A 72,089-nucleotide genomic window follows, 5' to 3' on the forward strand; every position below is an offset into this window, starting at 1 on the left:
AAGGCAACAAAAGGGAACATTTTTTAAAAAAGAAAAGAACACCTATGTTCAAAGCAGCACTATTTATAATAGTCAAAAGATGGAAGTAACTGAGATGCTCAATGATAGTTAAGTGGTTAAAAAAGTCATGTTTAGGGGCATAATGGTTATGCAAAGAGACTTTCATGCCTGAGGCTCCAAGGTCACAGGTTTAATGCCCAGCACCACCATCAGCCAGAGCTGAACAGTGCTCTGGCCTCTCTTCCCTCTCTCATTAAAATAAATAAATATATATATATATTTAAAGTCATGATGTTTACACATACTGGAATACTACTCAGCTGTTAAACACAATGAAATAATTTCCTTTGCCTCAGCTTGGATGTACTTGAAGAAATCATGTTGGTAAGTCAGATCAACCAGGATAAAGATGTACACAAGATGATCTTAAAGTACAACTTAGAGACCAGGAGGTAAAGGCCAAACACGGTGAAAATAACATGCCTGCTGCAGTAAAGCCAGAGGCAGGCAAAGGGAGGCAGTACGGGGATCCAGTGCAGGATGGTGAAGCTGGTGGTAGGACTCGTGTGCAAACACGTATCCTGGACAGATGAGAAACTGAGTCCAGGTGATGACTGGTTTGTAAATCATTACTACCCTAATAAAACAATTAAAAAATAGGTAATTTGAATGCAAGATCTGATATTATAAATTACCACTGAAGAAAATAAAGGTGATATACTTGAAAAACAAAACAAAACAAAACAGTTTCTTCCAGTGATATCCGATTTCAATTCACTAAGGATAAAATGCACAGAAACATAGTAATAAGTCTATGACAACATTTGGAAAACTGACCCGTTTTAATTTTTTAAAAACAAAAAACACAACATCAAAAAAAAATTTTTTTTTTAACAATCTACAATTCGGTTATATCCAAACATTCTAAGACCAAAGTTCCAGCTGTGGGTCACAAGTCCATTCAGACACACTCTGATGCCTTTTATGTCACAGTTTATGAAAGTGTTTTACAGAAAAGTTCTTTAAAATCATTTTGTCCCATCCACCAAGTCTCTTCAATGATACAGAGCTCCCTGACATTTGCGTTTCCATCCAATTGATAGGAACATGAAGTAATTTTTACTTTTGTCTCTTTTTGGGTGGCGTAGAGAAGTAGAACTATCACGAGTCCTTTAGTAGTAACTGAGGAAAGGAGGGCTAAGAACAGACCTGGGCTGTGCTGCATACTTGTCCCTATCAATACTTGACTCTCCGAGGCGGTGACTTCAGAAGTGTTAAATCACACTCAGGTCACTACAATGATTAGCACTAGAAATCTTTTTTTTTTTTAAAAAAGACGATAAAAATAAAAATACCCCATGGACATAAAAATGGGCCCATTTTTTTTTTAAACCACAGGTCAATTTTTCCCTTCAAATAGATACAAAATGAACATACAGTTTCGTTGGTAACTCCACTGGACATTCCAATTCACGCTTGGAATGTCCTGGCTTGTTTCCCATAGAAATAAGGGGAAGAAGCAGTAAGTTTTATTAGTAACGTTATAGTGGTGAGCAGATGTGCTAATGGCAGCATATTTCAAGTCCATCAATCCTTTGAATATGCATAGGAAAGCATGGCTGTCGTTCACCAACTGCCCACATCTGAACACTTTCAACTATCATGGAAACTACAAAGGAGGGAAAAATATGCTTATTCCAAGACTCGTTCACTGGGAATTTTAAGCGCCCTTTCTTCTGTAAAGCTTCAGAGTGCTGAGAATGTGCTAGGGGCTGCTGTGTTTCCCTGCATGAGCTCCCATTCTCTGAGGGTCTTGAGAAGGATAGTGGATTGGTCCTGGGGCTCTCATGAAAGGAGGAGGTGGTCCCATTGGGTGGAACATGTGTGGCCCAAAACCTGCAGAGGAAAGAAAACAGATTTGTAAAGCAGGGTAGATAACATAATGGTTATGCAAAGAGAATCTCATGCCTGAGGCTCTGAAGTCCCAGGTTTAATACCCCACAGCACTATGAAAAACCAAAACCAAAACAGATTTGTTAGGTTTGCAGTCAAAACCTAACCTACAAATATATCAAACTGATTAGGTGCCCTAGAATATGCTGGTTTCTAAACATTCCTTGTTTAATCTGTATTACTTCCTTGGTTTTAAAATCTGTCTTTCATAGCTGGGAGGTGTTTCAACAGGCAGACCACATGCTGTGCAAAGACTGAAGTCCTCACTACATATGCTAGACTGACACAATAAAACAAATACAACTTTAAAAGCTCTGGGGCTGGGAAGCAGCTTACTCAGTGGACTGTAAACTACCATGTGCAAGGACCCAGGTTTGAACGCCTGCCACCATATGGAACACCTGCATGGGGGAAGCTTTCCAAGTGGTAGAACAGTGCTGTGGTCTCTCTCTGTCTATCTCTCACCTTCTAACAGAACAAGAGGGGCCAGTCGGTGGTGCACCGCGTTATGTGCTCACATTACAGTGCGCAAGGATGCAGGTTCAAGCCCCTGGTCCTCACCTAGAGGAAAAGCTTCATGAGTGGTGAAGCAGGGCTGCAGATGTCTCTCTCCCTCTCTATCTCCCTTGTCCCTCTAGATTTTTGGATGTCTCTATCCAATCATAAATAAATAAAAATATTTAAAAGGAAAAAAAAAAAAAGAAGAGTCCATAGCTTGAGATTATGCAGATACACACTCCAGCAAGAACCCTGGTGGCAAAAATAAATAGCCAGCCAACCAATATAGCCTTCCCTCTCAAGATGGGGACATAGCATAGCAGTAGTGCCTCCGACTTTCATGGTTGCCATTCAGAAGTCCCAGGTTCAAACCCTGGTACTGCCCGAATGTGCAATACACTAGTTAAGAAACAAACAAAACAGTAACAAGAACCACACAACCCTACATGTCAGTTCAGGTTTAAAGAAACACCTTAAGACTCAAACATGCCATTTCTATTGTCGTTCAGTAGGGACATGACAGGTAAGGGAGAAGGCAGGCTGATGGCAAGACCCTGTCATTATTAACCTCAACTTTACACTAGAATGGAAAGTGGTAAGAATTCAGTTTTTTCTTCAGAGTAGAACTGCACCAAATAAAAACTAGCTATCTGATTTACTTTCTCTCTTCACACGGGAATGGTTTATGCTTGATGACACTTACCACTATTATTTTATATAGAAAAAGATCTTGAATGTTCCTAGACTCAATACACAGCCTACCAAATTGGAACATTCTACTTTTGAAGGCTTGGCATGCTCAGATTTTTAGAGACTGGCAATTTTTCTTTTTCTTTTTGACAGACCAGGAGCCAATGAAATGTCAAGAGTCCTAACAGATGAGGCTTGCAGATGTGTGTGAGACAAGCTCAAAGGATTCAGATGTGATAGAGATGGTGGTGAGGTGAGGAGCCAAGTCAAAACACTCAGGAGAGTTTTTCTGAAAAAGTCAGTTTTACTAAGAGGGACATTACCTGGGGGTGGCGGTGGGGCAATGCCAGGGGGTGGTGGTAGGGCAATGTTCACCACGGCTGGAGGGCCACTAGGGGGTAGGTTGAAATAATTGGCAGAGGCTTCTTCTTCTGCTGCAGGAGGAGGAGGAAGAGCTGGGAAAGAGAAAACAGCCAACAGTCAGAGAAGACTGATGTGCAATACAATCTTTACCACCTTTAAAACCTGGGAGGACCTGCTGAGAGAAGGGGGTTGGAGGCAGATACCTGGGCTAATAGCCAATACCTAGGAGCCTCAGTCTCTAAGGCAAACAAGGTGTAAGGGAGTAGTCTGCACTCACCTCCTGGCAGTCCTGGAACAGGTTCTAGCTTGATGCCAGACTCTGTGGTTCCATCCTTATCTTTTTCTTTTCCTCTAGCTGCTTGGGACCTGGAAGACAGACACACATGAATGACAACAGTACTTTGTCCCACTTCTCCTCATATTTCTACTTCTCCCTATGGTCAAGGTCAAATGGAGTACTCTGACTCTTACCTCTTCAGTAAAAACTTTCCCTACAAAAATCAATGTGCATACTAAATAAACTTTCAGGGTTTGGCATTCAGAAAAACATGAATTCAAAACATGCTACAAGTGTGAAGACTGTAAGAGGCAACCTATACATGATTAACACAGTGTTTAATTAGCTCACAGGAAGGAGGACACCATAAGTCACCAATGCTATTAATCATTTCTGTTCAAAGCTTGAAATAAGTTTTCATCTTTGATTCTGGGGCATTTTATTTGTGTCTCTACTGTGCAATCATCATTTTCAAACTTAAGTGAGCGATTCTCTAACTCCACCTTTCATGTCCTTATGTTAGACTTGGCCTATATAGGCTGATCATAAAAGCAGGCCCTCCTTTGAAGATTACTATAACAAAATTCTGAATAAATGTCCAAAGCAGTAGCTTTCTAACATTCACAGAAAAATGAGTGTTAGAGAATGAAAATCAATAAATAAAGTAGGGGCCAAGCAGTGGCACACCTGATTGAGAGTACATGTTACAATGCACAAGGACTTGGGTTTAAGCTCTCACCTGCAAGGGGAAAGTTTCACAAGCAATGAAACAGGGATGCAGGTTTCTTTCACTCACCCTCTCTTCTCCCAATTCGTTTCTATTTAATAAGTAAATATAAAATTAAAGATGCTATTAACTTAAGCCTAATCACCAAAAGCTAATGAAAGCTTCTTGAAAAATTCAATAAAGATATTCTCAGTCAAATTCTTACTTTTTGCATTAAAAAAAAGCAGTTACAGGGTGGGTGGTGGTGTACCTGGTAGACTGCATATGCCATTAAGCACAAAGACCGGGGTTCAACTTTCTAGCACCCACTTGGAGGGGAAAAGCTTCACGAGCAATGAAGCAGGTCTGCCAGTGTCTCTTTCTCTCTCCCTTTCTATATTCCCCCTCCTCAATTTCTGTCTCTATGCAAAATAAATATCTAACAACATTTACTTATATTAATAACAACATTTACTTCATCAAAAAGAGAAAGGCCAAGAGCACCACTCTACTCTGACATATGTGGTGCTGGAAATGAATAGCTCAGTAATTGCAATCATCCTTGGTGTATGCTTAGGTAATTCTTCTCCTTGGTATATTAAGATAAATACAATGTAAAATGCAAAGCAGAATTTGACTGAGTTTAGAGTATCGCACCAAAGTAAAAAACTCTGGGGGGAAGGTAGATTTTCACTAGGGGGTGTGGGTGTAGGGACACAGACCTTTGGTGGTGAAAATAGTGTTAATATAGAAACAAAACAAACAAACAAAAAAAAACACCCAAATCCCTAAAGATCTGTGGGGTTCTCTGGAGCCTCACACATGTGAGTTCTATGCTGTACCTTGAGTCAGCCCCCTGGGTTGCTTACCTTCCCCATTTCACATTGAGTCTACGACCGTTGACAATCAACTTATTAAATGACTTCTCTGCAGCCACTTCTGCAGCCTGCCTTGTGGCAAACTGGATGAATGCACATTGTTGTCTCTGCACAACTGTGATCGTCCGGATCTCTCCAAACTGGTAGAAATGATTCCTGAAGGGTCACAGGTAGAGAAGAATGAGCACCAACAACACACATTTCTAGGTGGTTGGAAAATGGGTTTATAAAACTCATTCACTGACTCACTACAAGGCAGCTGGCACCATGGCTGTCTGCGTAGCTACTTGCAGGTAGTTTCACTAGTACCTGACCTTCCTGTTCATGCTGCTGCATTCTCCAAGAGGAAATGAAGAAGACAGAGTAGGCAGTGGGTACTGGACAAACCACAGATTTGGACATGGAGGAAAAGGGACTCTAGTGGGTTCCTTCATGACTCTAAACTTTACAGAAGGGTTTGGTAGATGTAATGCCCCATGGTCTATGGGCTAAGAATACTGACAAAAAAAATGTGAAGGCATGATCTCACTCTCAGGCAGAAGTTGAAAAACAAGATCAGAAAATAAAACACAAGTAGAACCTGAAATGTAATTGGCATATCGCACCAAAGTAAAAGACTCTGGGGTGGATGGGTGGGGAGAATACAGGTCCATGAATGATGATAGAGGACCTAGTGGGGGTTGTATTGTTAAATGGGAAACTGGGGAATGTTATGCATGTACAAACTATTGTATTTACTGTTGAATGTAAAACATTAATTCCCCAATAAAGAAATAAAATAAAATGTGAAGGCTGCAATTATGAGGAAACAATCAAGAGGAAAGAATGAAGGAAAATGGCTGATAATCTTAAAGATAGTTCATTTAGACAGTTTGATGAGGACATGCTATAAACTTAATACAAGTTTCTCCTCCACTCAAGTGATGGAAAAAGTAATTTCCACCACTATCTGCCCAAATGTTTGAACTAATCAGCAAAATACAAGGCAGGAATAATACAAATTTGCCAAATACTCAACTCTTTTAGAAGACAACAGTTTAAACCATTTAAGAGTTTTCTTACCGCAAAGCTCTCTCCCTAATTACACTTGGCTGTGTCTTCTTTAAAAAAGTTTAAATTGACATATGTGCCAACTACTGTATTTTATTGCCGACTGTAAACCATTAATCCCCCTAATAAGGAAAAAATAAATAAAACTGAAATGATAAAAAATCATATTGAGCATTAGGTCAAATATAATCTTGTATCATTATTGTCACATGAAAGGATAGAATAGGCACTGTTGATGAACATTTTAAAAAAAATTTTGTAAAACTATTTTATAAATTCTACTCAGCATAGTACAAACTAGTACAGCAAAAGAAAAATGCATGTTATATAGATTTATCACATTTGCCCATGTTTTTGCCAATAAACTGAAACATGTAAAATCATTTATACCAGTGAGACTGAGATCTCAGAAACTTTCAGAGCCAATGTCTACATGGCATAGCAATTTCATTCCCCAGTGCTTGGATATTAAGTAAAAACTGCTGTCAGTAAGACAATATTATCAAGTTCTTCTAAATAACCCAGAGAGAGTGAAAAGTAAAGAGCTCATAAAACTATCCACAAACCTTAGATCTGTCTCTGTAATGGTATCTCCCAGACCACCCACATATAGGGTGGTGATAGTTTTATCTTCGGGAGGGTCCAGGCGGGGCATTGTTGATGCCCGTTTTAAAAGCTTATCTGCCACAGGGTCATTGATCCCATAGTATCGGTCCTTAATATTCTGATCAGCAAGGGGGTCATCAGGATCGGTAGGCTTCTCATGTCTATGGAACAAGAAAAAACAATGTGTAAAGGTAAAACAAAGGAGAGACATTCACTCATATCACTCAACAGTAGCTATAGATTTCCAACTACAAATGCCGAAATGTCTTTTGTACTAGAAACCACGGTCATAGCAACACATGATGATCAAAACAGAGCTGATACCAAGAGATTTAATGGATTACACAAGAACTTGACAGCCTCCTAAAGTTACTTCTATCTAGGTTAGCAGAATTTCCTTACAAATTTCCAACAGATGGTTCACCTGGTGGAGCACAGACAATACCATGTGCAAGGACCCAGGTCTGAACCTCAGGTCACTACATGGGAGTGCCTGCAGGGGAGAAGCTTCATGAGCAACACTGTACAACCTACAGTGACCCTCCTGCTGCCTCTCTTTCACCAGCCATGGAAAAGGGGGGAAAACAGAAAGAAAGAAAGAAAGAAAGAAAGAAAGAAAGAAAGAAAGAAAGAAAGAAAGGAAGGAAAGAAGGGAAAGCAGGAGCAGAAGAAGGAAGAGAGGAAGATGTAGAAGAAGAGGAGAAGAAGAATGGCTGCCTGGAGCAGTGGAGTCATGGGATATGGAGCTACAGTATAATGTCCTTCGTGACTACAAAAAACAATTAAAGCTACCCCCTGTTACACACACACACACACACACACACACACACACACACACCCCTGAAATGTAGAGGTAGAGGGATCACAGCACTGAAGTTTCCTTCAATATGTTGGGGACTAGGCTTGAGGTGACAAAGGGCATACCAGCAGCACACGAACCCAAGTAAGCTATCTCACTGTCCCTACTCTTTTAATAATCTTGTAAACCACTATTAAACTTAAATTATAAAATCATAAATTGAGGAGTCGGGCAGTAGCACTTCGGGTTAAGCACATGTGGCGCAAAGCTCAAGGACCGGCATAAGGATCCTAGTTTGAGGCCCTGGCTCACCACCTGCAGGGAAGTCGCTTCACAGGTGGTGAAGCGGGTCTTCAAGTGTCTATCTTTCTCTCCCCCTCTCCATTTCTCTCTACCCTATCGACCACATTAATTACAACAACAACAATGATATTTTTTAAAAAAGGCAACAAAAGGGAAAATAAACATAAAAAATCATAAATTATAAAAATTAAGCAACTAAGCAGCTTTGGACACAACCTACCACAAAATACAAGGTAGCCAAAATAAGGTTATCCTTTTCTAGATTTTTAAGGTATTGAGTTTTTATATTTTAGTAACACTGATTAAAGCTATGGACTCAGTTCTAGAAAGAGGCAGGGGACGGACACACACACACACACACACACACACACACACACACACACACACACTTTCTCTCTTTCTTCTTCTTTAGAGGGAATGGAGTTAATCAACCTCAAGTCAAAATCTCCTAATTCAGATGCTTGTCAGTCTTGACTGAAATAGGCTCAATGAATTATATCTCAGACAGAAGCTGTCAGTGTCAACAGCTGTATCATATAGCATAGCAGTTTTATTCTTCTTTAAATTTCTTTTAATTACCTTTATTTATTGGATAATAGAGATCGGCAGAAATTAAGAGAAGGGATATAGAGAAGGAGAGAGACAGAGAGACACCTGTAGCCTTGCTTCACCATTCTCAAAGCTTTCCCCCCACAGGTGGGGACTGGGGGCCCCTTGCACACTGTAACATGTGCACTCAGCCAGGTATGCCACCACTTGGCCCCAGCAAAGCAATTTTGTTTCCCAATGCTCAGGTACAAGTAGAAGTTCTACTGTAAGTAAAGTAACATGAATAAAGTTCTTCTAAATAGATCAAAGACCCAAGGTATACAAGATATACCATACTAGATTATAGACTTTTGGATTTTAAAGTAGTACTTTAGCATCTCTCATTTCTTTTTTTTTTTTTTTTTCTTTTGAATTTATTTATTAATGAGAAAGACAGGAGAAGAGAGAAAAAGAACCAGACATCACTCTGGTACATGTGCTGCCGGGGATTGAACACAGGACCTCACACTTGAGAGTCCAATGCTTTATCCACTGCACCACCTCCCAGACCACAACATCTCTCATTTCTTAGGTGACCAATCAACTAAAAGGAAATACTGAGGATTCCTTACCTGTATGGACACTCCTCTCCTCGCTTACATTCTCCCTTCACCCAAAAGGAGCAAATGTGGGGTCGGTTTCTTTTGTAGTAGGGTGTGGTCCGGGCCAGTTTGAGCAGCATGTCACTGGTGGATGTGGCCTTTCCTAGCATGCCAACTGGTCGTGTTCCATCAGAGTTAGAAATCTACACAGGATTGACAAATTCACATAGAAATCACAATGGACTGTGTATCAACTCACCATGACCCTTCACCAAAAAAACTGTATTACAAGAGTGGCAGCATACCTCTCTTTCCATATTCTGTGTGTAATATTCTTTATTGACATCAGATTTTGGCATGTCATCCTTAAAAGATAATCCCGCATCACGAACTTGGATAGGAAGCCCTGATAACAAGAAATAAATAAAACTTAAAAAAAAAAAAAAGACTGATCTGTTATTTTAGCCACCTGTACTCTGAACGGTCAAACATACCATACTCAAGGTCCAAGAGGCAGGTTTGACAAACATTCTTCAATTTACTGCAGGTTTGGCACACTTCAGTCTTCTTGAATCGCATGCGAACCCCAGGGCACCAGCGAAACACTGTGAATGGCCTGGCACAGATCTTCAAACAATATGACAGTCAGAGTGTTAATGTCCTGATTTGGACAAACATTCTAGGGCATTTAACAACAACACAGAATTCAAAGGAAGGATTTCTGGATCTAGGGTTTACCATAGCTACTATCTAGTCTAAATGACATCTAATGTTTTAATCACATTTGTAATACCCCCAGTAAAGGTGCTAACTTTCATTTAATTATTCTCACCCCCCCACACACACAAGGAGATAGCTCACCTGGCAGAGCATATGTTAAAAATAATATAAAGATTTATGACAGAGAAGGAAAAAGAAAGAACCAAAGCATCATGCTGGCTGGCACATTCAATACCAGGGATCAAACTCAGGACCTCATGCCAGAGCCACTTTCACAGGTGCTTTTAAATATTTCACACTGCACAGAAATGAAATACTCAAAAGTCCGCCACAGTTTATAGGTAAACACTATTATTCATCTGATTCATAAAGGAGCCCGGAGTCTCATATACTCTTATGCTGTAGTTGGGAGATGGTGCAGTAGCTAGAACTTTGGGCTTAAAAGCATAAAGTGCTGAGTTTGACCCCTGACACTGCATATGCCAGAATAATGCTCTGGTTCTCTCTTCAATCTCTCCTTCTCATGTAATAAGTAAATCTAAAAACAGCAGTAACAGTAAGAATGAAAAGGCAAAGAATTTTCTTCCATGGGTGGCTGGGGAAAATAGAACTAAACTGGTTAAGAGCAGGATTTGCATGCCTGAAGTACTGGCCTGATCTTGCTACCCCTTGTGTCAGAGTGGTACTCTGGCTTCTCTCTCATGTGAAATGAAGTATGGGGGGGATATAATATTATGCTATGACCTTCTAACTCAGCTAAAATGCTCATGTGGACAATCATACAACACTTGGTATATAATGTCAAGGGGCTCAAAGGCTATGCAGACAATTAAAGGGCTCATTTTTACCACCCATAATAAATAGTTTACAGCCAAGAAGCATATGAATGATAAAGCTGTACTGTGGTGACTTCTACTGGATAACCTCAAAATGCAACAAAACAGCTTATAGTCAAGGGGCATATGAGGAGTAAGTCAAGGTTGCATAGTACTTTTACTGAATAACCTCAAAGCTCAACAAGTTAAGGCTAACTTGTAGAGAAAAGAAAAATAAAATGAAATCATTAGTCTTAACATATACTTACTTTGCATTCTTTTCCATACTTTTCTTTGGTCTGACATATAAAAAAAAAAAAATTGTTAAAGGAAGAAAATGCAAAACAAAATAGGAATCTGCTCCTTTCCTAAACACAACCCCAAATATATGTGTAGAGATCCCCGCCAGGGAGAAAAACTAACTTGGGGTGGTGGTAGTGGGGATATATTCTATTTACCCACTTACTATGATTTAATGACTCACTAAGGTTCTAAGAGATGCCACACCAGATAGCTGTGCATCGTTCCACAGCTGTAACTCTTAGGTTCACTTTTGGGGCCCAAGCTCTCAGTCGTAAGAACTAAAATCCCTAATGTTTACAGCAGTCCCCAGATCAGGGATGATGCAGGGGATGGTTATTTCACTGCACACAGTCTGGCTAAATATTAACTACTACTACAGACTCATCTGGCTTTTGAGTCCCTCTATATAGCAAATGGTCTGTTTCCATAAGCGATTCCAACATGTAACTACCCCCAAACTAACCAAAATGCATCCCTAACCTAACTACTAAATCGCAACTACGATTTAATTATGAGGCACCTTCTACTAGAGACGACACAACACAGCAGTCAAAAGGCATTTGATCCAGGAGTCAGAATTATGTGAACTGAAACCCCAGCTCCACTCCTTCACCTGCTATATACATGAAGGGCCATACTCTCACCGAGTTTCTGGATAACAGATCTCCCTGCCTTTCAGATACATCTCAACCGTCTTAGCTGTCACTACGGTTTCTACATCGTAGGATAAATGCTCATATCCAAAATGAGAGAGCAGGCAATGGCAGTCCTTTACAAATGGCCCTATGCTTTGAGACAGTGTAAAACAAAAACACAAACAATATGACTTCTGCCTCGTTTAAAACACTTGCCAGACAGTGTGCCAAGAAAGCCCCATCCCAGAGACAGAGACAGAAACAAATGAACATTCCTGTTTCAAACGCCCACCACTTACCATTCGGATGTAGGGATTTTCTCCAAGACACGTCTGGCACAGAATGGGAAAGTCCTGGTGGAAACAGGAAATCTGGTTGAGGGCCAGGCCCCGAGGTCCCTGCCATCTCAGACGCCCGCCGCCCCCGGGGGAGCCGGCAGGTGGGGGGAGACGTGGGGGTGCGCGGGGGGGGGGGGGCAGCGCGAGAACCAAAGGGCCGGCCCGGGTGTGCACTTCAGGCCGGCGCTACAAGATCAGAAAACCAGCTCGGGAGGACAGCCGAGGGGAGCAGGACGACAGCCGGGCCGCTGCGAGCCCCGGCGAAGGCCCCGCGCTCCCCGCCCGCTGGAGGGCCGTCCTCCCGCTTCCGGCTCCCACCGAGCTAGGCCGCGCCGCGGGGCGGGCTCCTCCCGGGAAGCCTCCTTGACCGCGCTGCAGGCACGGCTCCGCCTGGGCGCAGAGGGCCTGGCCTCGCCGCCACTTCCCGTCCTCGTCCCGCAGTCTCACTTACCGCATCCTCCCAGTTTTGCCTGTTGTACGTGTTGGAACCCAGAGAGGTCGCCATCTTGAGGGAGTCCGGACGCAGAGGCGGCTTCCGAATTACAAGAGAGAGACCGCCACAATCCCATCAGGCACCGAGCCCGTCGCTCGACCTTTGACGTTTTATTTATGAGTCTCCCGGGCCTTTATAAGGGGTAGGGTAGGGTAGGGTAGGGCAGGGCAGGGCGGGGTGGGGAGGGGAGGGGAGGGGCGGGGCCTCGTGCGTCTTGACGTCACCCACTCGGATAGGTTAGGGATTGTAATCTTATCCTCACAGCCTAGCCCGGGATGGGTTGAATTATTGGGGAATTAATGTTTTACATTCAACAGTAAACAGTACTGACGTCTCTGGAGACAGTCTGAAGTGAAGCATGGGGTACTCGTTGCATTGATTAGGTTGGGATCAGCAGATGTGATATCATTTGGTAGGGATTGAGAGAAGCGTGCAGGAAAGTGAGCCCCACCCTAGAGGTTCCAGGACTGGGGGAAATATAGGCTCTATAGTGAAAGTGGGAGTTTCCAGCTGTCTTAGAGTTTAAGAAGGCAACAGATAGTTATTGCTATAATCATATTATTACATTGGGTTAACTTTGACAACGGTAGAGAATGTTCCATCCTCTGAAGGGAGGCTGGACAACATGCTCTATGCTATATGCTACACCTGAGGAAGATGGGTCCTGATATTGGGGCTTCTTGGAACATTCCTACTTATGACCACAAAATGTAAGCTCAGATCTAAAGAGATGCAGAGGTCACATAGGCTTCTAAACTGAATATGGGCCCCAGATCGCATCAAATCAATGGGGTTCACAGTCAACAATTTTTATATACCTTTCCCATATTTGGGAGTGACTCTCTTCCAGCTTTCTGGTCCTTTTTATAGCCATGACATCTTCTCCCCAGACAATAATTAGGATCCACCTTCATATCAGATTTCAGGCACAGACAAAAACAAACAAACACTAGTATAGCCACAGGCCCTTTGGAATATAACTAATATATGCCTACTAGCTATCTACAAAACGGAGACCACCTCAACTCTTCATCTGCACTATTTCAGTCTTTAGATCACTGATTGCTCAACAATTTGTTTAGCTTTGTGTGTTAATTCTCTTGTCAACCGCCAGGTTCCAGATGCTAGCATGATGCCGACCAGACTTCCCTGGACAGACAACCCCACCAATATGTCCTGGAGCTCCGATTCTCCAGAGCCCTTCCCCACTAGGGAAAGGGAGAGAGAGAGAGAGGCTGGGAGTATGGATCAACCTGTCAGTGCTCACGTTCAGCAGGGAAGCAATTACAGAAGCCAGAACTTCAACCTTCTGCATCCCACAATGACCTTGGGTCCATACTCCCAGAGAGATAAAGAATAGGAAAGCTATCAGGGGATGGGATACAGAGTTCTAGTGGTGGGAACTGTGTGTTGTACCCCTCTTATCATATGGTTTAGTCAATGTTTCCTTTTTATAAATAAAAATTTTAAAAAAAATAATAAAAGAAGTCTGTGATTACAGCTAATTTCACACGAACAAACCATATTATGAAAAAGTACTCATTTATCTGAAAGGTAAAACACACCTGGATGTCCTGTATTTTTTTCTTTTCTTTACCAGGCAACCACCATCCTCTAGGCAAGTATGATCCTGTCCTTAAGAAAAAAAAATCAATTTACTTATTTACACGAGAAAGACAACCTGAATATCACTATGGCATCCACAATATTGAGGATTGAACTCAGGACTTCAGGCCCAAGAATCCCAATGCTATATCCATTGCACCATTCTATGCACTGCTAGAATTCTGGTAACAAACAAACAAACAAACAAACAAAAAAACTAGCATAGTCATGGGCCATTTGGAATATAACTAAATAGGTCTACTAACTATCTACAAAACAGAGACCCTGGGTGGGGGTATAGCATAATGGTTATGCAAAGAGACTTTCATGCCTGAGGCTCTCTGTTGGTATGCTTCTAATTCTGCTTCTAAAAACCCCTTCTGTTTCATTTGGTTTAATCCCCCCTGCTTAACACTGTATTCTATTTACATAACCACTGTATTCTATTTACATAACCACTGCAGGGCATTGGTTTAATCCCCACAGGTTCATGATGTGTTTTTGCTCCACCCCCTCTCTTTGTCACACCCTGATTTTCACCAGTCACTTTTCGCTCCACCCTCTCTACATCACATCCTGTTTACACCCTACTTGGCAAGTATATTAGTTTTAGTTTAGCTTAGTTTAGATTGCGCTACGTTCTGCATGAATAAAGAGATACTGCGTACAGCTCAGCCATGGGTCCCTGGTTGTCTGTCTCCCATCAGTGAAGCTCAGCCCGACAGCTCTCAAGTCCCAGGTTCAATCCCCCACACTGCCATAAGCCAGAGCTGAGCAGTGCTCTGGTAAAAAAAAAAACACAACAAAAAACAGAGACCCCAAATCTTCATCTGCAATATTCCAGCCTTTAGGTTCATGATTAGTCAACAATTTGTATGGCTTTATATGTTAACTCTTTTTTCCAGGTTCCAGATGCTACTATGATGCCAATCAGACTTCCCAGGGCAGGGGACCCCACCAATGTGTCCTGGAGCCCTGCTTCCCCAGAGCCCTTTTCTAGGGAAAGAGAGAGGCAAGCTGGGAGTATGGATCGACCTGTCAATGCCCATGTTCAGCGGCAAAGCAATTACAGAAGCCAGGCCTTTAACCTTCTGTACCCCATAATGACCCTGGGTCCATACTCCCAGAGGGGTAAAGAGTAGAGAAGCTATCAGGGGAGGGGATGTGGAGTCCTGGTGGTGGGAATTGTGTGAAGTTGTACCCCTCTTATCCTATGGTTTTTGTCAGTGTTCCCTTTTTATAAATAAAAATGAAAAAAAAAAGTAAACTGAAGATCTGGAGAGATTAAGTGTCAGGCTGGCTTCACTGACGGGAGACAGACGACCGGGGACTCATGGCTGAACTGTAGGCAGTATCTCTTTATTCATGGGGAACGCAGCACAATCTAAACCAAGCTAAGATAAAACTAAACTAATATACTTCCCAAGTAGGGTGTAAACAGGATGTGACATAGAGAGGGTGGAACGAAAAGTGACTGGTGCGAATCAGGGTGTACTACGAGAGGGGTGGAGCAAAAAGACATCATGAACCAATGGGGATCAAACCAATGCCCTGCCGGCATGCTGGTGCTTAGTTGTGTAAATAGAATAGTGTTAAGCAGGGGGGATTAAACCAAATGAAACAGAAGAGGTTTTTAGAAGCAGAATTAGAAGCATACCAACAATTAAGTAACTCAGTTTTTGTCCAAAAAAAAAAAATTTCCTCCAACTTCTGAAATGAAAAGTGCAATGATCAGTGCAAAATTATTTGCCTTTTTTCCCAAAAAATTATAGCCACTCAGCAATGTTTTTCATAATTTTAATATTCTGGTGCCACTTTTGTGTTTTTGACACATTCTATTATCAGACTGGCTAATACATTTGTCTCTTAAAAAACTAGAGTTGCACTGGGGAGATAATATAATGATTATGCCATTGGGAGAATTAATGGCTTACAGTATAGCTGTTGACACATGGGTACAATTTCTCTTCTCACCATGACAGGCATCTGAAAAACATTCTCATACTAAGCTGAGGTCCTTTTCCACTATCATGCCCCAGTATCCCAAAGCCCCCTCACCTTCTCTGCCCCCTCCTGTTGGTATGCTTCTAATTCTGCTTCTAAAAACCTCTTCTGTTTCATTTGGTTTAATCCCCCCTGCTTAACACTATTTTTTTTAACACTAGATTTTTAAAAAAATTTTTATTTAAAAAAGGAGACACTGACAAAACCATAGGATAGGAGGGGTACAACTCCACACAGTTCCCACAACCCAAACTCCATATCCCATCCCCTCCTCTGATAGCTTTCCCATTCTCTATCCCTCTGGAAGTATGGACCCAGGGCCGTTGTGGGTTGCAGACGGTGGAAGGTCTGGCTTCTGTTATTGCTTCCCCGCTGAATGTGGGCGTTGACTGGTCGGTCCATACTCCCAGTCTGCTTCTCCCTATCCCTAGTAAGGTGGGTCTCTGGGGAAGTGGAGCTCCAGGACACACTGGTGGGGTCTTCAGTTCAGGGAAGCCTAGTCGGCATCATGCTGGCATCTAGAACCTGGCTGAAAAGAGAGTTAACAAAGCCAAACAAATTGTTGAGCAATTACAGACCTAAAGGCTGGAATAGTGCAGATGAAGTGTTGGAAATACTTTATTTTTAAAATAGGAAGCAACTAAAAGAATATTGTGTATTTAGTTAGGAGCAACTGCAAGAGAGGCAGATATGAGTGAAAAGCTAGGCAGTTGGATTTTCAGACTATTCTAGAGTTGGTATGGAAATCTGAGGTGAGGTCATTGAGAAAGATGTGGTGCACTTACGATTAGGATGGGAAAGAACTAGCAAAGGAAAACCAAGAGTGTGGTGTTTTGGAAGCCAAGTGAAGAAAACCTATTAAGGAGGGAAGCCAAGTGATGGTGCATGTATTAATTATAATGCCCAAGGACATGGGTTCAAGCACCTGGTCCCCACCTACAGGGGGTGGGGAGGAGCTTCATAAGCAGTGAAGCAGGCTGAGGGAGATAGCATAATAGTTATGGAGACTTTCATGCCTGAGGCACCAAAGGTCCCAGGTTCAACCCCCAATCCCACCATAAACCAGAGCATAACCGTGCTTGGAAAAACAAACATAAGCAGTGAAGCAATGCTGCAGATGCCTCATATCTTTAGTTCTATTTTAAAAAGTGGCCACCCTTCCCCACTAGGGAAAGAGAGACAGGCTGGGAGTATGGATCAACCTGTCAACGCCCATGTTCAGCAGGGAAGCAATTACAGAAGCCAGACCTTCTACCTTCTGCATTCCACAATGACCTTGGGTCCATACTCCCAGAGGGTTAAAGAATAAGAAAGCTATCAAGGGAGGGGATACAGAGTTCTGGTGGTGGGAGTTGTGTGGAGTTGTACCCTCTTATCCTATGGGTTAGTCAATGTTTCCTTTTTATAAATAAAAAATTTAAAAAAATATGTAAAAAAAAAAAAGTGGCCACCAGGTGGGCTGGGCAGTTGTACAACTGATTTGAGTGCATATTGCTACCATGCACAAGGACACATCCATATTCAAGTTCTCAGTCCCCACCTGTAGGGGGAGAGCTTTACAAATAGTGAAGCAGTGTTGCAGTTGTCTTTCTTTCCCCTCTCATAAAAAAAAAAAAAAAAAAAAAAAGACACTAGGAAAGGTGGAATCATGCAGGCATTGAGCTCCAGTGATAATATTGGTGGGAATAAAGGAAAAAAATGTCAATTTTCCAATTCTACTGGAAGATTATGGAGATTAAGATTGAATATCAAGGGATCATTTAAGGATCTTGACAAGAGCATTTTGGTGACATAGTGGAGGGTGACAATCTAACTAGAATGGGTTCAGGTGAGAAGAGAGATAATAGGGCAGCAGTTAGGGTTTTTTGCTGAGAACCAGAGAAATGGTTTGGTAGCTAAAGAGGGGTAGGGGTCAACTTCTCTATTTAAAATAATTAGTATAACATACTGACAGAAATTAGAACTGTTGAACAGATTAAGAGGATGAAACTGGGTACATTAAGTGGGGTCTGGAATTTTTTCCTTTGGTTTTCTCCCAAAAGTTGACCACTGTTGTGGTGATGACCCGTTTATCTACAGCTAGAGGAAGGAAGGAGGGTTAAATGAATATAATGGATGTGGAAAAGTAGGTACTTGGGGTCGGGATATTTTTATAAGACTTAAAACTATTTTCGAGGAGCTATAACCAAGGGCAAAAAAAAAGTTTGACAATAAAACTATTTACATAATGGTTCTGTGAATATATAGAGCTCTGGGCAGTGGTACACCAAATTAAGGGCACACATTACAATGCACAAGGACCTGGGTTCAAGCTTTTGGCCCCTACCCTATTTCATGAGTGGTGAAACAGTGCTACAGGTGTCTGTCTCTTTATCCTGCTTCCCTCTCAATTTCTCTCTGTCCTATAAAAATAAAGGAAAAAAAAAAAGGGAGCATGCCTCACTATGGCCTCTTTGTACGAACTCCCTGGATTCCAGCCCATCTTCTATTCAGGTCCCATTCTTTGTCTTCTCAGAGTCTTTATCACTTAGGGTCAACGTTTTTTCAGACAGAAACAGTGAGACAGGCAGAGAGGGAAAGAAGCCACAGCACTGAAGTTTCTTTCAATGCAGTGGGGGTCATGTTTGCTGGTTCTGTTCCATTCTATTCCAACCAGTCCTCATGATGTCAAAGAAAAGACACACTCAGGTTTTGTCTAATTTATTTCACTACACTGAGCTAAGCAATAAGGCAAAAGATAGTAACCTGTCAGTCAAGGAGTGCCTCTCTTTCCCAAAAGGGTTCAAAAAGGATGTTTTTAAACAAATATGCATAACATCTTATTATGCCTATAAGCACTTTGAACAAAACCTTTTTCATTTAACAAACCTTTGAACAAACCTTTGGTTGGTTAATTAAATTATAATCCTGAATTCATAAAGCCTTAAGTTTTTGAAATTATAGTTTCAAGTGCTAATAATGACATCCAATTCTCTGTGGTGCATGCTAACTATGCATTTAAAATTTTGCACCTCATCTAACAGAAAAAGCAACAAATTCCAGCCTATGTAGGTGTCAAACCATTTCTACTAATACAGAGTATACAAGTTTGCACCAAAAACTGAAAACTTCCTGGAGGAAACATTAAATCAACATCTCTTGTTATTTTGTAGTTAACTTGGCTTCTGAAGGAAAAAAATAACTCTATGATCAAGATTATTTTTTGTGTTTTTCACATGGGGGTGATGAGACCCATTATTTCAACATTATTACTTACAGGAACAAATACCAGCTACATGCCATCAATGCACAACAAACGAGCATATAACCTATGCAAACATGTAAATATCTGAAGCTATTCTCTACTTTGATGCCCATTTCCTCCATGGAAAAACAGAACAATGGCTATTACAGCAGACTCTAAGAGGCTGTGAACTAAAATTTGACACACTAGGTGGTCACAAAAAATTAAACTATTTCTACAGTCTGCAAACATGTCATTATACACCTCCCATCCAAACTACTAAGACGTCCAACCATAATGTCCTCATAATTGAGATAGGACTATCTTTTAATACATTGAAACATATATATATATATTACTTGTAGACTATTGTTTCAAAAAATTGGCCTGACTTTATAGATACAAGTTAGTGTTTTTTGAAGTTTCTAAGTATTTTACCTTCCAAGGGTAGCTGACAATTTACCATATTTTGTTGATATTCTAGATTACTATATATCTTCATTTGTTTAAAATTAAAGGTTTGAACTTAGAAATTAAACCAGGGTAAAAAGACAATTTCTTCTTCCTAAAAGCTTGTTGGCCACATGCTAACAATACTTTTGCAGGTAATGTTGGTGGTCTCATTTGCCAAGTCTCATTTTAGAAAATACCACAGAAATTCGGATTAGCAACCCAAAATTTCAGGAAACCAAGTAAAATTAGCATGTGTGCCATTTGGTGAATATTCTGGGCTATTTTCAGAACTATTTTATGGTTTACAATCTAAATGGTCTTATTTGATGCACCATATGATAAGTCTTAAAAACTTAAGTCCAGCTTTGGATTCAAGAAGTTATAGTTATTAACTGCCCCTTCAAAATCATGCTAAAACTCTGAAATGTTCTTTGCATTCCAAAAGTAAACATGTCTACTAGGTTTTCTCTCAAACTTTTTAGGTCTCAAATATCCAGTTAGAGTCAGAAGAAAGGTGATAGAAAGTAAGACATACACAGACTGCCTCTTTGTGGTTGAGATAATCCCTGGATATGCTACAAACATTTAATACAAATGGAATTGGCTATCCCCTTGATAAGACATGTAATTACTTCTCAAATTCTCCTTAAAAGTTCCATATTTTATGGGGGGGGGACAATCTTTTTGTATTCACTTAGGAGTAGCAACTGGGAATAAATGCCTCAGGAGCATCACAGACTTTCCCAATTATCTTAAAACTAAAGATAATCTGACAATTGTTTGGGCCAATGAAAATCTGTGGGAAGATAGGAGCCATGATGGCAGGTGAAGGGGGTGTTTAGATTGGTATATTGTGTCTAAGGGGATCCAGAAAGCAGTGGTGATTTTGACACAGCAATAATAGCAGGTGTACCTTTCCATTTTCATTTTAAGTAAGTCTGTAAGACCACAATTCCTTGTGAGATGAAGTCAGGTGACAGTATGGTCAGTTTCTCATGAAATGCAACCATGCTGTTGCAATTCAGCATGCTGGGCTCAGTGTGGGAGACACAGATTTAGTTGTGTTAACAGTAGTGTGAGCAAGGAGAACAGCAGTTCCCTGTGTTTTCAATGTCTGGTCTATGCCCCACAACCCAGAGGAAAAAGACTCAGTAGTGCACGGATACATTGTTATAAACAAGGGCTAGTGAGTGAAGCAGTGGCGTCATTTTCAAGCGGAGTTTGTGGTGATACTGTCATTTGGGATTTGTCTGCCAATGGAATCTTTTAAGGGAGAAGTGGGCCCAGGCCGAGTTCCACATGTTGGGTGAGCCAGATGACTTCCGTGCCCTGATCGCCTTCTTCCATAGGTCTGATGGGGGCTGCCAGGTTTTTAAAATCATGTTTCATCTTAAAGCACACTGTCACTTCACCCTCTTCACGCTGTGGGGTCACTTTGATGAAAACACCGACTTTGTTGGCCTTTCGGAAGGCTATGACACTACGGAAGGAAATAAGCACAGTGTTAGGTAGCCCATGTGTTAGCCTAAAAGCTGGGCTGGGGAGACAGCACAATGACTGTGCAAAAACAAACAAGAAACAACCGCCCCCATAAACAAACAGAACAATCCCACCAAAACCTTCTAAGCCTGAAGCTCTGATGTCATAGGTTTAATCCCTGGCACTACCAAAAAGTCAAAACTAAGCAGTACTCTCTCTAGTAAAAAGCAAAGCAAAACAAAACAAAACAACAAACAAATAAAAAAAAATCAAGTAAAAAAATAGTTATTTTATGGCTGATCAGGAAATCTCTTATGATACACCTACCACCCTGCTGATTAGCATTGAAGAGTTCCTTCAGCAAAATGTCATCTCTTCATCTTTTTTTTTTTTTAAGATTTTGTTTATTAATGAGAAAGAAAGGAGAAAGAAAGAACCAGATATCACCCTGATACATGTGCTGCTGGGGCTTGAACTCAGGACCGCATGCTTGAGAGTTCAGTGCTTTATCCACTGAGCCATCTCCCAGATCAGCTTCCTTTTTTTTTTTAAAATGTTACAAAAATGTTTGGTCACACAGAATTTAAATGGAAAAAAGTGAAAATCTTTCCCTTTTTTCCTCTTCAGCACACAAAAAACCATAAGCACTCTGGTTATTAACCTGCTAGATCTTTGTAACTTAATTACACTTCTCTGCTTTTTATTCAATACAAAAGTGACACAATTTTTGTCCTATGTGTGCCTAACCCCTGGGACACTATTTTATAACTTGTTTTTTTTCCTTTCTGTTTACCACTAACACCTCTTCCTATTGTTATATACAGATCTTTCTTTTTAACGTCTAATGTTTTATATATAGGCCCAAATTTCTAATACTTATCTTTATAATCAGAACGAAACAAGTTTAACAAATCCAGATAAAAAAATGAATGTCTAAGTCAGACTCCTGGGTCAGCCAACTATGGTCTGTGGTGCACATGGGGAGGTGGGGGGGTGAAGGAGGAGTCACAGAGCCATCACTCACTCAGGATCATCCTGGAAGTCCTGGGGCTCTGCTAACTCATCATACTCTGCCGCTGCATCCTTACCAGCTAAAATGAGCTCTTTGGGAGGCACCACTACCTGTAAGGAAATACAGACAGGCGTGTCTCAGAAGCGATCAGTGCATCATGGGACTTTCACTCAAGGCAATACAGCAAAGTGTGGCATTGCTAGAATGATATGAAAGTAAGTAGAGGGAGTTGGGTGGTAGTGCAGTGGGTTAAGCGCAGGTGGCACAAAGCAAAAGGATCAGCGTGAGGATCCCAGTTTGAGCTGGTCACAGGGGAGTCACTTCACAGGCAGTGAAGCAGGTCTGCAGGTGTCTAGCTTTCTCTCCCCCACTCTGTCTTCCCCTCCTCTCTCCATTTCTCTCTGTCATATCCAACAACAATGACATCAATAACAAAAACAATAACTACAACAATAAAAAAAACAAGGGCAACAAAAAAGAAATAAATACATATTTAAAAAAAAAAGAAAGTAAATAGAAAGATTTCAGAAAACCACATATATAAAGTTTCAAAACATGGTGTTCAGGAATGCAGACATTTCTAGTAAAAGTGTAAAGACAGAAATTTAAGGGAATGACGGGATCAAGTGACTGCTTACTTCATTGGCACTAGAAATGAAACAGATAAATTAGGAAGTTACCGTTACAGTGCAGGTAAGAAATGATGAGACCTTTAAATAGGATAGTAGCAGTGGGGCCGAAGAGAAAGTAAACAGACAAACAACCCTCAGGAAGTAGAATCAAAAGCACTTGATGACTGCTTGCATGTGTCATTAAGAGAAGGTGCAGAATTCTAAGCCAGGTCAGATGAGCCACTCAAGGGAAAAATGTGAAGGTCAGTCAGGATGGGGAGAAACACTCTACCTTGGCCGTGCTATTGATATCATCAGGGTCGCCCTGCTCACACTCCAACAGTGTCACATGGGTGAGGCTCTCCACTGGGTTTGTGAGAGTAAGAAGGACCTGGCTCTCCTGGGGAAGAAGAAAAGCATCTCTCAGGCACATTTCACAACTGCCACCCAGGGCTGCTTTCACAGTAGCTTTACGAAGTATTACACAGAAGCATCATCCTCCCTGCCCTCTTACTCCTGAGCACCCACACTGGCATGCAGTGTACGCTCAAAGTTCTCACTGGTCTATATACCGTCTGGAGCTGTCACTTTACTGAGGAAATGGGACAGAACCTATAGAAAGGACAAAATTCACAGACCCAAAAATTCTCAGGAATGCACATTGCTTAAGTTAATCATGAGAAGTTTATGACTCACTTAAGGACTGATAATACGGAAGCCTTTATAAACAAAATAAGGTGCTACAAAATAGTCAAGAGTTTAAATAAAAAAGTAGTAGTAGTAGTTAAAAAGAAGTCACATCATGACTAAAGATTTCTTGAATCATAATTTGCTCGTGTTTCATATTCTCTAGAGATAGGGGGGTGTAAATCCATAAAATTAACTGGGAGTGGGGGCATGGAAACGGCATGGTGGTTTACTCTATAGACTTTCATGCCTGAGGCTCCAGAGGCCCTAGGTTCAATCCCCAGTACCACCACAAATCAGAGTTGAGCAGTACTGTGGTTATTCTCTACCTCTCTTGTCTCCTTCACTGAAGTAAAATAAAATAAAATTTCTTTCAAAAAATTAACTGGGAGTATATAAATGTCTTCATTGGCATTATGAAAAGAAAAAAACTAAAGAGAATGCAGAAGAATACTTTGTAATTCATTGGGGATGCACTTGGGTGGAAGGAAAGGGGACACCAAGGAAAATGCCTGTATGGTGGGCTGAGTGGTGGCTGAGCGCACATGTTACAATGCGCAAGGACCCAGGTTCAAGCCCCTGGTCCCCAGCAGCAGGGAGGAAAGCCTCACAATTGGTGAAGTGCTGCAGATGGCCCTCTGACTCTCTCCCTCTCTATCTCCTCCTTTCCTCTCAATTTCTGGCTGTCTCTATCTAATAAATAAATAAATAAATAAATAAAGATAATAGAAATAAATTTTAAAAAAGGGCTGTAGTAATTGTTTTGACACCTGGTACAAAGGCACCCATGAGAGTGGAAAAACCTGTGACTAGAGTAGAGCTAAAGATTTTTCCTTTTCTTTCATTTCATTTCATTTTTCACACCCATTATTTTTTAAAAATAATTTTTAAAACTTACTTTTATTTATTGGATAGAGATAGCCAGAAATAGAGAGAGGTAAGGGGGTCACAGAGAGGGAGGGAGATAAGAGACAGCCCTGCTTCACCATGGCAAAGCTTTCCCCCTGCAGGTGGTGACTGGGGGCTCGAACTTGGGTCTTTGTGCATTGTAATGTGTACTCAACCAGGTGCGCCACCACCCAGCCCCATTTTCATACTCATTATTTCACTTCCCCATAATGGATATACTATTCAAAGATACAATTATCAAGAATTCCAGATAAGCAGCCCAGAAGGTAGCACTATGAATAAATCAAGCATGAAATCCCAAGTTTGATCTCCAGAATCACATGTGTCAAAGTGATATGCTGGTCCTTTGTTCCATTAACAAATAAACCAAATCTTAAATATATATCCTGTTCAAAGAAATGTAAAATTTCAATTCCTTTATTATTCCAAACTTTTCATATTCTATCCCTTGCTCACTGCATCCCATGCCAACACACACACACAGCACATACATCTCTTTGATCAATCAATCCTTTCTCTTCTTGCTAGTAGTGTGTTACTAACCTTCATGTGGCGGAGGTTGGGAATTGACATGATTCTCACTTCTGGTATATAGTTGCTATGCATGAATAATAATAATAATAGAAAAACAATGTTACAAGTTCATTCAAGACTCTTCAATCATTAAACTCTAGTTATTGCAGCAAAGAAATGATCTCTTCATGCTAAAACTCAGGTGACAATAAGAAAAAAAGTGGAGACAAAAAAGTATCTTCCGATTATCAAGAAGAGTATGTTTTTTTTTAAAAAATTTTTTTATATTGATTTATTTTCCCTTTTGTTGCCCTTGTTGTTTTATTGTTGTAGTTATTATTGTTATCGTTGTTGTTGGATAGGGCAGAGAGAAATGGAAAGAGGAGGGGCAGACAGAGATGGGGAGACAAAGATAGACACCTGCAGACCTTCTTCACCACCTGTGAAGCGACTCCTTTGCATGTGGGGAGCCGGGGGCTCAAACTGGAATCCTCATGACGGTGCTTGTGCTTCGTGCTGCATGCGCTTAACCCACTGCGCTACAGTCGACTCCACAAGAAGCCTATGTTAAATACAAATTGCAACAGTTTTTGGAATAGGGGTGGGGAGCTACTGTACTGGTTACACATAGGACTTTCATGTCTGAGGGCCCAGAAGTCCCAGGTTCGATCCATGACACTATCATAAAGACAGAGCTGAGTAGTGCTCTGGTCTTCCCAAATAAATTTAAAAAAAAAAATGTTTGCAGTAAATCATGTCTATGTATTATATATTAACAAAAGAAAAAAACCTTTTGGGAGTCGGGTGGCAGTGCAGCGGGTTAAGCGTACGTGGTGCAAAGCTCAAGGACAAGCGCAGGGATCCCGGTTCGAGCCACTGGCTCCCCACCTGCAAGGGAGTCACTTCACAGGCGGTGAAGCAGGTCTGCAGGTGTCTATCTTTCTCTTCCCCTCTCTGTCTCCCCCTCCTCTCTCCATTTCTCTCTGTCCTATCCAACAATGACGACAACAATAATAACTACAACAACAATAACTACAACAACAATGAAAAACAAGGGCAACAAAAGGGAAAATAAATAAATATAAAAAAAATCTTTAAAAAAAAAAAGAAAAAAACCTTTTGTGTATTTTTAACTTCAGACTAGTTATTTTTCACACTGATCAACGGGATTTGTATTCTGTAACAATACAAATTTAAGGCCCTCAACTAACAGGTTTCAATATAGCTGCTCTGATGTGTGGCTAGATTATCTGTGTTAAGATTATCTGTGTTAAGAGTCCCAGGTGAGGAGTCAGGAGGCGGAGCTACAAGCTCCTCTCCTCTCCTCTCCCGGATCAACTAGGAATACCAAAGGAGAACACCTGGGACCGAAACAAGACAGGAATAGAATGACCACAGGAACCCACTAAATCACCGGTGAGTACAAACACATGTGGCTGGTGACAGAGAGGAGAGAGGAGCCTAAGGAGAGATTAAGTGACTGCTAACAGTCCAGCAGTTTATCAGTTGAGACACCACCTCCAGTCAGCTCCACTAACAAGGGGACAGCTGAAGGGAGGAGAGGACTCCCCAGAGACTCACCAAGTGCAACTCTGAGTCTCCATTGCTCCTACCCTCAGAATCTGGAACAGCAACAGGGAGGGACACCAGGGGACAGAGATCTAACCGGGAAACTCAGAAGACCTATACCTCAGTGGCATAGCTGAGGGGCTGTGAAAGTCTCTTTGCATAACCACTGGATTATCTCTGCCACACCATGCTTTATCCCTTGGTCAGGAGTTAATTAAGCTGAAGCCTATTGATAGTTTAAAAGCTCTCAGGCTCCCATAGCCTACAGGGAAGAAGAAAAAAAAAAAAGAGGCTTTTAAACCGAGCTCCAACTCAGGGATTAAAATACTACTGAAACAACTTTCACCACTGTGAACCCTTTAATTAACTTACTTAGACACAAGTCAATCCAGGCAATAGTGATCAATAATTTGAAAAGTACTGATAAAGGGAACTCATAACATAATATATAAAATGGTTAAAACAACAAGAAAAAATATTGGAGAATCGAACCAGGACAAGAGTCTACCTAAAAAAGTCTTCCAGAGGGTGAAGCACAAAAAAATGACTTCAACATCCAAACATTAGCTAAGGAAATAACAGGAGTGAGTAAAGAATTTGAAAAAATTGTAATCAGAAATACAGGAACAACAAATGAGACTATGGAAGAAAATACTAATTATCTCATGGTTATTAGAGAGCTGAAAGCTGAAATCGCTGAGCTAAGAACGTAACTAGCTGAACAAGCTAAAACAGTATCAGAACAGGGCAACAAAATAGATGAACTCCAGAAAACAGTAGAGGGCAGAGAGAATAGAATCAATGAGGCTGAAGACAGAATTCGCTAGATCGAGGACGAATTAGAGACAACTAAAAAAGAAGTAAGAGATCTCAAAAAGAGATTAAGAGATGCTGAAAACAACAACAGAGTCTTAGGGGATGACTTCAAAAGAAACAGTATATGCATTATTGTCATACCAGAGGAAGAAAGAGAAGGAGAGGAAGAAAGTATTCTCCAGGCCATAATAGCTGAAAACTTCTCTAGTCTAGACAATATCAAAGACATAAAGATTCAAGAAGCCCAGAGGGCTCCAAACAGAATTAACCCAGACCTAAAGACACCAAGACATATCATAATTAGAATAGAAAGGAATAAGGATAAAGAAAGGATCCTGAAGGCTGCAAGAGAAAAAACAAAGAGTCACCTACAAAGGAAAACCCATAAGATTAGCAGAAGACTTCTCCATACAAACACTACAGGCCAGAAGAGAATGGCAAGATATCTATCGAGTGCTCAATGAGAAAGGCTTTCAGCCAAGAATACTATATCCTGCTAGACTGTCATTCAGACTAGATGGAGGCATCAAAACCTTCTCAGACAAGCAACAGCTGAAGGATCAACTATCACCAAGCCTGCCCTGAAAGAAGTTCTGAAAGGTCTCCTATAAACAATCAGACCACCACAAATAGGACATATATAAAACACTCTAAAACGCTACAAGAATGGTGTTAAAATATCTTCAATCTTTGATATCAATAAATGTCAATGGCCTGAATTCACCTATTAAAAGACACAGAGTCGGAAGATGGATCAGAAAACACAACCCTGGGAGTCGGGCTGTAGCGCAGCGGGTTAAGCGCAGGTGGCGCAAAGCACAAGGACCAGCATAAGGGTCCAGGTTCGAACCCCGGGTCCCCACCTGTAGGGGAGTCGCTTCACAGGCGGTGAAGCAGGTCTGCAGGTGTCTATCTTTCTCTCCTCCTCTCTGTCTTCCCCTCCTCTCTCCATTTCTCTCTGTCCTATCCAACAACGACAACAACAATAATAACTACAACAATAAAACAACAAGGGCAACAAAAGGGAATAAATAAATAAAATAAATATTAAAAAAAAAAAGAAAACACAACCCAACAATATGCTGTCTACAGGAAACCCACCTAACTCAACAAGACAAACAAGACTTAAAGTGAAAGGATGGAAAACTATCATACAAGCCAATGGCCTACAAAAAAGGGCAGGAACAGCTATTCTCATATTGACACGATAGACTTTAAAATAGATAAGATTAAAAAAGATAGGAATGGACACTACTTAATGCTCAGAGGATCAATCAAGAGGACTTAACAATTATTAACATCTATGGACCCAATGAGAAGCCATCTAAATACATCAAACTTCTACTGAAAGAGCTATAGCAATATATTAACAGCAATACAATCATAGTAGGGGACTTCAACACCCCACTCTCTCAACTTGACAGATCATCCAGGCAAAAAATCAATAAAGACATAAGGGAGCTAAATGAAGAGATAGATAAATTAGAACTATTGGACATTTTCAAAGTGACTCATCCCAAAAAACTGGAATACACATTTTACTCAAATCCACATTGGTCATTCTCAAGGATAGACCATATATTAGGCCACAAAGACAGCATCAGCCTATTCAAGAGCACTGAAATCATCCAGAGCATCTTCTCAGACCACAGTGGAATTAAACTAACACTTAACAATCAACAAAAGATTAGTAACAGTCCCCAAATGTGGAAGCTCAACAGTACACTTCTTAACAACTTCTGGATCAAAGAGGAAATCAAGGAAGAAATCAAAATGTTTCGAGACTTCAGTGAAAATGAAGACACAAGCTATCAAAATATTTGGGACACAGCTAAAGCAGTACTAAGAAGGAAGTTCATAGCTATACAAGCACACATTAGGAAACAAGAAAAAGCACAAATAAACAGCCTGATTGCACATATTAAAGACCTAGAAGAACAAAAACAAAGGAGCCCTAAAGCAACCAGAAGGACAGAAATCACTAAAGTTAGGGCAGAAATAAACAACATTGAGAATAGGAAAACCATACAAAAGATGAATGAAAGTAAATGTTGGTTCTTCGAAAGAGTAAACAAAATCGAAAAACCTTTAGCCAGACTCAAAAAAAAAAAAAAGGGAGAAAACCCAAATAAATCGGATAGTAAATGAAAGAGGAGATATCACAACAGACACCGCAGAAATTCAACATATCATGCAAGGCTTCTATGAACAACTATATGCCACCAAGCTAGAGAACCGGGAAGAAATGGACGATTTCCTAGATACCTACCAACTTCCAAAACTAAGTAAAGAGGAAGTGGATAACATGAACAGGCCCATCACAGCTAATGAAATTGAAACAGTTATCAAAAATCTCCCCAAAAATAAAAGTCCTGGACCAGATGGTTTTACAAATGAATTCTACAAAACCTTCAAAGGAGAACTAATACCTCTACTTTTAAAAGTCTTCCAGAAGATTGAAGACACTGGAATACTCCCTGCCAGCTTCTATGAAGCCAACATCACCCTGATACCAAAAGCAGACAGGGACACAACCAAAAAAGAAAACTACAGACCAATATCTCTGATGAACATAGATGCGAAAATATTGAACAAAATTCTAGCCAACCGGATACAGTAGTATATTAAAAAGATTGTTCATCATGACCAAGTGGGGTTTATCCCATGCTTGCAAGGTTGGTTTAATATACGTAAATCAATCAATGTGATCCACCGCATCAACAAAAGCAAGACCAAAAACCACATGGTCATATCAATAGATGCAGAGAAAGCCTTTGACAAAATCCAACATCCCTTTATGGTCAAAACACTACAAAAAATGGGAATAGATGGAAAATTCCTGAAGATAGTGGAGTCTATATATAGCAAACCTACAGCCAACATCATACTTACTCAATGGTGAAAAACTGGAAGCATTTCCACTCAGATCAGGTACTAGACAGGGATGCCCACTATCACCATTACTATTCAACATAGTGTTGGAAATTCTTGCCATAGCAATCAGGCAGGAGCAAGGAATTAAAGGGATACACATTGGAAGAGAAGTAGTCAAACTCTCCTTATTTGCAGATGACATGATAGTATACACAGAAAAACCTAAGGAATCCAGCAAGAAGCTTTTGGAAATCATCAGGCAATACAGTAAGGTGTCAGGCTATAAAATTAACATTCAAAAGTCAGTGGCATTCCTCTATGCAATCACTAAGAAGAAATTGAAATCCAGAAATCAATTCCTTTTACTATAGCAACAAAAACAATAAAATATCTAGGAGTAAATCTAATACTGAAAATTATGAGTCACTACTCAAAGAAATTGAAAAAGACACAAAGAAGTGGAAAGATATTCCATGTTCATGGGTTGGAAGAATTACCATCATCAAAATGAATATATTACCCAGAGCCATCTACAAATTTAATGCTATCCCCATCAAGATCCCAAGCACATTTTTTAGGAGAATAGAACAAATGCTACAAATGTTTATCTGGAACCAGAAAAGACCTAGAATTGCCAAAACAATCTTGAGAAAAAAGAACAGAACCGGAGGCACACTCCCAGATCTCAAATTGTATTATAGGGCCATTCTCATCAAAACTGCTGAGTACTGGAACATGAATAGACACACTGACTAGTGGAATAGAATTGAGAGCCCAGAAATGAGGCCCCACACCTATGGACATCTAATCTTTAACAAATGTGCCCAGACTATTAAATGCGGAAAGCAGAGTCTTTTCAACAAATGGTGTTGGAAACAATAGGTTGAAACATGCAGGAGAATGAAACTGAATCACTGTATTTCACCAAATACAAAAGTAAATTCCAAGTGGATCAAGCACTTGGATGTTAGACCACAAACTATCAGATACTTAGAGGAAAATATTGGCAGAACTCTTTTCCGCATAAATTTTAAAGACATTTTCAATGAAATGAACCGAATTACAAAGAAGACTAAGGCAAGTATAAACCTATGGCACTACATCAAATTAAAAAGCTTCTTCACAGCAAAAGAAACCACTACCCAAACCAAGAGACCCCTCCCTCACAGAATGGAAGAAGATCTTTACATGGTATACATCAGATAAGAGTTTAATAACCAATATATATAAAGAACTTGCCAGACTCAACAACAAGACAACAAATAACCCCATCCAAAAATGGGGGGAGGAATTGGACAGAATATTCACCACAGAAGAGATCCAAAAGGCCAAGAAACACATGACAAAATGCTCCAAGTCTTTGATTGTCAGAGAAATGCAAACACAGACAACAATGAGATACCACTTCACTCCTGGAGAATGTCATGCATCAGAAAAGGTAACAGCAGCAAATGCTGGAGAGGGTGTGGGGTCAAAGGAACCCTCCTACACTGCTGGTGGGAATGTCAATTGGTCCAACCTCTGTGGAGAACAGTCTGGAGAACTCTCAGAAGGCTAGAAATGGACCTACTCTATGATCCTGCAATTCCTCTCCTGGGGATATATCCTAAGGAGCCCAACACATCCATCCAAAAAGATCTGTGTACACATATGTTCTTGGCAGCACAATTTGTAATAGCCAAAACCTGGAAGCAACCCAGGTGTCCAACAACAGATGAGTGGCTGAGCAAGTTGTGGTATATATACACAATGGAATACTACTCAGCTGTAAAAAATGGTGACTTCACCATTTTCAGCCGATCTTGGATGGACCTTGAAAAATTCATGTTATGTGAAATAAGTCAGAAACAGAAGGATGAATATGGCATGATCTCACTTTCAGGCAGACGTTGAAAAACAAGATCAGAAATGAAAACACAATTAGAACCTGAAATGTAATTGGCATATCTCACCCAAGTAAAAGACTCTGGGGTGGGTGGGTGGGGAGAATACAGGTCCATGAAGGATGATAAATGACATAGTGGGGGTTGTATTGTTAAATGGGAAACTGGGGAATGTTATGCATGTACAAACTATTGTATTTACTGTTGAATGTAAAACATTAATTCCCCAATAAAGAAAAAAAAAAGAAGAGTCCCAGGTGAGCAGCCTGGGAGGTGATGCAGTGAGCAGAGCATCTGACCATTGAGCATAAGACCCTGAATATGGTATGGCATATGCCAAAGTGATTTTCTCATTCTCTTTCTCTAACAAATAAATAATTAATAAGTCGCAGGTGATTCTGCCATGATGTCAGAAAAACACACTTGCTTTTTTTTTTTTTTTTAAACAACCCATATTTTAAAAACATTTTCTATTTGCCAAGGTGAAGGCTATTTTCTTTAGCTGTTTCTGATTCCTCTAAAAGTTAGATGACAATTTGCTAACTTTTCAAAAATAGTTTTTGCTTAATTGGTGCTTTTCATGAACAGAATTCATTTTTTTGGTTTTTTTTTAAAAAATATTTATTCATTCATTCCCTTTCATTGCTCTTTTTACTGTTGTTGTTATTGATGTCGTCATTGTTGGATAGGACAGAGAGAAATGGAGAGAAGAGGGAAAGACAGAGAGGGGGAGAAAGATAGATACCTGCAGACCTGCTTCACCGCCTGTGAAGTGACTCCCCTGCAGGTGGGGAGCTGGAGGCTCGAACCGGGTTCCTTACGCCTTGTACTACCTGTGCTTAACCTGTTGCGCTACCGCCTGACTCCCCAGGACTCCTTTCTAATGACAAGTCCCAGTGAGTTAACACTAACTTAATCACTTTATCTCACTTAATGAAATGATACGAGAGCACAGCCTAATAAAGTGGACACTGCTTCAGAGATTTTCTTCAGTCTGCTATAGCTTTTAAAACTTAGGTTTTTAAAACACCATCCCCAAATTTAGGTACTTCGTAATTTGCCTTTGATTCAGGGTATGTAATTCAAAATGAGAAGAAATGGCAATATTATTTAGGTGTTCAGGTGTATTCTTTTTTTTAAGTCAAAAGTAAACACATTTAATATTACAATAAAATAATAAAACCCACCAATATCAAAATACTCACACAGCAACCAGTTGGATTTTGAATTTGATAGATGTTGGATTAAATTCTGGCTTGCTCAAATTGTGTTCACATTTCTGAGAAAGAAGAAGCCATTAAATGTAATAGAGGAAAACAAGAGGATAATTTTTATGTTAAGTCAATATAGACATTTTTTTTTTAGCTTTTGGTAAATATGACTCAATCTCTTCTAATCTGTAAATTGTATTATTTGCTGACAGTAGCCAATAGTTATGTGTGATTATTTAAATGAACTAAAATGATTCAGTACCTTAGTTGAAATATTGCATTTTAATTGCTTAGTAGTCCATTGTGACTAGTGGCAAAGATGTTAAATCATGCAGATACAAATGATTTTTATCATCATAGAAATTTCTGCTGAATAGCACTTCAAAAGCATTATTCTCTTTGCTTTTTCTTTTACAGTTTACTTACTGAAGAAATTATCATTTGAGGATCAGTAGAAGAGCTCACTTGGATAGTGTGTCTGCTTTGCTATTTCTGAGACCCAGGTTCACTCCCCCTCTCCCCCCTCCCCCGCACTGAAACAAGTTTCTGCACTGTGGTATTTTTCCTTCTGTTTTTGTCTCTACCTGCAAGTCAGCCTAAACTGGTGAAGTCCCAGCGATAACAAAAAAGGAACTATTGTTTACTCAGGAGCCCTAGTATCTGGACCCCCACCACTGGTAGGTAGTGGTGGTGGTGGGGTGGTAGATAACAGTTTACAGTAGTTGTTAACACATAGGTACAACCCCTCATCTCCTAAGATTGATGTTTAGAAGACACTAGCTTCTCCAACCTAGGTATTCCTCCCCCATCATACACCAGGGCCCCAAGGTTCCTCCATCCATGCCTTTCCTTCCTCCCCGAAAGGTGCAATTCCTCTGCTTTGGTGTAATACACCACACCCAGCCCAAGCGTCACCTTATGCTTTCCCTTGTCTTTTTTCTTACGTTTCCCCTGAGAGAGATCTTTCAGTATTGGTTCATTTTTCTTTTATAATTTATTTATTCATGAGGAAGAAGGAGAAAGAGAGAGAAGAAGGAAGAAGAGGAGGAGGAGGAGGAGGAGAAAGGAGAACCAGAGGGACTCAAATTCAGGACCTCATGCTTGATTTAGGACCTGCATCACCTCTGGGACCACTCATTTTTCTTCTTTTTTTTGATTTTTAAAAATATTTATTTATTCCCTTTTGTTGCCCTTGTTGTTTTACTGTTGTTGTTACTGATGCCATTGTTGTTGGAAGGACAGAGAGAAATAGAGAGGAGGGGAAGACAGAGGGGGAGAGAAAGACACCTGCAGACCTGCTTCACCGATTGTGAAGTGATCCCAACTGCTGCAGGTGGGGAGCCTGACTCCCCTCACTTTTCTTTTAAACAGATTACTTTTAATTTCCTCTCTTCTAAATTAAACATCTGACATTCTCACACTATCCCGTAAGAAGCTAGCACTATGGGAGTCGGGTGGTAGTGCAGTGGGTTAAGCACATGTGGCGCTAAGCACAAGGACCGGCGTAAGGATCCCGGTTCAAGCCCCCGGCTCCCCATCTGCAGGGGAGTCGCTTCACAGGTGGTGAAGCGGGTCTGCAGGTGTCTGTCTTTCTCTCCCCTTCTCTGTCTTCCCCTCCTCTCTCCATTTCTCTCTGTCCTATTCAACAACAACGACATCAATAATAACTACAACAAAAAACAAGGGCAACAAAAGGAGATAAAGAAAAAAATAAATAAAAAAAAAGCAAGTTAGCACTATAAAGTTTAGTGTAGATAGCTCAGTTTCTAAATCTGTAAAACAGGGAAAAAGAAAGTATTGACTTCAGAGAACTGTGAGGGCTGAGTTTATCTTGCAAACAAGTAGGGCCTGGCTATGTAATAAATCTTCTGTGTTGTCTCTATTTACAACCTCCAGGCGTTTTCACACTGACCAGATAGCAATAATTTATTTTTGCTTTTCTCTGTACAAATATCAACTCTACAGGCTAGACCACTTACCCGGCAGCGCAGAGACCGTTTGATCAGAAGATGCTTATGACGTGGGTAGAGCTGCGAAGCACTGATCGGTTGGAAGTCAGGTTGCAAGAGGCGCTGCTGAAGAGTGGTTACTAGCATAAAAGAGACAGGCTGGGTTACTTGCTCAAACTAGAGACTTTTTTAGGAAGCAGTAATATGAGCAAAAACTGTCTTTATAAGCTTAAAAAATTTGACATTTCATTTTCTATACAATTCATTTTACTTCTAACAACTATGCCATTAAGAAAGCAAACAAACAATCAAACAAACAACCCCTCAAAATGGAAGGAATAAAAGAAGAACCGGGCATGAATAGAAACAATGCAGATAAATTACCCTCTGTTAAATTAACTGGCCTTGTGTAATAGTCTTCAGGTAGAGGTTCCACTTCCTCTACAGCCTGTGCAGGCTCTATTTTTACCTCTTTCTGGTCTTCTCCTTCTTTCAGGCTAAGTGAAAAAATAAACAAACAATCTCAGAAATTTCTCAAGGGTCCACCTGATATCTTTGAAGTCTAAATAACTAAGTCTAAATAACTTAAGTGTTATAACTAAAAAAATTATAAATTCTTTTCTATTATAAAACTGTTATGTTAAGAGAGTATTTGAAATATTCTGCTTATGTCTTTTTAAGGATAAGAATCTCCTTCCTTATTAGAAATTAAAAAACAAAAATATTCCTTTAATATTCTTTTTTTTTTTTTTTTGGGCATCTCTTAACTTTTTACCTGTATTTACTCACTACTGACATTCTGTCACATTTGCAAGTTTTTAATTTAAAATTGTAAGGATCACTATTTTTACTAGTGTAGAATTGTATTATAGCATTATATGTTTCAGATGTGTAGTATTACAAATCAAGATCTGCATGCACTACATTAGATTTGGCACTGGAAGTCCAATTGCATCCTTTACCACATGGTTAGCTCAGTTTAACTGACTTACCCCTTTTACCAGTCCTTCTGCTAACTATCAAGTTAGTCTTATAGTCTAAAAGTTCATTTTCATGTCATTATTCATTCTGGTATTTGCTTATCTCCTTAGAGGCATTTAAAGTTCAAACTTACGAAAGTCCAGCAAGGGTACTGATGGTTGCACCAGCTCGTGGTCGCTGAAGCCTGGTTCCAAGTCCATATTTGTCCTGTACAGAATTTAGAAATTTCTATTAGAAACTCTACATTTATGAACTATATTTATCAAGAGAAAGAATTTTGGGTGGGGTAGCATGAAAAAGCTCAGGGAAGTAAGCAACAAAACAAAACAACAAATTTGGAAGTTTCTTTTAAAGAGTAATGTGTAGCCCTACAAAATGATTTTGAACATAATCATAAAAGCACTAAACATGGAGACTAAAGCTACAGTAATCCAGTAAAGCTGAACTAAGTGTGATTTCATTGCTAATCTAAATATTTTAAAGCTACAGCTTAGATCAGAAGTCTGTGGAAAGTCTAAGACAAGGACGAATGTCCTCTTGGAACACCACTGATCACCTGCTAACTTCTTCAGGGTTAGCAAGAATCATAAAAGAGAACTTACCACTACATGAATAGTGTGTTGCTGTAGGCCCCCAAATAGCAGCAGGTTGCAACAGAGACAAAAAAATGCAGCATAAGATAGAAGCAAACTCAGATAGCAGGCAGGTTATATGGGAAAGTTGAAAGAATAATACATTTTATTCAAGTTCGTAAGTGTAGTAGTGTATTTGCTGGTTACACCATTTTAGCATATATTCAGAAAAAAAAATCATTACGAATTTATGAGGGCAAGGGAGAGAGCTCAGTGCAGTAGAGCAAAGAACACACAAGCCCAGGTCTGGATGGACTCTTGCACTGTCATTATGCTCAGTTTCATTAACATAATAAAACATCTTAGAAAAATGAAAGTGAGAAAATTTAAAAAAGACTTTATTAAAGTCTTCAGCCAACAGAGATACCTTTGCAAGTCTTAATGCTTGATTCTATTCTGAACTGTATATTTTTATATGGACCTTACCAATTATTAGGGTTTCAAAGGCTTAAATGATTCTTGTGTGGAAGTGGTATTCCATATTTCAGCTTTATAGCCTCATTTCTTCTACTATAAAATGGGGCTATATTGTCTGCTCCGCAGGGTTGCTGATGATAAATAAAATTATATGTGCAAATTGTTTATAAGCAATGAGCTTGACACATATCACTGGCATTCAATTAATATTAAATATCCTACTTGACTCCAAGCAAACACAAAGACAAATTGCTCTGCAATAGCAAACAAAACTTGGGGGACAGTAGCAAAAGCTTCAAAGCTCAATCTTACACTTCTGATTGACAATTTACAAACTAGTAGAAAATGACTTTCATAAATAACTAAAAACTACAGCTGCATTTACTCTACTTAACCACATAAACCTACATTTAATTCAATGCTTTTCATATGGGAGAAATGGCAAAAATTCTGGCAATCAAAAGCTGAGAAACCTCTTGGTCTACATAGTTAATATGAATCAAATTTACTTTTTGCCCACCTTCTTCTGACTGTTAAATCTACAAGCTACAAGTTAGAGTTCTGTGGTGCCTATAAAACTAAACAGTAGCCCCTTGGGGGTAATACTCTGAAGAGAAAGTGAAATTATGAAGAAAGAAATATGAATGTTTTTAAAACTCAAAAAAACTGGGTGGGGGTATAGCATAATGGTTATGCAAAGAGACTTTCATGCCTGAGGCTCTCAAGTCCCAGGTTCAATCCCCCACACCACCATAAGCCTGAGCTGAGCAATGCTTTGGTTAAAAAAAAATACAAAAACCTTAGGCAGAGGGTGCTGGGTAGTGGCACACCTGGTTGAGCGCACATATTACAGTGCACAGGGGCCTAAGTTCGAGCCCCCATCCCCACCTGCAGGGGGAAGGCATTATGAGTGGTGAAGCAGGTTTGCAGGTGTCTGTCTCTCTCCTCTCTATCTCCCCTCCTCCTCTCAATTTCTGGCTGTCTCTATCCAATAAATAAATAAAGATAAAAAATTAAAAAAAAAAAACTTAGGCAGAACTGATGATATGACAAAATTATAGCTCAACTTACAAGTCTATAATCTAAGAAACCTTTCTTTATTAACCTTCACTGAGAAGTGTAAGGACAATGACCATTTTGTGAAAAAGTCACTGTTCTTATGGAACACAGGCTTCGATCAGTGAGCTGAAAACTCCTTTTTGCACCAAGTCCTCACCGAAAAAGCCAAAGGCATGTAGTTTCGACGCCGTGCCAGTTTCTTACGATCACGCTCAACCTTCTCTTTCTGAGCAAGCTGCTGGTAATATTCAATCAGTTTGTTCATCTGCAAGACATTAAAGACAAAGTCTGCTTGACACACTAGTTTAAAAAAAGTTCATAGAAGCATTTGAAATTGATCAACTACACTAGTAAGACATAATGAACAGACATAAATTATTAAGGTGGGCAAATTTGCCGTTTTCTTCAATCAGAATTTAATTTCTGCAGAAATGAAAGAAGATCTTCCAAGTTCAAAAAGAAGGGACAATGACAACAACAACAACAACAACAAAAATCTGGAAATTTCACGCATCTTTCACTGCTTAGTTTTCATAGGCAGTCCTGTTTTTTCCTACATGACCACAGGACCACCTGTTTCCCAGGTATTATATTTTGTACTTTATTTTGTACTCTATTTCTTTAGAAAAACCAATCTGAGGGGTCAGGTGGTGGTGCACCTGGTTGAGTGCATATGTCACAGTGCATAAGGACCAGGGGTCAAGCCCCCAGTGTCCACCTGGAGGAGAACTTTGTGAGTGGTGAAGCAGTGCTGTAGGTATCTTTCTCCATCTCTTATTACTATTATTTGTTATTAATAGTTTGATACAAGATTATAAGATTACCACGTACAGTTCTACACATCTCTCTACCTCTCTATTTCCCCTTCTTCTTAATTTCTATTTCCCCTTCCTCTCGATTTCTGGCTGTCTCTATCCAATAAATAAATAAAGATAATAAAAAAATTTTAAAAATAAAATAAATGGGGAGTCGGGCGGTAGCACAGCAGGTTAAGTGCAGGTGGCGCAAAGCGCAAGGACCAGCGGAAGGATCCCAGTTCGAGGCCCCAGCTCCCCACCTGTAGCAGAGTCGCTTTACAGGCAGTGAAGTGGGTCTGCAGATGTCTATCTTTCTCTCCCTCTCTCTCCATTTCTCTCTGTCCTATCTAACAACGACGACAACAATAGTAACTACAACAATAAAAAGAAACAACAAGGGCAACAAAAGGGAATAAATAAATAAATAAATAAAAGAAAAGCAAATCCAGGGCCAGATAGCGGCGCACCTGTTACAATGCTCAAGGACCCAGGTTTGAGCCCCCAGTCCCTACCTGCAGAGGGAAAGCTTTGTGAGTGGTGAAGCAGGGCTGCAGGTCTCTATCACCCCCTTCCCTCTTGATTTCTGGCTGTCTCTATTCAATACATAAAGATAATAAAATACAACAAGGGCAACAAAAGGGAAAATAAAATAAATTTAAAAAAGATAATAAAATAATTATAATAAAAAATGAATAATCTGATCCTGTTAGTTCTTCATTTAAAAACATTTAAATGCTTTTTGAACTTCTTAAAACGGTGTACATAGTCCTGCATAGTCTAACATCAAATATTTCTCTCATTTGTAATAATTCTATGCCTTGTTTTCATCACACTTCTTTTTTAAAAATTTTTTATCTTTATTTATTTATTTACTTATTGAATAGAGACAGCCAGAAATTGAAAGGGAAGGGGGTGAGTGAGAGGGAGAGAGATAGATAACTGCAGCCCTGCTTCACCACTTGTGAAGCTTTCCCCTTGCAGGTGGGGACAGGGGCCTCAAAACTGGGTCCTTGAGCAATGTAACGTGAGCTCAACCAGGTGCACCACTTGGCCCCTCATCACACTTCTATTCCTGTATATATTGTGCTTATTTCCCCTTTCCATTTATAAGTTCTTTATATATTTTGTTCCACTGTCTTTTGAGTTCTTTAATTTTGTTTCTTATCAGATTTACACTACATGAGAACAGAAATCATGCATCCTTTTAAAGAAATACTTATTTTTGGGGGGTTGGGCGGTAGCACAGCAGGTTAAGCACACATGGCGCAAGGATCCCAGTTTGAGCCCCCGGCTCCTCACCTAAATGGGGGTCACTTCATGTGCAGTAAGGCAGGTTTGCAGGTGTCCATCTTTCTCTCCCTCTCTTTGTCTTCCCCTCTTCTCTCCATTTCTCTCTGTCCTATCCAACTACAATGACATCAATAACAACAATAATAACCACAACAACAATAAAACAAGAGCAACAAAAGGGCAGAAAAAAAAAGCCTCCAGGAGCAGTGGATTCGTGGGACAGGCAATGAGTCCCAGCAATAACCCTGGAGGCAAAAAAAAAAAAAAAAAAAACACTTATTTTTTAATTTTATTTGACAGGACAGAGAAATTGGGGAGGGGGGAGGAGACAGGAAGAGAAAAAGAGATGCCTGCAGTACTGCTTCACCATTCATGACCCCCCCCCCCCCCCCCGCCCCAGGGTGGTAACTGGGGACTTGAACTTAAGTCCTTGTGCTTGGTAATGTGAGTGCTCAACTGAGTATGCCACCAGACAGCCCCATATTCCTACTATTCAGCAGAGTCCATGGCACACTGTAAAAACCAAAGAAAGGCTTAGGAGAAACTATTTTGGTACATCAGTGTAATTATTTCTGAAGAGTCCATGGAGCAGCTATTGTTGAGAGCTCAAAATTCTGCACTCATTTTCATGAACAATAGTATATGTGAAATGTGAGAAGGCCTAATAACCCACATTCTCATCAGATATTTTTAGGATTTCAAAATTTTGCTGATGTCATAGGTAGATAATAATAAAATGTTGTTAAGATGTGGTTAATCTGACTGTACATACTTCATCATTTTTCTTATATTCTAGTTCTAGGTGTGTGTGTGGGGATGAATTCTACTATATCTTTCAGAGATCAGTTCACTACAAATTGCTGAAGTATGCTTAAGTCACAATTCTTTTGTTTTTAATATTTATTTACTTATTTTCCCTTTTGTTGCCTTTGTTTTTTACTGTTGTTGTAGTTATTGATGTCATCGTTGTTAGACAGGAGAGAGAAATGGAGAGAGGAGGGGAAGAGAAAGACAGACACCTGAAGACCTGCTTCACCACCTGTAAAGTGATTCCCTTGCAGGTGGGGAGCCGGAGTTCGAACCAGGATCCTTACGCCGGTCCGCTGCACTACCACCTGACTCCCCAAGTCACAATTCTATAAGCAACTCGAGTTCATGTATGTTGATATCATTTTTCAAGAGTATTTGAGGACAAACAGAAATCTTTGAGGTAGGTAGATTTCTGACTCACAATTTATGTCCTCTATTAAGTCAGACTGGAAAAAAACCTCGCATTGTGACTTCATGTCTGATACTGAGAAGCACTTTCCTTTTTTTTTTAAGATTTTTTTTTTTTAAATTTGATAGGAAGAGAGAGATATTGTGAGGGGATGGGGAGTTAGAGAGGGAGAGAGAAAGAAGGGCAACTGCAGCACTGCTTTACTGCTGGTGAAGCTTCCCCCTGTCAGTGGGACCTATGGGTTTGAACTTGGGTCCTTGAGCTCTGTTACATATACACTCAACAGGGTGCGTCATGTCTGGCCTCCAGAAGCAGTATCTACACATTACAGATACAGATCAAATTACATATCCAAAATACACAAAATGCTACATCCACTGGCAATAGGGAAGATCTTCAGTCTCTTCCCACCATCTTATTTCTTCCCCTCTCTGATGACCCTTAACTTACCCGTTGTGTGTGAGGGTTTTCAGGTTCTTGCCAACCACCACTAGCTGTAAAATAAAGGAACATTAAATAATCAGAACTTGAATTTTTATAAAAACAGGTCATTAGTAGGCTACATAGTGAAACCTAGACGCAGAGAATTACCAAACTTCCAAAAGGATCCCTAGATAATATACAGAACAGAATTTCGGAATGCTAGGCACCTGACACAGTGTTTTCTGAGGAGCTAGAACCCCAGGACTACATTGCTGGAGAGGATTCAAAATGGTAGCCACTCTGGAAAGTGGTCGCAGCTCCTGGGCAAGCTAAATAGCAATTCTATTCTAGGCACTCATCCAAGAAAACAAACCATATAGCCACACTAAAACCTGCAAAGTTCATAACAGATTTATTTTATTCCTAGGAATCAAAAACTGGGAAATAAAGGGGCCTGTTGGTAGCACACCTGGCAGAGAGCTCATGTCATACTGCTCAATGATTCTGGCTCAAGCCCCTTGTCCCCACCCGCAGGGAAGACATTTCACGAGCACAAGCAGTGTTGCAGGTGTGTGTCTGTCTGTTTCTCCCTTCTCTATCTCCCCCTGCCCTCTAAATTTCTGTCTCTAGCCAAAAACAAACAAGCAATAAAAAAACCCAAACAAAACAAAACCTGGGGAAAAACCCCAATGTCCATCAAGTAGAGAATGATTAATAAACAAATTGTAGTAATCTACGTGATAGAATACACAAGAATAAAATGCAGGCCAGGGCTATCGCTCAGTGCTACAGCACTTACTTGTCTCGCACACAAGAGGCTTTGGGTTTTATCCCATGCATGTGTGTAAGCACACACGCAAACACGCAAAGAAATAGAAAGCAAAAACACTGACCAAACTAAAGTATTATGCTAAGTGAAAGATGAAGGCAGACACAGAAGACTACATACTTTAAGGCTCCTATTATAAACATTTAGAATGCATTCTTAGGATATGGAAAAACTGCAGTGATAGAAAACATATATAGGGTGGGGGTAGATAGCATAGTGGTTATACAAAGAGACTCTCATGCCTGCGGCTCCAAAGTCCCAGGTTCGATCTCCCACCACCATAAGCCTGAGCTGAATAGTGTTTTAGTAAAAAAAGAAAACATATACAATGAGAGTTAGGGGCTCAAGAGGGAGAGGATAAGGGAATGACTGCAAAGTGGCACAGGGAACTTTCTGGAATAAGGAAATCTGTGGCTATATGAATGTACTTATTTGTTAAGAAATCACAGGATGTTAAACTAAAAATACTTTCAACATACAGAAACTATAGCTCAGTAAATCTAATGAAAAAGGGGGAGAGGACATCCGCCAATCACAACCTAACCAATGCAACGATTGCCACCTCAACATGCTTCACCTCAGACTGTGTCCAGAGATTTCACATGTGGAATGACAACCCTTCAGCTTCATTACTCGGGTGAGACCTTTCCTTTTATAGTACACTCTAATTTCATCTCAGGTAGTTCACTTTCTAACAAAGTCCCATAACCTAGATATACACCAGTTTCTGTGAGAGAGAGCTTATGTTCACACGTATCCATAAACTACTGCAAAATATATACCTGAAAGCAGAAGTACATTAGAGTTTGCAGTGAGTACCTCCCTAACACTTCCTCTCCACTATTCCAAGCTTGGGATCCATGATTGCTCAACAAATTGTTTGGCTTCGTATGTTAACTCTCTTTTCAATCACCAGGTTCCAGATGCCACCAGGATGCTGGCCAGGCTTCCCTGGATTGAAGACCCCACCAATGTGTCCTGGAGCTCAGCTTCCCCAGAGACACACCTTACTAGGGAAAGAGAGAGGCAGACTGGGAGTATGGACCGACCAGTCAACGCCCATGTTCAGTGGGGAAGCAATTACAGAAGCCAGACCTTCTACCTTCTGCAACCCTCAATGACCCTGGGTGCATGCTCCCAGAGGGGTAGAGAATGGGAAAGCTATCATGGGAGGGGGTGGGTTATGGAGATTGGGTGGTGGGAATTGTGTGGAGTTGTACCCCTCCTACCTTATGTTTTTGTTCATTAATCCTTTCTTAAATAAAAAATTAAAAAAAAAAAAAAAGAAAAAGGGGGAGAGGAGAAACCTATAATGTGATACCATTTCACAACTGTCAATTTGGAAAAACTTATATTAATGGCTGCCACAGACTTGAAGTAACAGGACAATCTATGTTATACATTATTAGTGGGGGCAAAATTTGGTAAACCAACCGGGAGAACTAGAAATGTACACAACCTAAAATCAGTAACTTCACCTTTATTACTTACTTTCTTATTTTTAATTGCCACCAGGGTTATTGCTGAGGCTTATTGTGAGCACTATGAGTCTGATGCACTCAGGGAGCATTTTTTTTTTCTTTTTTTCCCTTTTGTTTGCTAAGACAGGGAGAAATTGAGAGGGGAAGGAGAGACAGAGATAGAGAGGGAGAGGGGGAGAGAGAGAAAGACAAGACACCTATAGTCCTGCTTCCTGCAGGTGGGTAACTGACCTTTATTAACAAACAAACAAAAAACAACCCCAACCCCCCCCCAAAAAAAACACCTACCTTACCAAATGTGTGAGGAAAAAAAATCCAATCAACAAAAACTAAATCCAAACAACAAAGACTAAATAAAAATTCTAATGTTCAAAATAAGGCTTCTGATCACACAGAACTCATTATTTGAGTTGAATCCACATAGAAAATGAACATACTGGAATACTATTAGTATAAGGTAGTCCATGATACCCACAGAGAGAGCAGGAATAAAAAGGGCTATACATTTCAGAGAAGAGGGGAGAGGGGTGGGACTGAAGATGTAACTTCATAGAAGGTTATTGAGGAATTTGGGGTGAAGATAGTGACTGTTTAAACCATATTATGGCTCTTTCAGTGTGAACATTTTGATTACTGATTTTTTTTTAAATTAAAAAAAAAATTTTATTTATTTTCCCTTTTGTTGCCCTTGTTGTTTTTCATTGTTGTTGTAGTTATTATTGCTGCTGTTATTGATGTCGTCGTTGTTAGGACAGAGAGAAATAGAGAGAGGAGGGGAAGACAGAGAGGAGGAGAGAAAGATAGACACCTGCAGACCTGCTTCACCGCCTGTGAAGTGACTTCCCTGCAGGGGGAAGCAGGGGGGTCGAACCGGGATCCTTATGCCGGTCCTTGAGCTTTGCGCCACCTGCACTTAACCTGCTGTGCTACTGCCTGACTCCCTACTGATAATTTTTATTTCTACTTCTGAGATCTGATGTTTGTATCTTTGTATGTTTTTCTTTTTTTTCCCCTCAAAATAAATCTCTATGTAAACGGGGCTAATCTATGACTGTATTTTTAAAACAAATTTAGTAAATAATAAAGAAGAGATATAAAACACTGATTAGCCCAAATTTTAATTGTGAAACTTCTTTTTCTTCTTCTGAAACTTCTTTCCTGCTGCATTTGCTGCCTTTTCAGCCATGGTATTTCCTTTGGTTATATCTTCTGAACTCTCAATCTGCCAACAGTTCTCAGACAACAGTTCCATCCCTCCCCTCCCCCCACCTTTTCTTTTTCTTTCCCTCTCCCCTCTCTCCTTTTTCCTTTCCTTTCCTTTTCCTTTTCCTTTTCCTTATTGGATAGAAGCACAGAGAACCTGAGAGGGGGAGATAAAGAGGGACACCTGCAGCTCTGTTTCACCACTTGTGAAGTTTTCCCCCTTCTTCTTCTAGCGTTTGCCAGCTTTCCCCCTGAAAGTAGGGACCAGGGGTTTGGACCAGGGTTTTGGACCCGGGTCCTTCCGCATTGTAATGTGTGCACACAACCAAGTGCGCCACTGCTAGCCCCCTCCCACAATAGTACTTTTCCTTTTTTTCCCTATGGAATTCATGAATGGTACAGGTCAGCTGGACTATCAACAATAGTTCCCACCTGGAATTTGCTTATTTTTCTAACAGATCTCTTTCTTAATTGACTTATGATAGGCAATTCTTCATTTTTGGCTACTTATTTTTAGTCTGTTATACATGATCCAATTTTTTTTTTTCCTTAGTTTGTCACTTTTATCTTAGTTTTGTTTATGGTGTATTCCACCATCAGGAACTTACTTATTTTGTTGCCACAAGGGCTACCATGGGGACTTGGTCACTGCATGGCACATCCACCACCCCCAGTGTCCTTTTTTTCTCTCCCCCCCCTTTTCTCCCCTTCCTCCCTTCCTTCCCACAGAGAACAATTGAGAAGGAAGAGGAGGTAGAGTGTAAGAAGACACCTGCAGCACTACTTCACCACTTGTAAAGCTTCTCCCCTACAGGTGGGGGACACTAGGGCTTTGAAACAAAGTCCTTGTACATGGTAATGTGTGAGCCCTACCACCACCCAACCCTTCTTGTTGCCCACGTTGGGCACCATTTGTTGTTAAAATTCGGAAGGCTCTTGCCGGGCGGGTCTAGCTGGCTTCACGGGCGGGTAACAGAGACGCGGGGACAACGGCTGGGCAGGGAAGCTGTATTTCTTTGTTCAGGAACAACGATTCATAAACTAAGACAAACTAATCACCAAACAGAACTCTGCTGTCTCTTTGCGGCGGCACAAGCACTCTCTCAAACTCTCGAACTCAGGAACCCAGGAACTCTGCCCTCTGGAACTCTGGCGGGGTTCCTTCCAGGCAGGGCCAAGCAGGCCCGCGAAACTAACTGGACTGATCTAATTCTCTCGGTGGGGGAGAACTAGAACCCAATGTAAAGCATACAACACCTTCTGTTTTAGGAAGAATATTAATATCTAATTCCAAGAAAGTAACATATTTGCAAAAGCTATTTTATTACCTCAAAGAAAACTGAACAGTTTATCCAGTCTCAGGTGAAACATAAAGATGCATAAATAGGAACACACAGAAACACAGAAAATGCAATGATTAAACTACTCTGAATTTGGTTACTACAAACTGGCAGGCAATAGAACTCATACTCTGTGGTCAATTCATAGCACTGCAAAATTCACAAAACCTCCCGAAGTCTATCTTACTCACCTACAGATTTGTCTGCCATGCCCACATCTCTGGACGTCCAGCGACAAAATCCACAGGCCAGGTAATAGGCTTTTTTCATGGTGGTCTTGGCTGGGTCATCTGGAAGTTGTGTGGAAATACTCGTTGCCCGGGTAGAGAGGGTGTGCATGCAGCCAGGGCAGTCAAAACAGTTGGCGCATCTACAATACAATCACCATTCATTTAGTCTACAAGTATTTATCAAGCAGCTACTGTGCACCAGACATCGTGATGTTACAAATACCTACTAAGCAAAAAGAGATAAAAGCAACATTCCTGAGGGGCTTTGTTCTTTTAACATTTATTTTAAAATTTCATAAGTGATATAATTTTTCTTCTTCTGAAAATGCAATCATCACAAAAGTTCATGAGAATCAGAATCTGACCCATTCTACTCCATGGTGGGGGGGGGGATCATTGTTCACATTCTGGAATCACTTATTTCATATGTTTGTTACACTTGTATAGACCACACAGATTTCTGAAGAAAAGAGAAACATCTTAACTTACACCTTTAGAGAGGACAGATTTACTGCACAAAGAAAGGCTGACAGGCAAAAATACATGCTGTGAAATTGGATGTGGGTAATTACAGCTTGTTCGATGTGCCAAGGAGTTGGAAGAGACACTAACAGATGCTATCAAACTGAAATGGGCTTACTGTTCTCTCCTCAGGAGCTATTCTTATATTCAGCCACTCATTTCCCTTTCCGGAACAGATGTACCTTGTTACTCTTAACCTTCCAGTCCACTAAGATTATGAAGATCTCATTTCTTTCACTTCTCACTCTGAACATGTTCTGAAGTTCCATCCCATAACTCAAATTATCTACAATATTTTCTTTCTTTTCTTAGTTGCCCTTGTTGTTGTTTAGGACAGAGAAAAATTGAGAGAGGAGGGGAAGACGGGGGTGGGGGTGGGTGGGGAGAGGAAGATAGACACCTGCAGACCTGCTTCACCGCTTGTGAAGCAACCCTCCTGCAGGTGGGGAGCAGGGGGCTCGAACTAGGATCCTTGCACCTGCGCCAGTCAGTGTGCGCCATGTGCACTGATCCTGCTGTGCTACCGCCTGGCCCCCTATATATAATATTTTAATGTCTGAATAATATTTTGGAATGAGTACCATTCTCACAGGCAAACTTTTAGGGGTCAAGTGACAGTGAAATGTGACAAGACAGAATACAAAGCAGTGTCTAGCTTATCAGGAGTTACTTCTTGAGGATAGGAAAGACAAATAATAGTGGCTCACAACCCCCTGGATTACACCTAAAATAGACTTGCTAGCTTTTTCCAAAATGGAGACCTCAGAGCTCATCTGCTATATTCTTACCCTTAGGTTCCTGATTTTTATTGAACAATTTTTTTCTTTTTAAAAAAATTTCTTTGTTGGGGGATTAGTGGTTTATATTCAACAGTAAAATACAATAGTTTGTACATGTGTAGCATTCCTCAGATTTCCTCATTTCCACTCAACCTCTACTAGGTCCTCCTCTGCCACCATGTTCAAGAACCTGAACACTCCCCCCAAAGCAGTCTTTACTTTGGTGCATTTTTTTTATTGTTATTTATTATTGGGTGGAGACGGTGAGAAATTGAGAGGGAACAAGGAGATAGGGAGGGAGAGGGACACCTGTAGCCCTGTTTTACCACTTGTGAAGCTTTCCCCCTGCAGGTGGGGACCAGGGGCTTGAACCTGAGTTCTTGTGCACTATAATGTATGTGCTTAACTAGGTATGCCACTGCTTGGCTCATATTAAACAATTTGTTCTGTTTTATATTTTAATGCTTTTCAGCTATCAAGTTGCAGTTGCTACCATTACGCCAACCTGACGTCCCTGGGCAGAAGACCTCACTAATGTGTCCTGAAACCCCACCTGTCCAGAGCCCCGCTTGAGTACGGAAAGATAGGGACAGGCTAGGGATATGGATTGACCTTTCTTTTTTCTTTTTCTTTTTCTTTATAAAAAGGAAACACTGACAAAACCATAGGATAAGAGGGGTACAACTCCACACAACCCCACCACCAGAACTCCGTATCTCAACCCCTCCCTTGATAGCTTTCCTATTCCATAACACTCTGGGAGTATGGACCTAAAGTCATTGTGGGATGCAGAAGGTGGAAGGTCTGGTTTCTGCTTCCCCGCTGAACATGGGCATTGACAGGTTGATCCATACTCCCAGCCTGCCTCTCTCTTTCCCTAGTGGGGCGGGGTTCTGGGGAATTAGAGTTCCAGGACACATTGGTGGGGTTCTCTGTCCAGGGAAGTCTGGTTGGCATCATGCTAGCACCTGGAACCTAGTGGCTAAAAAAGAGTTAACATATAAAGCCAAACAAATTGTTGACTAATCATAAACTTAAAGGCTGGAATAGTGCAGATGAAGAGTTGGGGGGAGGGTCCTCTGTTTTGTAGATAGCTAGTAGGCATATTTTCATTATATTCCAAAGGGCCTTTGTCTATACTAGTTTCCCCCCCCCCCCCCCCCGAGCCTGAAATCTGATATGCAGGTGGATCCAAGTTATTGTCTGGGGAGATGATGTCATGGCTGGAAAAAGGACCAGAAAGCTGGATCAGGGAAGAGAGTAGCTCCCTAATATGGGGAAGGTATATAAATATTGTTGATTGTATGGATCAACCTTTCAGTGCCCATGTCCAGCAGAGAAGCAATTTCAGAAGCCAGATCTCCTACCTTCTGCACCCAATAATGATCCTGGATCACACTCCCAGAGAGATAAAGAATATGAAGGCTTCCAGTGGAGGAGATGGATACGGAACTCTGATGGTGGGAATTGTATGGAATGTACCCATCTTATCATACAATCTTGTCAATCATTATTAAATCAATTAAAAAAAATTAGTGGTTCACATCAAGCTATATACAAATAGGACTCAGTAGTAATGCGCATACCTACAATTATATTTGATCTCAGTATCATTTCCCATGAAAACCAGGGCTCTTTGGAGAAATGGCCAGTTCTAGGATTGCGGCAGAAAAACATACAGGAGGAGGTTAAAGCATATTGTAGGGCCAGAATATAAGAAAATGCTCAAATGAATGAACACCCTCCTCTCCATCACTACGTAAACCTCTCATGATGAAAGAATGTTAAAGGGATAGAGGAGTCTACTTAAAGAATCTCCAAAGCTAGAACAAGTTAAAACAAACAAAAAAAACCAAACTAACCAACCAAACAATAACACCCCACTGAATAATAATATCATACTATTGGATTATTATCTATAGTATAAAATGTAGGGGCCAGGCAGTAACACACTTGGTTGAGTGCACATGTTACAATGTGCAAGGATCAGGGTTCAAGCCCCTGGTCCCCACCTGCTGAAGGGAAGCTTCATGAGTGGTCAAGCAGTGTTACAGGTCTGGCTGTCTCTGTCTGTCTCTCCTTCTGTATCTCCCCTTTCCCTCTTGATTTTTCTGTCTCTATCCAGTGAATAAATAGTAATATTGAAAAACTAAAAAAAAATATCCATAATCCCATACATTTTTAACTGAATAGAGAATAGGAAAAAAAATCTATAAAAAAAAAATCAAATTATGTAGCTATCCCTTAAGGAGGGACAGTATAATACTCATTTTTAAGTGTGAGGTGTGACAGTGATTTTTCTTTTTAAGAGTATGGTATGGAGAAAGAGGTAGGGAAAGTAGATTTGCACTAGAGAAACCTGACCAACACTAAAGTCAGAGAATCAGCAAGGTTCAAGTTCATTTAATTTTTTGTTGTCATTGCTGAGGCTTCACTACTCCAGGTTGACTGTTTCAGAAGGACAGAAGGAGAGGGAAAGGCAGCACAGCATCAACGTTTCCCCAAGTACAGTGGGTGTTGGGCTTGCACCTGAATTGTGTATGTGACCAAGCAGACACCCTTCCAGATGTGTTATCCCGATGACTCAAGAATGTTTTTTTAAAGACTTTTTCATTTATTTATTTTGGGTAGGAACATGGAGAAATTAAGAGAAGAGGGGAAGGCTGGGGGTAACAGAGAGAGGGTAACAGAGATAGAGACGGACAGCTATGCACTGACTTTCACTGTTCATGAAGCTTACGTCTGTAGCTAGAGGACTAGGGATGTAAACTCAGATCCTTGCACACTTTGTGTGCTCAACCAGGTGTACCTTCATATAACAGGAAAAGAGAAAGAGGTCAGAACATTACTTTGTATATACATGGTTGGGGCTCAAACTAGGAGCCTTAGGCATGTACTGTCAACTGAGCTTTTTTCCTGACTTAAATCAATGGTTAAGAAGAAAAAAAAAAAAAAAAAAGGTAGGCTAACCCTGATAAACACTTTACCTTAAACACATGTTTCTCTTCTGCTAATGGTCATCTAGATTTTATAAAATTATTTGTGGGTCATACAAAATTATCAACTTAATGAGTGCTTACTGAACTTTGATCCCACCTGTGGTTGCCTTGGCAGGGCCAAATCAAGTAATTTCATAAACCACGTGATGCCTATGGGCCAGACATTCTCCAACCCTGTTCTAAACATAGCTAAATCCCAATTCAGGAACATTCTACAGAACATTTTGCCAATATTTCTCAAAATTTCCACAGCAACAGGAGTCCAAGGAAACATAAGCATTAATAGTAATAATAAGGGTACATTAAAAGGGTATCTGGAACAAGAAAAGATGGTTAGGAAAAATACTGAAGAAAGCTGAAAAAAATGTGGGATTTACTTAATAATAATAATAATACATTAACACAGACTGTTCAGTAATTGAGTTGAATATACCCTAATAATGAAAAGTATCATATTAGAAGGGAAAAGATGTGTGTGGGGTAAATGGGAGTACTGTACACCACTTTCACAATAATTCCTAACTTTAAAGCAAAAAGGTTTTTGTTTTTAAGGGACATTTTATTTTTGGCAAAGGTGACACTGAAAAATTAAGAACAACTAACTGAAAGATAAGTAATTCCATGTGTGTGTTTTCTCTTTGCATACTCATTATGCTATCTACCCCTATCCTGTGATTTTTCTACCATTTAAAAAAAAAGTTAAGGTAAACAGAAAAAAAATGGATCTCACTTTTTTTTTTTTTTTAAAGATTTTATTTATTAATGAGAAAGATAGGAGGAGAGAGAAAGAACCAGACACCACTCTGGCACATGTGCTGCCAGGGATAGAACTCAGGACCTCATGCTTGAGAGTCCAAAGCTTTATCACTGCACCACCTCCCGGACCACTATGGATCTCAATCCTACCTGTTCTTCTTTAGTTTGGCTTCAGCTGATGGCATGTTTTCTAAGCAACTGGGACAATAGTGGGAATCCACCTAGAAAGAAATAAAAAAGTCAAAGATCAGAAGAAAAAAAAAAAAACACAGTTTAGCTTGTATGTATGTATATATACATATCCACTAGCAAATATAAAATGTATTATAGCAGAAGGTAAGAAATTACTAATTTGGCAGAGAACCTAAACTGTTTTCAGCTTAAGGGTTTATTCCTTAATACTTGTCTTATTTATTAGAAAGAGATAGACAGAAATAAAGAGGGAAGGGGATGACAGAGAGGGAGATAGAAAGCAGCACTGCTTTATCCCTTGTAAAGTTTTCCCCCCTGCATGTGGGGGCCTTGAACTTGGGTCCTTGCACATTGTAGTAAGTGCGCTCAACCAGATATGCCACCACCAGACTCCTCTTGTCTTACTTGTTTTTTTTAAACCATCCAGATTTTTCTCAAATAACTACTGTTACTGTACTTCTTGTTAACATTCACCGGGGTTTCATGTGTGGTGTGTTAATATGCCATGTATGTGAATTAGGTTTAAGCCTAGCCCCCAACACATTGGAGGAAGCTTTTGTGCTACGGTGTCTCTCCTTCTCTCTGTGTGTGAAAAAGTAAGTATGGAGTGGTGAAGCCCTGCTGGTAACAAAGAGGAAAAAACTGTGTAAAAGAAAACAACAGTGATCTAATTAATAATCTAATTTGTAAGCTTTGACCAAACATCCTAGAGCTAACTTAACTTCATTGGACAGTAATAATGGCAACTTCTAAATTACATGTGAGACTGAAAGCATTCTCATTATTGAATACATGTTGATTGAAGAACAGTATAAATGAGCATTTACAAATCCGCAAATCAATTAGGTTTTAAATGATAAAATAATAAGGTAGTCTTACTGTATTTAGCTCACATTAGTACTAAAATTAAATTCATATTTTTAAAGTTTTAAGAATTAGTTTTCACTAATGGAGGCAGAGCCTACGTGACAACCCTAAGAGTTTTTGCCACACACAAATGAAAACAAACTGATCTGTACAGAAATCCTACAATAGAAACTGGCTTCTTGTACACCATCTATATAAACAGGGCCATCTTTGAAAGGTTATTAAAGTTGCTGCTTAAGGGGGAGTTCTGCAAAAGACCTTTTTTGTTTGAGGCTCCAAAGTCCCAGGTCCAATCCCCTTGCACCACCATGCACCAGAGCTGAGCAGTGCTCTGGTAAAAATAAAAATAGATATAAAGTTGCTGTTAAAAAAATATCTAGGAAGGATCTGGGAGATATCTCATTCAGTAGAGTGAACACTGACATGCTTGAAGATGTGGGTTCAAGTTCCATTACTACATGGGAGTACCATGTATGACACCTGGGGAAGTTTCATGAAAGATGAGGGTCAGGGACTGGGCAGTGGAATTGTGTAGGCAGGACACTGGGACATAAAATACAGCACTGCTTGCTACCTAACATTTTCATTGACTCATCATGAAAGATATAATACAAATTCATTCCTCTGTGCTTGCTTCCCTTTCAAATAATGCTTGCTGCTTCCTTCATGTAAAGCTCCAATTCTAGGTACTCCATTAAAATGTTTTTGGACAGTCCCAGACTTCACTAGCCACACCATTTCCATTTTCATAAACCCTACTGGTCCCCACTTCATTGCTATACATTTGTCCTGAATATCCAAGCTGAAGAGATTCTCAGAGAACAAGGACACTGAGCTCTCTAATGATGACAAATGATAATCTGATGCAATAAATTTTGAGTGTGGAGTTGGACTAAGGAAACATCTAAAAGAGAAAGGGCTAAAGAGAAAAGGGAGGAAAAGGAGAAAGAAATATAGAAAGGGAGACAGACACACAGAGAAAAGTATTCATGGAGGAGGAAAAGATATGTTATGGTATTGACTGTACCTGGATTATTGAATTGCTTTCATATTAATTGAAAAATATTCCCAATGTTATATTTTCTTAATCATGTGCAACGTGGTTTATAGTACATGTTTTCAAATGCATTTTGAACAATCCAGGGATGCTCAGTGAAATTCTGAGTCAGGCTGCTTCGAATCTTGGCTATCCCTCCCCAAATTTATGTCTGTATAATTTAGGGAAGAAAACATGTTTTGTATCTTTTATCAATAAAATTATTTTTGAAAGGCATTTGTTTGATTCGTGGGTAGGAAGATAAATGATTATGCAAAACATACAGTATACAGAGTGTTCTAAATAAATGTCACCTATTATTATTATTTTTACCAAAGCACTGCTCAACTCTGGTGGTGCTAGGGATTGAAACTGGAACTTTTTGGTGCCGCAGGCTTGAAAGTGTTTCTTTATCCCCTATTCCTAAACGCCACTTACTATATAGATATCAGGAAAAGTGCAGAAATAGAAAACCAACAGAGAACCTATGGCATCTCAGTCCATCATTAGACTGAGCTATCCAACAGGATTATGTCTTAACTTGATTTGTAATCCCCAGAGCTGACTGAACGAACAAGACCTGCCAAGCACTTGAAGAGTTTTCGGGATTTTCGCCTATTGTGTGCCTGCTGCAGAAGACCGTAAGTAGCCTCAGCAGTGCCATTTGAGTTTCCTCAAAGGTGGACCCTACTCTAAGAGCTTTCTGCTCAGCTCACCCCATTCCCACCACCTCTATCCCGCAGCAGGCCTTGGCTCGGCGTTAGCAAACACAACAAGGCACATTGCTGTTGGCTCAGTTTCTGGCCAAAACAGAGGCAGAGCTTCCAGGATGGGAGGGGCGTGAATGAGAAGGCCTGACACTCTCCATCCAATCTCCATCCCCGCACTCCAAGCAGTCCTGGGAAGACAATACATCGCCCCCTCAAGCTGCTTCAACTACGCACCCCTAGAGATTCTCCCCAATCCTCCACCCGCCCCTGGAGACAAGGCCCTAAAGTGAAATTCGTCCAATTAGAGGCCGCTCTAGAACCAGTTTAGCTCAGCCCCACCCAAGGCGGCACCTCCATCCAAGTGACAGATTACAAGCCAATGAAATCACAGTTACATATGAATGACGAGACACGGAGCCAATCATCAAGCTGAGAAAAAGACGACCCGCCTCCCAAAGGGCAGAGCTCCCTGCTAGGGCGGGGGTGACTCGGGTGACCGCTTCCTTCCAACCCCCACCCCGCCAAAGGGATGGCGTTACCTCGTGAGACACACATTCCAACGACCGCAGCTCGCTACAGTAGCGGCAGAAGTACAGTTGCGAGAGCGGGGCCCGAACCTTCTTTTCTCCCTGGACCAGGTAGAGAACCCGGTCCGATTGCAGCAGAGACGCCATCTTGGAGAAGGAGGAGTCAACGGCGCTCACGCCGCATCACGTGACCCGCATAGCCAGCGCTTCCCCTGGCGCCCTCCTTGCGTCTACGTCGCTTTCGTTGTCGTGGGGTTTCCGAGCAGGCGGGGCCTTGCTCCGGCGAAAACCGCAACGCGCATGCGCAACTGTCCCCCCCCCCCCCCCCCGATTTTTCCTTTTCGTTTTTTCTTAAGATCGGCTGCCCCCTCCTGGACAATCTAGTTTGTTGAGCACCGATATCTTTTCTACATATTTCAAAACCAGACTAGCTCGGTGCTCTCCTTTTGTTTCTTCCAGAAAGGAAGGCTGCTATTTTGTTTTATTTACAAATACCTCCTCCGCCTACCTTTCAGGCAAACATCCAGAAGACCGATGCCATAGTCCATATACAGGGCATTGCTGCTTCTTGTATTACTTACCTGCTTTTATTATTTTTATGAGACTGATTTATTATTATTATTATTGTTATTATTATTATTATCTCTGAAGGGATAGAATGCCATGGAAACTGGAAAGCCAAGAAAAAAATATTATTCATTATTGGATGGAGACCGAGAGAAATTGAGAAGGGAAAGGGGGGAGATCGTGGGGAGAGACTGAGAGACACCTGGAGGTCTGCTTCACCATTCATGACGCTTTCCCCCTGCAGGTGGAGACCAGGAACTTGAACCCAGGTCCTTGTGCACTGTAGTGTGTGCCCTTAACCAGGCGCCACTACACGACCCCCCCCCACAAGAGCTTTTCAGATACTTTTACTCCAGCAACCTGATTGACTGTAGGAAACGTCCACAGAAAATATTTATTGCATAGAGACAGAAATCAAGAAGGTAGGGGGAGATTAGGAAGAGAGGCAGAGACACCTACAATCCTGCTTTACCATTCGCAAAGCTTTCCCCCTGCAGGTGGGGATCCGGGGCTCCAAACCTCTCTCTTATTCTCTCTTCTCCCTAGTCCTTGGAAATTGACCATTTTAGATTCCACATACAAGTGAGAGCATGCAGTGTTTGTTTATGTCTTACTTATTTAGCCTAATACCCTCTAGGTTCATTCAGTTTGTTGCAAATTACCTCCTTTTTAATGACTGAATAATATTCTTACGTGTATGTATGCATGTTCACATTTTATATTCACCGGTTAACATTTAGGTTGTTTCTATGTCTTGGCTGATAACCTGGGCCCACACACGTGGTAATGTATGTGCTCAACCAGGTGTGCCAGAGTTGATTTTAAAATATTTGTTATTTTTTAAAATTTATTTTGATAGATATAGAAATGGAGAGGGAGGGAGGGAGGAGGGAGGAGAAAGAGAGAGAGAGAGGGAGAGGGAGAGGGAGAAAGAGACAATTGCAACACTGCTTTGCCACACCTGTCTGGCCAGATAGGCAGGCCACGACCGCGGTGTGACAAAACAGTGCGGGTGACCTGGTTAGGGAACCGGACAGGGGCCTTACAAGCTCCTGTACGGAAGACCGTACCCAAGATAGGTGGTGGACAGAAGCCTGGATATTTGTGTGGACGGATCCCTGGGTCTCCCGGTTGGCGGAAAGGCCTTGGAGGGCTAGGTGGACTTGGTTTCGCTTCTGAAAGCTTACTGTTGTTGTTTATCATGCTTTATGCAGGCCACCCAGGGAATGTCCAGGAGACTCCGGAGACGCTTACAGTGCAACCCCCCAAGTCTAGTCTGGACATTCCAGATGGGACCCCACTGGATGAAAAGCCCCTTACAACAGTAAATCCCAGCACTTCAAGCCCCAATGACTTGGCTATCCAGGTTGAGCAAGGACTGAGCACTATTCTCAGAAATATTACATTCAATCATACAGACAATGGTCCTTTAGCTTTCCCAGGAAACATGTTACATAGCAACCCTGAAATGCACCTGCATATTGTCTTAGGTAGTTTACAGGAAAGTGAGCTTGGCTTAAGGATCAGAGCAAGGCGCCGTGTTCCCACTAGTGCCCCCCCCCTATTCTGGGTATTAAGGTCCAGTGCTTGGAAGGAGAAAGAATAGCCCTTTGGATAAATGAGAGCAGTGAAAGCATTTAGTTCTTACTGATAAATTGACTTTTGTCTGAAACCAAAGGGATGTGGTTAATAACCCATGAAAGAACAGTATGGCTGTGCTTTCGTTTTGTTGGTAGTTGTATGCCTTCAGTTCCTCCTGTCTGTGTTACTTATAAAAAATGTACCCTGCGTACTTTGTGGTCAACTGACTTGGCCAGCTTTTGATTTATGCTTCTTTGTTATGCTATTATAAAAAGAATCTCTATATCAGTAAAAGATCGCAGCAGCATTGAAACTCATGTGTCTCAGTGTTGTCTGTCGCGCCGAATCCACCTCCCACCTATAAGTCTCATTCTCCCTGGATCGGCCTGCTGAGCCCCCAGTTGGGTGGTCGGCGGCACCTGGCGCCTTGAACAGGGACTTGAAGACAGGTGAGTATATTGTCAGGAGGGGATCGGTTCCTGCCGGAGGGTGCTGCAGACCCGCCAGAAGTATTTGGTTAAGGGCAGGTAATCATTAACAGTATGGGATTGTCAGGATCAAAGGGAAAACGTATGTTCCTCTCAGTATTGCGGCACATGCTGTTAGAGCGTGGGCTCCGAGTGTCAGAAGACACTGCCGCAGAATTTTATGAATATATGATGAAGGCGGCCCCCTGGTTTCCACAGGAGGGAACATTGACTCTCCCAGATTGGAAAAGACTTGGGAAAGACTTAAAAAGGTATGCCACTGTGCATGAGGATACTCCTGTGCCCAAACAGATGTTTCCTATATGGTTACAAATCAGGGACGCATTGACAGAAAAGTCAGACTTGGAACTCCTTGCAGAGGAAGTAATGTCCCTCGAAGAGGGTCAGCCACTAATTGACTCAGAAGGTGAAAACAGGTACGGGACGGTTCTGGGAAAGGAAGAAAAGGGCAAGCACCCCACCGCGCCACTTTACACTGAGGTGTTTGATGATTGGGATGATCTAGCTGAGGAAGAACAGGAATATAATGACCAGCATTATCCTGATGAGAGGGATCATGAGGTGGTGGCGATGGTCCCATTACCCAGAAAAAGTAAACAGCCACTCGTACCTAAACCACGAAGGAAGCTACTTCCTCCTGTCGGGTTTCAGGCTGCTGTTCAGGAGGCTCGCAGGACAGGTGATCTTACTTTCAGTTTCCCTGTTGTTGCCCTTGATTTTAATGAGGACGGAGGGGAAGCTGAATGGGAACCATTGGCATTGAAAACCATAAAGGAGTTGCAAGCGGCCGTCAAAGCCTCAGGGCCGTCCGCGCCGTTTACATTGCAACTGGTAGATTTGGTGGCTGGCATCAACCCCGAGTGACTGGCATCAAACAGCCAGATCGGTGCTTAGCCCAGGAGATTATGTTTTGTGGCGCACTGATTATGAGGAAAGATGTAAAGACTCAGTAAAAAAGAGCATATCAGGCAGGAGAGGTAAATCTCCCACAATGGACATGATGTTGGGTACAGGAGACTTCATAAAACAGCAGGCACAAGTAAAAATACCAAAACAGGTATTGAAGGAAATCACTACAAATGCTGTTTTGGCATGGAGAGCCATTCCACCTGCGGGAACAACAGGTACTGCCTTAGCAGGTATCCAGCAGTCACTTGAGGAACCTTATCAGAGTTTCATTGCTAGGTTAGAAGAAGCCATAAATAGGATGATGCCCCAAAGTGAAGGGACAGCCATATTATTAAAGCAATTGGCTTGGGAAAATGCCAATCAGCTGTGTCGGGACCTAATTCGTCCCATACGTAGGACAGGGTCCCTACAGGATTACATACGAGCCTGTGCTGATGCCTCACCTGCGGTGGTACAGGGAATGGCATATGCAGCTGCAATGCATCGTACCCCCATTACCAAATTTATCAAGACTACTTATGGGGGTGGGCGGTCAGACAAAGACCTGAACTGCTTTGGTTGCGGTAAGCCTGGTCATAAAAGAGCAGCATGTCCCAATAAAGGCCAGAACAGAGAGTCGGCCAGTAAGGGTGTGGCACCAGGAATATGTCCCCGATGTAATAAAGGGAGACATTGGAAAAATGAATGCAGGTCAAAGTTCCACAAAGATGGGACCACTTTAAAGGAAACAGAGACAAAAAACTAATTGAGGGGCTGCCTCTCAGCCCCACGCCAAGAGAGGATCCAAAAGGGACAGAATGTCCAGACACAGGGACACAGATTGAGCCCCCCTCTAAAACTATTCATGACCTTCCTCGAGCCACCCCGGGTAGTGCAGGGCTTGATCTCGCAGCACAGAAGGACTATGTGTTGTCACCCCTGGATGGAATAGTGGTAATAGAGACTTGGGTTAAGGGCTCCTTACCATCAGGGCTGTTTGGGTTGATTTTAGGCAGAAGCTCTGGAAAGGACAAAGGTGTAGAAGTCATACCAGGAGTGATAGACTCAGATACCCGGGATGATATAAAAATTTTGTGTAGAGCCCTGAGAGAGGCTGTAATCATCAGAAAAGGACAAAGGATTGCACAGATCATATTGCTCCCCTATGTAAATTTGCCCAATCCAATTTTGATGCAGTCCAGAGAGGGGCAGTTTGGCTCCTCTGACGTTGTGGCATGGACTCAGGAAATTACTGCAGCAAGGCCGTTTCTTGAAATACACATTCAGGGAAAACCTATAAAAGGGTTGTTGGATACAGGAGCAGATAAAACCTGTATAGCAGGAAAAGACTGGCCTCAGGCATGGCCAGTCATCAGAACAGATTCAATCTTAATGGGTCTAGGGATGGCAGCTAATGTGGCCAAAAGCTCTGGGATCATTCCCTGGAGACATGGAAAAAAGACAGGGCATATACAGCCCTATGTAATTCCCTCATTGCCTTTTTCTTTGTGGGGGCGAGACATTATGCAGGACTTAAATCTCGCCCTGACCACTGACAATGTAGAGGACCAATATTTTTCATAGGGGCCATTGATAATTTATATGCAGATAGCATTCCATGGAAGTCATCTGAACCTGTATGGCAAAATCAATGGCCCCTCACCATGGAAAAAATAGAAGCCATACAACAAATTGTGAAAGAACAAGTGGATAAGGGACATTTGAAAGAAAGCAATAGTCCTTGGAATACACCGGTTTTTGTAATTAAAAAGAAATCAGGCAAATGGAGATTGCTGCAAGACTTAAGAGCAGTTAATGCCACTATGGAAGACATGGGAGCCCTGCAGCCGGGGCTTCCTTCTCCTGTGGCTATTCCTAGAAATTATCATATTATAGTTATAGACTTGCAAGATTGTTTCTTTACTATCAAATTAAATCCCATAGATTGTAAAAGGTTTGCATTCTCTGTTCCCTCAGTTAATCATAAAGAGCCTTGTAAAAGATATGAATGGCAGGTGTTGCCTCAAGGCATGAAAAACAGTCCTACGTTGTGCCAGAAATTTGTAGATATGGCTGTGTCCCCCCTTAGGCATGGATATCCAGAGGCATATATCATACATTTTATGGACGATATTTTGATTGGGCATGAAGACATTAATCAGGCTAGACAAATATTAAGAGAAATGACTGTGTCTCTAGAAAAGTTTGGGCTAAGTCTAGCCCCAGACAAGATACAAGAAAATAGACCAATTCAGTATTTGGGACACAAGATACATGAAGGATATTTAACGTCTCAGCATGCCCACATTCGTAGGGACAAATTAAATACTTTAAATGACTTCCAGAAATTGCTGGGAAACATTAATTGGGTTAGACCATATTTGAAAATCACAACCGGAGAATTAAGCCCCCTATTTGATATATTACATGGGGATTCACATCCTAAGTCAAAAAGACAGCTGACCCCTGAGGCCACAGCTGCACTACAATTGGTGGAGGAAAGGCTAGAACAGGCTAGACTGCATCAAGTGAATTACGCCATACCTTGGGCATTGCTCATAATGAAAACTGCTTATACACCCACAGGATGCCTGTGGCAAGATGCCCTGCTAGAATGGGTCCATCTGCCCCACTCTCCATCAAAAGGTCTCATCTCATATCCGAGCCTGGTAGCCCAATTGATAGTCAAGGGAAGGACAAGATCAAAAGAAATATTTGGAAGAGATATGCAAGAAATAGTAATTCCTTACTCTAGGTTACAATTTGAACAATTGTTACAAGAAAGTGATGATTGGGGTTTGGCCTTGATGGGATATACAGGACAGATTAAGTATCATCTGCCCAAGCACCCTATAATAGAATTTGTAAAAGAAACAACATTGATTTTTCCCCAGCAGTGTTCCATAGAACCGCTTACAGAAGCACAAACTATTTTTACTGATGGTTCTAGTAATGGAGTAGCGGTTGTCTGGACTGAAGGGGAACCCCCTATAATATCCCACACAGGAAAGACATCTGCTCAGCAGACGGAACTGGCGGCTGTCACGCTAGCCTTTCGACACTTCCCCCAGACATTTAACCTTTACACCGATTCTAAATATATAGTGAGCCTCTTTCCCACTATTGAAACTGCCCTCATCACGGGTAAGTCAACTATCAAAGAGCAGTTAAAAGTAATCCAGGATTTAATCCTGCAAAGAAAGCATAAGTTTTTTATAGGGCACATTAGAGGGCATACAAATTTGCCAGGGGCCTTGGCTTTTGGCAATGCCATGGCTGACCACTTCACAAGGGCCAACCTTTGCCTCACTATACAAGAGGCTGAGGACAGTCATGCTTTACATCATCAAAATGCTAATGCCTTAAGATATCAATTTAAAATTACTAGAGAACAAGCCAGGCACATTGTGCGGACCTGTGGGGCTTGTCCGCCCGCTAGGCAAGTACATAAAATGGGAGTAAATCCCAGAGGGCTAAAGCCAAATCACTTATGGCAAATGGATGTTACTCATGTCCCAGAATTTGGGAGGCTGTGCTATGTGCACATATGTGTTGATACCTTCTCACATGCTGTGCTAGCCACCGCTAGGACTGGAGAAGCCGTAAAGGATGTTATTCAACACATGGTTGCGGCCATGGCCGTCCTTGGACAGCCTCTGAGGGTGAAAACAGATAATGGTCCGGCCTACATTTCCAAACCGTTTGCCAAATTCTGCAATACCTGGAAAATTCGACATGTGACAGGGATACCATATAATCCTCAGGGACAGGCTATAATTGAGAGAACTCATCAGGATGTGAAAGCACAGATAAAGAAATTACGAGAAGCCAGCCCTTATTTAACCCCCCACCATGTTTTGTCTCATGCCTTGTTTACTCTTAACCATTTGAATCTCAATGACACAGGCCAGTCAAGAATGGAGAGACATTGGAATCCTTCCCAGGATAATCCCAAACCCTTGGTAAAATGGAAAGATCAACTTACAGGACTGTGGAAAGGGCCAGACCCTCTTATAACTTCAGGGCGAGGGTATGCTTGTGTCTTTCCACAGGATGGAGAATCTCCCATCTGGATCCCAGATCGACTCATCAGGCACGTCGCGACGCCACAACCGAAACCGAAAGAAGATGAAGCAGCTACGGAGGAAACTGCTGAAGTGCACACTGACGCCGCAGCCGATGGCGGGATCGCTCCCAACCATGAGCCAGATACAGCGGTTGATCCAAGTGGCCACGCAGGCAGTGCATGAGGAGGGGAAACCCCCTTCTATGGCTAACATTTTCCTTGCTTGCATGCTTTTACTTTCAGCAGTTCCAACACAAGGTGATTCATATTGGGCATATGTTCCAAAACCTCCGTTAATTCATCCCGTTACGTGGCAGGAAAGAGAGCATATAAAGGTTATGACTAATGTGTCTGATATTCTAGGGGGAACTCCAATATTCTCTGTGGGCCCAATAAAGTCTTCCACATTAACTTACGAGGGCAGAGCAGACTCCGCCCCTATATGCTTCAGCCTCTTAGGCTTCTCAATCTCTGGTTGCTTACCAGTGGCATATAGGACCTTTGTGACTGACGCCCCGGAGTCTGTGGAAAAACCAACACCTGACCCATCACTGACTGTCTGCATAAATATAAAAATCAAGACTCTCAGTGGATATATGATGATCAGACCCCTAATTGGCTCTCGTGTGGATTCCAGAAAAGGGGAATCCCCTATGTGGTTACAGGAACTAACACTACAGTATGGGACTTTTCGGTCTCATCTCCTAATTATAATCAAGCTGGTTATTTTAAAAATAATAGTGAAAAGTTTAATAATTATAACTCCAAAGACAAAGTTATTCATAGATTTTTTACAGCAGGCTTTGTGGAACCTGTTTGGATAACTAAGAACACCGACGGTTCCTCCTTAATGCAAATGGATCTGTTCAGATTGGCTGCTGCAGCAGATATGATTTTATGGACCAAACCAAAAGCTACACACCCTGAGCCAATAGGAGCTAGGGCATGTGTTGGGTATCCCTTTGGCATTTTGATGGCAAAACGCTCTTTCTTCTCAGTCTGCCCCATTTCAAGCAACTCATACCATATTAAATGTCTACAATGTGTTCTAACAAATTGCATGGAAAATGATTTTAAAAAGGAGTTTGATGTTATGCTGTTAGTAAAAAGACCTGCTTATGTTATGATGCCTGTAGACCTTAAACAGGAAGCATGGTTTGAGGATACAGGACTCATGGTTGTACAAAGACTAAATGAATTATTGCGGCCAAAAAGATTTGTGGCAGCACTTATCCTAGGAATTTCAGCCTTAATAGCTATCCTTACCTCTTTCGCCGTTTCGACAACAGCTTTAGTAAAAAACATCCAGACAGCCCATTTTGTGAATGACATGCATAGGAACATTTCCTTAATACTTGCTGAACAGCATATTATAGATAAAAAGTTAGAAGCAAAACTCAACGCTCTTGAGGAAGTGGTTATAGCCCTGGGGCAGGATGTAGCTAACATAAAAGCTAGAATGGCAACAAAGTGTCACGTCTCCTTTAAGTACATTTGTGTCACCCCAGCTAAATATAATGATACAGAAAATTGGAATAAGACAAAAGCACATTTACTAGGAATCTGGAAAGATAATGATTTAACTCATGATTTTCAGGAGGTGCAAGATTATATCACTGCTACCAGCACTGCTCATTTAAATAATTTTGGATTCGAATCCCTAGCTCAGCAGCTCTATGAGAATGTCTCTGCTCTCAATCCTTTCACTTGGTGGCATTATGCAATAGTGGCAGCTGTTGCCCTAATAATAATCATAGTGGTTTTCATGGTGTTTCCTTGTCTTTTCAGAGCTCTCCTATTGGCCATCAAAACCACCCGGAGGGACCTAGAGGAATTCCGTCTTAAAAACAAAAAACCGGGAACTGCCACACCTGTCTGGCCAGATAGGCAGGCCACGACCGCGGTGTGACAAAACAGTGCGGGTGACCTGGTTAGGGAACCGGACAGGGGCCTTACAAGCTCCTGTACGGAAGACCGTACCCAAGATAGGTGGTGGACAGAAGCCTGGATATTTGTGTGGACGGATCCCTGGGTCTCCCGGTTGGCGGAAAGGCCTTGGAGGGCTAGGTGGACTTGGTTTCGCTTCTGAAAGCTTACTGTTGTTGTTTATCATGCTTTATGCAGGCCACCCAGGGAATGTCCAGGAGACTCCGGAGACGCTTACAGTGCAACCCCCCAAGTCTAGTCTGGACATTCCAGATGGGACCCCACTGGATGAAAAGCCCCTTACAACAGTAAATCCCAGCACTTCAAGCCCCAATGACTTGGCTATCCAGGTTGAGCAAGGACTGAGCACTATTCTCAGAAATATTACATTCAATCATACAGACAATGGTCCTTTAGCTTTCCCAGGAAACATGTTACATAGCAACCCTGAAATGCACCTGCATATTGTCTTAGGTAGTTTACAGGAAAGTGAGCTTGGCTTAAGGATCAGAGCAAGGCGCCGTGTTCCCACTAGTGCCCCCCCCCTATTCTGGGTATTAAGGTCCAGTGCTTGGAAGGAGAAAGAATAGCCCTTTGGATAAATGAGAGCAGTGAAAGCATTTAGTTCTTACTGATAAATTGACTTTTGTCTGAAACCAAAGGGATGTGGTTAATAACCCATGAAAGAACAGTATGGCTGTGCTTTCGTTTTGTTGGTAGTTGTATGCCTTCAGTTCCTCCTGTCTGTGTTACTTATAAAAAATGTACCCTGCGTACTTTGTGGTCAACTGACTTGGCCAGCTTTTGATTTATGCTTCTTTGTTATGCTATTATAAAAAGAATCTCTATATCAGTAAAAGATCGCAGCAGCATTGAAACTCATGTGTCTCAGTGTTGTCTGTCGCGCCGAATCCACCTCCCACCTATAAGTCTCATTCTCCCTGGATCGGCCTGCTGAGCCCCCAGTTGGGTGGTCGGCGGCACTGCTTCACTACTCATGAAGTTTCCTTCCCTGCAGGTGGGAACTGGGGGTTTTAATTCTGGTCCTTGTGCATAAGCCACTGCCTGGCCCCCACAGTTGATTTAAAAAAATATATAGTATGAGATAAATGTTCCATTGCATTTTTTGTTTATGGATATTCATTTTTCCAGCACCATTTATTGAACAGCTTATCTTTTCCACACTGTTTGTGTTTGGCACTCTTGTTTAAGAGTTGTTGACTAGGGACCAGAGAAATAATTTACCTGGATAGAGCACCTGCTTTGCTATGCTCACAACCTAGGTTTATGTTGGACCCCTCACTGAACTAAGGGAAGCATCAAAGCCACAGTATCCCTCCTCCTGTCTGAAAAAGCCTACCCAGAATGGTGAAGTCCTGGTAATGACAAAAACATGCAAGTAAACTGTTGATAGATTCATTCTGGGGTTCTCTACTGATTCCATTGACCAATAAATACATTTATTTTGATTCCTGTGCCAAGATGTTTGGATTACTGTGGTTTGCATATGTTTATTTTCAGGGATAGAATCTCACTTGATCATTCCTTTAATGATATGTCATGGCATTCTATCCCTTTAATGGTATGTCATTCCTTTAATGTGTTATGGAAATATAAATGTATATAAAATGTTTGACCAGTTGAGCTATTTCCTCAACCATTTTTGTATACTTTTCAAATTCCTTTTTGATTTCTCCTTTGAACCAAGAGTATGTTGTTTAGTTTCCATGGATTGTTGAGTTTTTCCATTTTCCTTCTGTTGCTGATTTTTGGTCATTATTTCCTTGTCATTGGAGAAGACACATGGGCTGCTTTTCACCTTAAATTTGTTAATATATATTTTGTAACCTGACATGCAGTCTTTCCTAGAGGAAAGTCTGTGTGCTCTCCAGAAGAATGTGCATTATCCTGCTGCTGGGTAGAGTGCTCTGTTAATGTCTGTGAGATCCATCTGGCCTAATGTGTTGTGCAAATTAGGTATTTCTTTATTGAGTTTCTACTTGGATAGTCTACCCATTATTGCAAATGAGGTGTTAAAGCCCCTTGCTGTTATTCATCATTGTCAATTTCTGCCTTCAGCTCTGTCCATATTTGCTTTATATATGTAGGTGCTCTGTGCATATATGTTAATAATAACTTGTGCGTATATAGTGCTTTTTGAGTTATACATGTTTTAATTTCACAACCTCACCTTGAATGCACTCTTTACATGTGTGAGACTCTAGGTTTGACTCCCAGGACCACACATTTGAGCAAGTTAAGCCTGAAACTCATTAAATCCCATCTTCTCTTAGCAACAACCTGTTCAGTTTCATAGATGAGACTCTGCTCTTAGAAGGAAAGGTACTAACAGCCAACTGCATTGCAGTTCTTTATTCACATTAACGAATTGTTTGATGTTAAGCTTATAACCTAATTTTCTCCAGAGTTTTAATCACCTTTTACTCGACTTATCTCCCCTGCTAATATCAAGTCCCAGAGAAGCTCAAGAGGTTGCAGACTTGAGTTGAACCCATATGAAGCAGGCACTTTAAGGCTGATTGATTTTGAACAGTTCAATTCAAAGAACACTTCCTTTGTCCTTGCCATGTACCTATTATTGGGAAGAGAACCAGAGATAAGTGAGACAGTTTCTGCCATCAAAGGGCTCAGTGTCTAGTGTCTGTGGCAATGCCTCTCAAGTGTAGGTCTTGGGGCAGGAGAGGGGAGGTGCTTAGTATAAATGTAGATTTTAGATTCTAGACCCACCCAATTGTTCTGGGACTATTAGGGCCAGGCCTGAAGGCTAGGGCTGTTTTGTTCCATTGTTTATTTCTCCCACAGAGAAGGAAGAGAATTTAGAGAGCACCCAAGGAGGAAGTCAGGCCATTTGCTTCCCTCATCTTGGGGGAAGATAAGCAAGGACTCCAGAGGAAATAGTAATAGATAAAAGGTACAGTTTAGAAAGGAAGAAGAAGAAGAAGGTAGGGGCCTTAGAAAGTCTCACCTGAGATAGAGCGTACATTCACATGTATCCATAAATTAGGGCAAAATATATACCTGAAAGCAAAAGTACACAATAGTCTTCAGTATAAAATTCATAATGAAATAGTGTCTACTTAGACTTGGATACACTCCTCACCTACTTCCTATTACACTTCCCTCACATACTCCAAAGCTAACCTTATCAAAGCAAGGACTGCAAAAGTTGAATAAGGGCAAGAGAATGGCATACTTTAACACAGACCCCTGCAAGCGTCAACCCGGCTTTGACCTAGCACGTTATGATTGGGCCCTCCTCAATCGCTATCGAACAGGCCATGGCCGGTGCGCCGCTATGTTCCATCGCCGGGGAGCCAGAGACGACCCGAACTGCCCCTGCGGCTACAGACAGACTATGACCCACATAGTCAACGACTGCCACCTCTCCAGATTCAAAGGAGGTCTTGAAACTTTACATCAGGCTCAACCTGACGCTGTTGACTGGCTACAGAAGAAGGGCAAACGCTAGAAGAAGAAGTCACTAACAGGCCACCCCATCAGCTGGGGCCCTATTTGGGGAGTCCTGAGATTCCCAAACAGACATGATGGGCCTAGGCCTCAAATAGTTCCCTCTTTTCCATTGTTCTCTACCAGGAACAACAAAACAGACCCCTTTGTGGGCCCCCATAGGACCTTGTCCTCAACTTGGATCTGGTCTGCCTCTCTTTTTCACAATAAAATAAAATGAATTTTTTGAAAAGACAGTTACATTTGACTTTGGAGATCTATGTTTCAGTGCAAACTCCAGCTTCCAGGCCCACACCTTCCTAAGTTATTTTGCTTTAACTACATGATTAATTCTTGAATACATTAATGGGATAATTTTGTGGATCTGCTAGGCACACTGGGAATTGTGAAAGTCAATATTCCCTGGACAACCCTGATCCAATATAGAACAGGAAACCTATGAATCAATGTCTCTTTCTTCTCCCAGATGTTCTTCATGGATCCTTAGAAGACTTTGGGAGTATTTTGAGTTCTATTTTCATGCAGTGGTGACCAGTATTACAACATGTTCTTGTATAAACTTTAATTTCCCTCTTTTCAACTCTAGACTCATCCTGGTTCACTGGAATCACTTCTCAATGTCTTCTCCCTGCCTGCAAGTTCTCATTTTAGTTTCTGTTTTCAAGGATGATGGTGGTGGTAGTGGCTGAGGTCAACCAAGTCTCCCAAAGTTCACTGAGCACTTTTAAAAATATATATATTTATTTATTTTCCCTTTTGGTGCCCTTATTTTTTTTAATGTTGTCGTAGTTATTATTATTGTTGTTATTGATGTCATCATTGTTAGATAGGACAGAGATAAATTGAGAGAGGAGGGGAAGACAGAGAGGGGGAGAGAAAGATAGACACCTGCAGACCTGCTTTGCCGCTTGTGAACTGACTCCTCTGCAGGTGGGATCCTTACACCATTCCTTGTGCTTTGTGCCACCTGTGCTAAACCTGCTGAGCTACTGCCTGATTCCCACTGAGCATTTTTAATAATTACTGGAATGATACCTTGTGAAAGACAGAGCAATTTACATTCTCACCACAAGTATAGGAGATTCTCATTTCTCCATTATTTTGCCAACACATAAGACTATCGAATCTTGGTGTATAGTTTCGGAACTTTTTATTTATGCAATTTTTTTTTAAAAGCTACTTTCACCTGAGTCTTGTTTTGTAATACATAGAATGGGAATATAATACCCATCTTAGAGAAAACAGATTCTTCAGACTATGAGATTGTGAAAACATTTTGTAAGCTATGATGCACTAGGCACTTGTAAGAATTAGTTTCTCATTGTTATAAATATGGAGAACCTAAGTGGTTTTCATTTCTCTAAAGAATCTCAGAAAAAACTTGTAGTAACTGAAAAAACTGGAGTTAGACTGTGGTCAAGTGAGGTCTTGTGGAGAGGGTCTGAATTTGGGCTCCCATATTAAAACATCAAAGACTCAAGACTTTCTATAGCTTAAGAGTCCTGGAGAATGCTCTTAGATCAACACCAGCCATCTCCCAGAGCCAACATTGTTGTGGTTCTTTGCTTGAGAGCAGCATTAATCACATGTTTTCCTATATTAAGTCTAACAACTCATCTAAAAGTTATGGTAACTGAGCTGAGAGGGGAAAGAGGGAAATTATGTTTTGAGACCTTCTCCCAGCAAAGAGGGGAAAGGTCAGTGTGTGTTGTGTGTATGTGTGTGTGTGTTGGTAGGGAAAGTAGGATAGGAGAGAGGTTTGTTATGGATAACACTTATTTCCCAAATATTACCATGGCAAAAAACTGTGGAGAGGCCTTCTTTCTGAGAAACCTGTCCATAGACTTAATTTTGACTTTGTTTTTTTACAGAGCTTCTTATTTTCCCCCATATACCTGCCTATCATAGTCTAGTTATACCCTTACCCTCACCTCCCTGCCCCATCTCCAAATCTGGGGACTTTGTGAGTCACTCTTTGCTTTTGAGTCTATCTCTGTCTCTCTGTCTCTCTCTTTTTTTTTTTTGCCTCCAAGGTTATTGCTGGGGCTCTGTGCCTGCACTATGAATCCACTGCTCCTGGAGGCTATTTTTTCCCTTTTGTTTCCCTTGTTGTTTATTGTTGTTGTAGTTATTATACTGTTATTATAGGACAGAGAAAAATCAAGAAAGGAGGGGAAGACGGCAGGGGGGGGGAGACAGACATCTGCAGACCTGCTTCAAGCAAGACCTGCTTCAAGCTTGTGAAGCAACCCCCCTGGGGAGCCGGGGGCTCGGACCGGGATCCTTACACCAGTTCTTGTGCTTCATGCCATGTGCACTTAACCTGGCCCCTGAGTCTCTCTCTCTCTTTTTTTTTTTTTCTGAGTCTATCTCTTAAATACTTCAAGCACTAGCCTCTTTTCATTGTCTTCTTTTAAAAATATTTCATTTATTTATTGAGAGAGAGAGAGTGCTTGTTTAGAGAACTGCTCAGTTTTGGCTTATGGGGGGAAGTGCTGAGGATTGAACCTGGGACCTCAGAATCTTAGGTGTGAGATTATTTGCATAATCATTATGCTGTCTCCTCAGCCTTACCTCTCTTTATTTTCTTTGTTTTTTTTTTTTTTTTCTATTTTTCCACTGGGGATTTTTTTTTAAATTTTTTAAATTTTCTTTTTTTATTATTTTATTTATTCTCTTTTGTTGCCCTTGTTTTTTTTAATTGTAGTTATTATTGTTGTTGTTGGATAAGACGGAGAGAAATGGAAAGAGGAGTGGAGGATAGAGAGGGAGAGAGAAAGACAGACACCTGCAGACCTGCTTCACAGCCTGTGAAGCGACTCCCCTGCAGGTGGGGAGCCGGGGCTCGAACGGTGATCCTTACTCTTTGCGCCACCTGCACTTAACCCGCTGCGCTACTGCCCAACTCCCACATTTGGGGATTTTCTTTCTTTCTTTTTTAAATTTAATTTTATTTATAAAAAGGAAACACTGACAAAACCATAGGACAAGAGGGGTACAATTCCACACAATTCCCACCACCAGAACTCTGTATCCCATCCCCTCCCTGATAGCTTTCCTATTCTTTAACCCTCTGGGAATATCTTTTTATCTCTTTCACTCACTCTTCACTGTGTTTAGTAGACAAGCCAGAAATGAGTGTCAGTTCTGTGAGTCCAAAAATCACTTCCTTTGTGCTCTGCTGATGGTGCAGAACTGGGCATCATCACACAGGGTGATGTCAGGTTAACCACAACAGTTCTTGCTCAATCACCCCGCATTAAGGCAGAAAAGTGACAGCTCATGGCCTTGCACTGTTTCTATTCATGTCTTCTCCCACCTGTTTCATGCTCACTTCTGAGAACTCACAACTGATACAGGCAATAGTAACTCAGTGAAACAAAGGGAAAAAGATTGAACAGTAGAACCAGCTGTGGCCCTTATGGTTGATGAGCCCATGT

At 41.1% G+C, this 72,089-nt stretch overlaps 2 protein-coding genes across 3 annotated transcripts; both read right to left on the minus strand.

The window, feature by feature from the left end:
- Nucleotides 1-1,331: 1,331 nt before the first annotated feature.
- Nucleotides 1,332-12,659, minus strand: RBM22 (RNA binding motif protein 22). The gene is made up of 11 exons (XM_007516414.3): nucleotides 12,516-12,659; nucleotides 12,026-12,079; nucleotides 11,058-11,087; nucleotides 9,748-9,880; nucleotides 9,559-9,659; nucleotides 9,284-9,456; nucleotides 6,982-7,182; nucleotides 5,357-5,521; nucleotides 3,782-3,870; nucleotides 3,465-3,596; nucleotides 1,332-1,896 (listed from the first exon to the last, which is right to left on the minus strand). The coding sequence occupies exons 1-11, from the start codon at nucleotides 12,567-12,569 to the stop codon at nucleotides 1,766-1,768; spliced, it is 1,263 nt and encodes a 420-aa protein (XP_007516476.1). The 5' UTR covers nucleotides 12,570-12,659; the 3' UTR covers nucleotides 1,332-1,765.
- Nucleotides 12,660-18,850: 6,191 nt separating this feature from the next.
- On the minus strand, nucleotides 18,851-55,864 carry DCTN4 (dynactin subunit 4). 2 transcript variants are annotated; one of them, XM_007516416.3, is made up of 14 exons: nucleotides 55,657-55,864; nucleotides 52,463-52,533; nucleotides 47,218-47,396; nucleotides 42,201-42,244; nucleotides 38,602-38,709; nucleotides 36,470-36,543; nucleotides 35,740-35,852; nucleotides 35,386-35,495; nucleotides 33,401-33,474; nucleotides 25,084-25,138; nucleotides 23,237-23,344; nucleotides 22,346-22,443; nucleotides 19,047-21,322; nucleotides 18,851-19,016 (listed from the first exon to the last, which is right to left on the minus strand). In XM_007516416.3, exons 1-13 carry the CDS (start codon nucleotides 55,789-55,791, stop codon nucleotides 21,109-21,111), a joined length of 1,383 nt encoding a protein of 460 aa, XP_007516478.1. In that variant the 5' UTR covers nucleotides 55,792-55,864; the 3' UTR covers nucleotides 18,851-19,016; nucleotides 19,047-21,108. The 2 variants fall into 2 exon arrangements, with proteins under 2 accessions (XP_007516478.1, XP_060037306.1); XM_060181323.1 differs by lacking the exon at nucleotides 52,463-52,533 and having other exon boundaries at nucleotides 55,657-55,778.
- Between the last annotated feature and the right edge of the window lie 16,225 nt (nucleotides 55,865-72,089).

Source organism: Erinaceus europaeus, chromosome 2, assembly GCF_950295315.1.
Source record: "Erinaceus europaeus chromosome 2, mEriEur2.1, whole genome shotgun sequence".
NCBI classification, from domain to species: domain Eukaryota; kingdom Metazoa; phylum Chordata; class Mammalia; order Eulipotyphla; family Erinaceidae; genus Erinaceus; species Erinaceus europaeus.

Bases quoted from the DNA above. Each gene is read 5' to 3' on its own strand.
- RBM22 (XM_007516414.3), bottom strand. From the start codon at position 12,569: ATGGCGACCTCTCTGGGTTCCAACACGTACAACAGGCAAAACTGGGAG. The intron at 11,088-12,025 runs GTAAGTGGTGGG...TTTATATGTCAG, and splicing joins AAAATCCCTACATCCGAATG to ACCAAAGAAAAGTATGGAAA. The intron at 9,660-9,747 runs GTATGTTTGACC...TCTTGTTATCAG, and splicing joins CCTCTTGGACCTTGAGTATG to GGCTTCCTATCCAAGTTCGT.
- DCTN4 (XM_007516416.3), bottom strand. From the start codon at position 55,791: ATGGCGTCTCTGCTGCAATCGGACCGGGTTCTCTACCTGGTCCAGGGA. The intron at 42,245-47,217 runs GTGAGTAAGATA...TTTATTTTACAG, and splicing joins CATGGCAGACAAATCTGTAG to CTAGTGGTGGTTGGCAAGAA. The intron at 21,323-22,345 runs GTGAGTGATGGC...TTCCTTCCGTAG, and splicing joins GACTTCCAGGATGATCCTGA to TGTCATAGCCTTCCGAAAGG.